The following is a 72,089-nucleotide window of genomic DNA, read 5'->3' on the forward strand; positions in this document are numbered from 1 at the left end:
AAAAGTCAGGATGACTTCCAGATGATGATAGAGTTGCCGTTTACTGAAACACGGGAAGCTGCGAAAACAGTTGGATGGAAATCACAAGTTCACTTTGGGGGGTACGCTTGGGTGACTCAGTTGGTTAAGTGTCTGACTCTTAATTTCAGCTCAGGTCATGATCTCACGGTTGGTTTGTGAGTTCCAGCCCGCTTGGGATTCTCTCTCCCTCTCTCTGTCCCTCCCCTGCTCATGTGCATGCTTGCTCTCTCTCACTCTCTCTCTCAAAATGAATGAATAAACTTAAAAAAAAGATCATTTTTGGACATGTTAAGTTTAAACTATCTATTAGACATCCAAGTACAGATAGTGAATGAAAAGTTGGATATCTAGATCTGCAAGTCAGGAACAAAGTCCAGGCAGGAGATATAAATTTGAGAGTGATCAGAAAACAGGTGGTGTATGTGGTTCCTGGGTGGCTCAGTCAGTTAAGCATCTGACTTCAGCTCAGGTCATGATCTCACAGTCCATGAGTTTGACCCCACGTGGCACTCTGCAATAACAGCCCAGAGCCTGGAGCCTGCTTCGGATTCTGTGTGTATCTCTCTCTCTGTTCCTCCCTCACTCATGCTTTGTCTCTCTCTCTCTCTCTCTTTCTCAAAAATAAATAAACATCAACAAAAAATTTTAAAGAAAACAAGTGGTGTTAAAACCATGAGACAAGATGTGTTCACTAGGACGTGAACTTAAATAGAGGAGAGGTCCAAAGTTTAAAGCAGGAAGAGAAGGAGGAACCAGGAAAGGAGACTGAACAGAAACCCAAATAAGCCATAAAAAAAATAAATGAATAAAACACAAGAAAAGGTATTGTCCTGGAAGACAAGTAAAAGAAATATTTCAAGAAGGAGATAGCAAGCAAAATACAAAACTAAATTTAAAAAGAAAATAAAAACCAATATCTAGAATTTGAAAACAAACTGAAACAAATGAGCCTACCTGGTATATCAGTTTGGTGAAAAAACCAGAGAAAAGAATTATTCCAACTGACCTTTGAACAAAATATTTTGACTATACAGTTTTGTTTTTTTGTTTTTTTTTTTGTTTTGAGAGACACAGCCAGCACGAGTTGGAGAGGGGCAGAGAATGGGATAGAGAGGATTCCAACCAGACTCCACACCGCCAGTGCAGAGCCGGATACGTGGCTCAAACCCTCAAACCCTGAGACCATGACCATAGCCAAAACCAAGAATCTGCCACTTAACCGACTGAGCCACCCAGGCACCCCTTGACTATACAGTTCTGACTGGGATATATTTTTAGGACAAAAAAATTTAAAAAGGCAAACAATCTTAAATTATCTAGTTTCATTTAGTAGTTTCATTGTTAATAGCAACAATTATTATTTTGAAACCAACAAATGTATATTTTAATATACTACTACTAAGAAACTATGTTAAAGCTGTCAGGGACTTAATGTTCAGCATAAAAAGCTCAGTTAAAAAAAAAAAAAAAAAACGTGGTGGGGCGCCTGGGTGGGTCAGTCGGTTAAGCGTCCGATTTTGGCTCAGGTCATGATCTCACGGTTTGTGGGTTGGAGGCCTGCGTCGGACTTTGTGCTGACAGCTCAGAGCCTGGAGCCTGAGAATCTGTGTCTCCCTCTCTCTCTGCTCCTTCCCTGCTCATGCTCTCTCTCTCAAAAAATAAGGGGCGCCTGGGTGGCGCAGTCGGTTAAGCGTCCGACTTCAGCCAGGTCACGATCTCGCGGTCCGTGAGTTCGAGCCCCGCGTCAGGCTCTGGGCTGATGGCTCAGAGCCTGGAGCCTGTTTCCGATTCTGTGTCTCCTTCTCTCTCTGCCCCTCCCCCGTTCATGCTCTGTCTCTCTCTGTCGCAAAAATAAATAAACGTTGAAAAAAAAAATTTAAAAAGAAATAAATAAACATCAAAATTACATATTTTCTAGCTCTGTCCACTGAAAAGGCCAAGAAGCAATAATAATTCAGTAACAACAAGAATCCCATACTGTGGTCTCAAAACATCATTTCACACTAAAAGGGCTTGGCATTTTCTGTACAGTCAATCCAAGAAATATACCAGTTGAGCTTGGGATATCTTATTGTGCCAGAAAACAAAGAGGCAATCGAAAGATAATACTATCATATCAAACAAATACAGAAGCCTCAAAAGCTTCCCACTTACACTCAGAATAATTTGAGTGTCAAACAACTGCAACCAATAGAAACACATTTAATGTGTAAAGCTATGAGTTCATAGTGCTCTTCAAAAAAGGAAAAAGAGGGGGCACCTGGGTGGCTCAGTCAGTTAAGCATCCAACTTTGGCTCAGGTCATGATCTCACACTTGGTGAGTTCGAGCCCCACGTCAGGGCTCTGTGCTGACAGCTCAGACCCTGGAGGCTGCCTTGGATTCTGTGTCTCCCTCTCTCTGCCCCTCCCCTGCTCTCTCTCTCTCTCTCTCTCTCTCTCTCAAAAGTAAATAAACATTAAAAAAAATTTTTTTAAGAAAAACAAAAAAGGAAAAAGAGAAAGACCCTGGACACCATGGAGGTTGCTAGGTAATGAACACATTACTGTAAAATTGGATAGTTGAAAGGAAATAATTAAAGATCTGTCCTGTTTTTCTGGTATGAACAGTATTTCAAGGTAACCAAATAATCCTTATGGATATAAGAAAGTTCTCTACAGAAGACTTCTAGCTAATAAATGAAAACAGAATGATTAAATCATAAAATCACCATCTTGCAACCCATAATTGTTTTCAAATGAATCAGACAGTGGTCAACAAAAGATACCAAAATCATTAAGTAAAAGATAGTTGGGAAACTTTACAATCAGACAGGAATCAGTGTCACCACATGAACACCTTAAGCATACTAAAAGTGAGGCCATCTGACACTATGTGGCTCTTGAGGTGATAAAATAATATGAAGTCTGTAACATCACCTATAGTATATTCTCGTCAAGAACCTAAAACTGGAGTGCCTGAGTGTCTCAGTCAGTTAAGCGTCCAACTTTGGCTCAGATCATGATCTCACTGCTCATGAGTTCGAGCCCCGCATGGGGCTCTCTGCTGTCAGCACAGAGCCCACTTTGGACCCTCTGTTCCCCTCTCTCTCTGCCCCTCCCCTGCTTGTGCTCTACCTATAAATAAATAAATAGGTAAATAACTAAATAAACACACAAACATACATTTTAAAAAAAGGAATCTAAAATAGAATTTAAATGGGGCCCCTGGGTGGCTCAGTCGGTTGAGCGTCCGACTTCGGCTCGGGTTGCGATCTCACGGTTCGTGAGTTCGAGCCCTGCGTCTGGCTCTGGGCTAATGGCTCAGAGCCTGGAGCCTGCTTCCAATTCTGTGTCTCCCTGTCTCTCTGCCCCTCCCCCGTTCATGCTCTGTCTCTCTCTGTCCCAAAAATAAATAAACGTTAAAAAAAAATTTTTTTTTAATAGAATTTAATCAAGTCTTTAGCGCTAACTTATAGACTGCAGGAAATACAGAGGATAGAAAAGCAAATTAAACACAAGATGCAACTGCAACATTCTACAAGACCACCGACCCAGTTTCTTCAAGAAGTAACTCAAATAAAGGAGGGGAAGTGGAGCACTTATGCGAATAAAAAGAGATCCTAGAGACTATAATCACCAAAGGTGGACCCTGTGCGGATTCTGGCTTGCAAAAGTAATAATTATAAAAAGACATTCTTTGAGATGATAGGGAAATTTGAATAGTTTGTATTACAACTTAAGAAATGTTTATTTCATGTTGTTAGATGTAAATATGGCCTTGGGTTATATAAGGAAAAAAGTTGTCTTTTAAAGTATGATGAAGTGGTTAGAATAAAATATCAGGCCTTTTAAGGTTTGCTTTTAAATACTCCAGTCAAAAAACCCCCACAAAAACAAATAAAATAGAAATCGCTCTGGTTTATCAAGATACCCCCTTATACCAGCAAAGGGCCACTTGTTCTTCAGTAGCCACAGGAGCATACTGTCCTTGCTTCAGATACTCAGGATGCACATCAGGACCCGAGAGCTGTTGAGTGGCAGCAGGGAGGTCAGAACCGAATCAGGCAAAAGCAGCAACCTCATGATTAAGAGCCAATTCCAGCTTCATGGTACCTGCCACTTGCTTCCTGACCCTGGTTGGGCAGCAGATCTGACACAGGATACAGACAAGACAACAGACACCTTTGTAAAACACTTCTGTTTCCAAGATCTGCCCATCAGTGATGGAGGTGACATTCATTGGAATATAAGCACACACATAACCAGCCGTGTTTCTCCGACTGGAAAAGCAGACAAGGAGCCACTACCAAAAGAATCATTCATTTTGTTCTCTCCAGCAGACAGGAGTGTAGTTAAAACATATCGCTAGAATAGGCCTCATGAGCAGCAGAAGTGTGGCAATAAGAAACAGAGCATTTGGATAACTCTTTTTTTTTTTTTCAACGTTTTTTATTTATTTTTTTGGGACAGAGAGAGACAGAGCATGAACGGGGGAGGGGCAGAGAGAGAGGGAGACACAGAATCGGAAACAGGCTCCAGGCTCTGAGCCATCAGCCCAGAGCCCGACGCGGGGCTCGAACTCACGGACCGCGAGATTGTGACCTGGCTGAAGTCGGCCGCTTAACCGACTGCGCCACCCAGGCGCCCCTATAGGAGAATATTTTAAGGATAATGGAAAACATGGTTCAATCATCTATCAAGAGTTATCCAGGGGCGCCTGGGTGGCCCAGGAGCCAGCCAGGCACCCCCAGACAGGATCTTTAGAGCTCTCCTTAGGTCATTCCTCTCCCGCTGCAGCCTCTGTACTGACACCCAAACAAATATTAACCAAAAGAAATTACACTAGTATTCTGAAATAGTACATTAGTATTATGAGATAATTACGTTAGTATCAGACAAAATATACTTTTAAGAAAATTTCTTTTTATGGATAAAGAAAGTTACAACATAAGAATAAAAAGAATACTTCACTAGAAAGATAAAGATAAAGATAGATAAAAGATAAAGATAGATATCAGACATTTTGTCATACCAGCTTTCCTGTTTTATCAATGTATCTATATTTTTTTATTATTGTGGTTGATCTGTTTCAAAGTGTCAAACACTATGACATTTCATGCCAAAATATTTTATACATCTAAAAAAAAAAAAGAAAAAAAAAGGACATTCTCCTATCTAGATACAATGGTATTGTCACCCCAACAACATAAAAATAACTCCCTAATTTCATCTCATACCCATTCTATATTTAAATTTACCTATGTCCTCAAAATGTTATGCATAGCTCATTTTTTTCATACCACGATTCAATCAAGAATCATTATATTTGATTGCTATGTCTTTTTTTAATGTTTATTTATTTTTTGAGAGAGAAAGCAAGCCGAGGAGAGGCAAAGAGAGGAGAGAAATCCCAAGCAGGCTCCATGCTGTCAGCACAGAGCCTGACATGTGGCTCGAACCCATAAACCATGAGATCATGATCTGAGCCAAAACCAAGAGTTGGATGTTTTACTGACTAAGCCACCCAGGCGCCCCTGATTTTTATATCTCTTAAATTTCTATTTAATGTGTAGCTATTACCTCTTCCCTATTTTTAGGAAATCCCATTTCTAAGAATCTACACCAAAGATAACACCAGCAAAAATGTTCAATTTATTTTTTTATTGATGTATAATTGACACACATTATACTAGTTTCAGGTATACAACATAATGATTCCATATTTGTATATATTGTGAAATGATCACCACAATAAGTCTAGTTAACATCCATCACCATACATAGTTACAGAATTTTTTTGTGTGATGTGAACTTTTATGATTTACTCTTTTAGCAACTTTCATATATGCAATATAGTATTACTAACTGTAGTCACCATGCTGCAAATTCCATTCTCATGACTTATAGCTGGAAGTTTGGTTTTCTTAAATATTTTTTTAAGTTTATTTATTTATTTTGAGGGGGATTGGAGGGGCAGAGAGAGAGGGAGAACTTCGAGAAGACTCCATGCTCAGCGGGGAGCTGGATCTCAGGATGGAGAGATCACAACCTGAGCCCATATCAAGAATATTGGATGCTTAACCAACTGAACCACCCAGGTGCCCCTTATAACTGGAAGTTTGTACCTTTTGATTCCCTTTATCCATTTTGCCCATCCCCTAAAACCTGCCTCTGACAACCACCAGTCTGTTCTCTATATTTATGAGCTTGGTTTTATTTTATTTTTCCTTTGTTTGTTTTGCTTTTTAGATTACACATGTACATGAGATCATTACCAACAAACAACAAAAAAATTAAGTACATATGTAGAAAGTTATTCCCTTCAGCACTATTTGTTCCAGCAAAAAGACTGGAAACAAACCAAACATCCATTAATAGGGAGCTAGTTGCATGAACAGCCATATAATGAAGTCCTACGTAGCAGTAAAAATAAATAAATAAATAAATAAATAAATAAATAAATAAATAAAGTAAGGAAAATCTCTTGAATAACTGCTATGAAATCATCTTCAGAATATATTATAAAATGCAAAAATCATGTCACAGACAATGTATATAGAACCCTACCTTTTAGCTAAGAAACAACCAAGAGCAAAGCAAAAATAAATAAAAAATAAAAAGCAACATCATTACAGAACATACTGTAGATATTAAAAAATACTGTTATTAACAACAACTTTATACCAATAAACCTGAAGATTTAAATGAACAAAAAAAATTTAGGGAAAGACCAACTTACTAAAACTAATACAAAAATAAAATCTAAATAAGGGTACCTGGCTGGCTCATTTGGTAGAGCCCCTAGTTGGGTGCAGAGATTACTTACAAATAAAATCTTCAAAAAAAAAAAAATTAAATTAAAAAAAAAATCTAAATAGCCGTATATCTATCAAAGAAAATGAGCCCATATTTAAAGACACTCCCCAGAGGCGCCTGGGTGGCTCAGTCAGTTGAGCAGCCGACTTCGGCTCAGGTCATGATCTCGCGGTCCGTGAGTTCGAGCCCCGCGTCGGGCTCTGTGCTGACAGCTCAGAGCCTGGAGCCTGTTTCAGATTCTGTGTCTCCCTCTCTCTGACCCTCCCCTGGTTCATGTTCTGTCATGTTCAGTTCATGTTCTGTCTCTCCCTGTCTCAAAAATAAATAAAACATTAAAAAAAAAAAAATTTTAAAGACACTCCCCAGAAGAAATCTCAAGGCCACATCCTTCACTAGCAACTTCTTCTAAATTAACAAAGAAATAACATCAGTCTTACACACAGTCTTTTAGAGAATATTTCTCAATTTATTTCACAACACCAGAATAAACTCAATACCAAAACTAAAGAAGGGTTTATAAGGAAAGAAAATTACAGACCAATTTTGCTCATAAATCTCATAAATCTATTGTTTTAAACATCCCTAATACAAAACAGTAGCAAATTGAATCTAATAACACATAAAAAAGAATATGTTATAACCTTGAAAGCAAGATTGCTTTCATATTTGAAAATGAGCCAATGCAATTCACCACATTAATGGAATAAAGAGGGGCATCTGGATGGCTCAGTCAGTTAAGCATCCAACTCTTGGTTTCAGTTCAGGTCATAATCTCATGGTTCATGGGTTCGAGCCCCACATCTGGCTCCAAACTGACAGTGCAAAGCCTGCTTGGGATTCATTCTCTCTCTCTCTCTCTCTCTCTCTCTCTCTCTCCCTTTCTCTCAAAATAAATAAATAAACTTCTTTTAGAAAAAAACTGAATAAAGAAACCCATACAAACTGACAGAAATATGAAATAGCAATTAAAAACCAATTCTAACCAGGTGCCTGAGGGTTGTATAATAAATCTATAATACAAGCAAAAAAAAATACACAATTATTTCTAGGGAACCAGTTAACAGCTTGGTTTAGGATAGTGCCAAGAAATGACTCTCTCCTCTGGGCTAGGCTTTACTTCCTTTAGAAGTAGCAATGAAACAAGTTTTGGGACATCAAAAGACAGAGATCGGTCAAGGGTTTCCTATTACTCCCTCTATTCTCTGTCTTAAAGACAATGTTTTTTTCATCCATCTGCTGATGGAATAAATTTTTTTCCCAGTATACACACGAGCAGTTCAGGACTCCCACTCACATGATTTCACAAGTTTGTTCACAATCTACCGTTAAGTTCTATAAGCATGATGGGGTGAAAGCTTCAAAGGAATGAGGTATTATGACCTTTTATTACTTATTACCTATCCTGAGCATGAGGGAATGTGGAGACATCCAGTCAAAACTCTATCACCAGTAAGAATGTGAAACGGCACAACCACTTCAGGAAAAAAAAAAGGGGGGGGGTGTATTTCTTAATATACTTAGCATATGACCAGTAATTTCACTTATTTATCCAAAAGAAATGAAAATTTATGTTCACAAAAACACTTCTATAATTATAGCGGCTTTATATTTTTAAATTTTTTACAGTTTATTTATTTTTTCTGAGAGAAAGAGAGAGATGCTCAAGTGGGGTAAGGGCAGACAGAGGGACAGAAAATCCCAAGTAGCTTCACACTCACTGCCAGCGCAGAGCCCAACGCAGGGCTTGAACTCACAAACCGTGAAATTATGACCTGAGCCGAGATCAAGAGTGTCGCTTAACCCACTGAGCCCCCCAGGTGCCCCTATAACAGCTTTATGTTTAACAGCCAAAACCTAAAAACAGTTCAGGTATGCATCAACAGGAAAAAGAATATACAAACTGGGCTACATTCATATGATGAACTACTACTACTCAACACTAAACAAATTACTGATGCGTGCGACAATATAAATGAAAATCAAAAACATTATGATGAGCGGAAACAGCCAAATACAAAAGTACATAGTGTATGATTCCATTTATATGACATTCTCAAATAGGTGACATTAATCTATGGTGGAAAAAATTGAGATGAGGGTTGGGGTAAGATGTGACTAGAAGATGGTATGAGAGAAGTTTGGTGTGACAATAATGCTCCATATAAGAGGAGTCTGGGTAGCAGGTTAATGTATTTGTCAAAACTTAGCTAACCTACACTTAAAATGTGTGCATTTTATTATATATAAATTTCACATGCAACAAAAAAAACCTTTAAATGTTGAACGCTAGTTAGTGACATGCATGCTAAAGTTCTTCAGGGGAAGTGTGCTGATAACTGTAATTTGCTTCAAAAAGCATCAACAAATAAAATGGATTCATAGATGTGATGAAGTACAATAAAAGATGGTAGAATCTAGATGCTAGACATATTATTTCAACCTTGCTGCAGGTTTGAAATGTTCCTAATAAAATGTTAAAGACAAATTTAAAATTCTGTTGCCTTGTTTGAAACAGGTTCAGTGAGGAAGTTTTCTCCAAGCAGATATATTAAGTAGCAAGTACGCAGAATTTGAAGAAATAAAGGGACTTGTCGCAAGAAATTGAAAAACATTATAAATTTTCATTCCTTTCAAGCAATGTATAGTCTTCAGGAGGGGCACCTGGGTGGCTCGGGTAGTTAAATGTCCGACTTTGGCTCAGGTCATGATTTCATGGTTCATGGGTTCACATCAGGCTCTGTGCTCACAGCTCAGATCCTGGAGCCTGCTTCAGGTTCTGTGTCTCCCTCTTTCTCTCTGCCCCTCCCCTGCTCACACACTCTCTCTCTCTCTCAAAAATAAAATAAAACATTAAAAAAAAATCAGTCTTCAGGATAGGATGTGCACAGTTCTTAATGTCACTTAGAAATATTAGTTGATAGTCATAATTTGATAATGCCATTTGTTTTCTATAAAAAAATGAGAAAATCATTAGTTTCATAGTAACTCTATAAAGAGAAATTTGACCAAGGATCTCCCAGAACATGACTTGAATTTATTAGTAAAGCAGTTATATTTTATATTTTAGTTTCTTCTAATTATCGCCCTAAACTGGAAAAAAAAGGGGAAAAAAAGTCCTATATATCTTTTCCAGTATACAATTTTTTCTCCTTGTAGGTAACGGCAAACAAGACGTCTGTTCCAATTATTTTTCTTCTTAAATCAAGCAAAATGAGAACAGCACCATTTAAATTATAATCTGTATAATCATACTATATTGGAGGCTTTAAAACATTTTTTAAACCTCAACTTACCTAAGAAACATTTTACATCTTGACTCAGAAAACACACACTCACATAGATCCGAATCAAAAGTTTCAGGGAACACTTACCCTTATTACTGATGATGGAATCGGATATTTCAATTTTATTCCATTACTTCAAAATGCTGGTCACAAACCACTAAACTGATTTCATATCTTCCTGATGGATCACAACCTGTCATTTGAAATATTGCACTATCTAGTCCCTAAGGTTTTTCAGAAAAGAAGTCCTGGGTATAGACTGCACCGTGAAACAGTCTAAGAACTGTAGGAATATCAAATATCTTTCTATTGCTTTGTGTGTGCTAATCCACAGTCTCCGTTTCTCATGTTACATTACATTAACAAATAATATCGAACACCTACTTTGTACAAGGCCTCCTCCTAGAAACTTAAGATGAACAATCTGATTATTCTTTTTTATATTTTCTTTTTAAGACCTCACAGGGCCTTAGACACACTCCATCTATTGTACCAAACCCCACAGGGTCACACAGGATAACATCACCAGTGTTTTGGAGATAGAGGCACTGAGTCAGAAATTACATATTTCCAAAAGTCATACTGATAAAACATGGAAGTTAAGAGTCAAACTTTCTCAACTTCAATTTAAAAAATCTGAAGTATTTTAAAACAATCAACTTCAAAATAATATTTATTTTCTATATTAGAATACATAATAAGGGGCATCTGGGTGGCTTGGTCAGTTGAGGGTCCAACTTTTGATCCCAGCTCAGATCTTGATCTCAGGGTTGAGTTCAAGCCTTGCACTGGGCTCTGTGCTGGGCACGAAGTCTACTTAAAAACAAAACGAAACAAAACAAACACAAACAGCACATAATGACTTTATACACACACACACACACACACACACACACACACACACACATACACACACACATAGAAATAACAAGCGAGGCACCTGGGTGACTCAGTCGGTTAAGTGAAGTGTCCCACTCACTTTTGGCTCAGGTCATGGGATCGAGCCTCATATCAGGCTCCCTGTGGAGCCTGCTTGGGATTCTCTCCCTCTCTCTCTCTCTCCCTCCCCCCCCCCCCCCCCCCGCTCTGCCTCTCTACCCTGCTCTCATGTACTCTCTCTCTCTCTCAAATTGAAAGAAAGAAAGAAAGAAAGAAAGAAAGAAAGAAAGAAAGAAAGAAAGAACCAACTAGGATAAAAGGTTTGATAACGTCCTTCTTAAATTATATCCACCTATCACAATATATTCAGTATCTACTATGTGCCAGATATTGTCCACTCAATACTTTTGGACTGACTCTCCGAGTTCAGATTTGAAGAAAAGAGTAAATGGGGAGGTTTTCCTCCTTTTCAAACTCATGAAGAAGAAAACTTGATCATTCTAGAAAGAGGGCAGAGCAGCCACTTCTGCAGGCACCAGGGACCTGACCGTCTCTGAACATACTAGAAAAGCCTCTGGCTTTGGAACAGGTAGCGAGGGAAGGCTGCTGTAGAAGTGGTGCTTCAGCAGAGACCTGAAGAATGAGAAGAAGCCACTCATGCAAAGTGCTGAGAGAAGAGCATTCCAGACAGAGGCAAGAGCGTGAAGGAATGACAGAATGCATGAAATAGAGACCACAAGTGATAGGAGATTCCAGAGAAAAGGGATCAGTCCTTTAAGGTTGGGAATCAGAAACTTGGGAGTCCTAAGTATGTAAAACTAGAGAGCATATCAGAAAAGGACCAGGCATTCCAGGCAAGGAAATGGAAAAGAGCAAATCTGAACTATATGATGTAAAACAGGGCAGGCAAAACCTGACAAACAGGAAACAATAATCGGATTGTTTCCTAGTTGTGACCAGTTCTGGGCTTGGCTTCATCTGTTTGGAATTCCAACAGAACATTCTCAGATGGCCAAAGGGCTCCAGCTGTGACTAGAGTTGGAACACTGTTTCCATGTGGCCAGCACTCACGCCTTACTTGCAAGCCCAAATTCACAAGCAAGAAATACTAGTTATTTTGGTTTTGCAGGAGCAAAGGAAAATACTTTCCATCTGGCCTGAGTTGTGAAGAAACCAATTCTTCCTACTCTGAAGCCAGTATATGTAAAGTGTAGACTCCCTGAAAAAGAAACGTATGGAAGATATAGCTTAAATCTTCCTGAGGGTAAAAGAAGGACCCGAGGTCATCATTTTCCTGGTAAAGCTAACTGAGCCCTAATCAACAATAAGAAAAATTTCCTCCTTTTAGAGTTGTGGCCTTGGCTTCCTTTTTAGCCTCAGGAAAACTTTATCATTCGAGAAACACAGGGCAGAGCAGCCACTTGTGTGGTCAGTCTCTCAGCCCCTGAGATGAGGCTCTGTGTCAGAAAAACCACTTGTTCTAATCAGAAAAAGAGTTACCTCTCTTCTGCTGTTGACCATGGTTATTTGGTACTATATTAAAACCCAATAATACATGATAGGGAAGAAGATAAAAGGAAGAATTGAGCCATGCAGAGAGATAGAAAGTGATTTTAACTTAAAATTCTCAATAGTCATACCACTTTCCCCGGGAGAGTTTAATTCCAAGTGCCACTTAGTTATTTTCCAAGGCAGAAAATGACAGCAGACTATCAGAGGAGAAAAAGAGAACAAACTACATTAATATATCAAAACCACCCCCCACCCCAGCTTCTGCCTGCCTTCCTCCTACAAGTGTGTCTTTGCCAGGAAGCTAAAAGGAGAAGGGTATTTGCAGCTAAAAGACACGTTTAGAGTTTGCAATAAGCAATCTTTACATTCTTTACATTTTTAAATACATCAAGTTCAGGGGGGAAGACCAAAGAGCTGCCCTTTTATTATATGGGGCAAGTAATAATCGACAATGCTTAAAATAAGGATTTCCATGTCACTTTTTACCTCACTTCTCTATAGAGATGTCAATTCCAGTCTCATGGCCAGTGTGTGGACCATGTGCAGTGGGCAAGCTTTGGAGAAATGGCTAGGTTTTTTTTTTTTTTTTTTTTAATGTTTATTTATTTATTTTGAGAGAGACAGAGAGAGAGAAAGAGAGCATGGATGCAGGGAAGGGGTAGAGAGAGAGTCCCAAGCAGGCTCCACGCTGTCAGTGCAGAACCCCACACAGGACAGGACTCAAACTCAAGAACCGTGAGATCATGACCTGAGGCAAAATCAAGAGTGGGAGGCTTAACCGATGGAGCCATGCAGGCACCCCAAGAGAAATGGCTGGAAGTTTTTAAGCCTCTGAATATATATACATATATACATATATATATATACATGTATATGTGTGTGTATATATATATATATATATATACATATACATACATACATTTTTTTTTTTTTTAAAGACAGAGGACACAAGTGAACAAAGAGCAGAGAGGGAGAGACAGAGGGAGAGAAAGAAGTGGTGCTCATCCCAAGCAGGGCTCGAACTTATCCAATGCAGGGCTCGTGCTCAGGAACCATGAGATCATGACCTAAGCCAAAGTCCAATGCTTTACTGAGTCACCCAGGCACCCCGAGGCTCTGTTAGTATTTCAGAAAACTCAAGAGATACTATGTGAAACTCTTAAATCAAGCCATTAAGAGACAATTTCAGTCTCCTTTAAAAGTCATCAAATGGTTCATCTGAAAAACCTAGAGAGATTAAAAGGAGAAAAATAGACCAAGAGAGTGGTGTTGAATCCCACTCTGTCTAGCCTCTAGGAAGTGGAAAATTATAAGAAACATTTTGGCCCCAGAAAAATCCCTAACCTAAACATTGCAAATAAAATGTTAGTACTAGATTTTACAGTGACAGAGAACGGCTGTAGGTGAATTGATAGTGCCCCGAATCCCACGGTGAGTACAAAAAATGGCCCTGACACCTGTTAGGATGAGCACTGGGTGTTGTATGGAAACCAATTTGACAATACATTTCATAATAAAAAAAAAAAATTAAAATAAAATTTAAAAATGGCCCTGAGGGCAGACTGAGAAGATACTGTTCAACCTGGAAGAAATCTGCACAAAGCCAACCCCTCCCTTCCCTTCATCCTAAGATTGGATGTAAGAGACAGTACGATAGCAGGCTCATTTTTAAACTCCCAAATACAATAGCTTGGTGCTCCCAACCAATTCTGCAGGAATGGGTCCATTTCCTATGATCCCCATACCCTGGCCATCCAGGGCATCAGGATCCTGGGTGGTGGGCTACCATCAATGCCTGGGCACCAAATGCATATTGTGTGATGCCCTGCAGACTCCGTGCTTGCTGCTGACCCAGGCCTTTAAGAGCAGAGTAAAGAGTGAAGAGAGAAGCAGATCTTTCTTTTGGATCAAAGGAGAGAAATTCCTATGTCCTAGGAACAACATGGACTATACTTAAGCCAAGATTAGTAGAATAGGCGGTAAGACATGGTGCTAAGAGTACAAACTCTGGAGATAGACCTTTCTGGGTTTGAGTCTCTACTGTATGGTCTGTAAGACCTGTGACCAGAGCTCCCCCATCCAGTTTTTCTGCACCAGAGTCCCTTATTTAGAGAATGGGGGTAATAGAACCTCATAAAGTTGTTTTGGAGATTAAACAAGATACTGTACATGAAGAGCACAGCACAGGGCACAGCCCTTTGTAGATGCTCAATAACTGTTATTACCACAGAGATCCCACTGAATGAGAGGCATGATTAAAAACAAATTCTCCAAATCCTTCCTGCTCTAAATCTTTCCCCCAGGAGCACATTCCAGTTTTGAATAGTTTTAATATAGGATGTGTAGAGATTCTGCCAGGAGTCAGGCCAGTGGCCCTTACCTAGCAGAGGTCCTTTTTTTGTGTCTTCCTGCTTCAATCATCCACTCGAGGCTTTTGAAATGAAACTCCCAATTCAGGCTCAAAGAAAAAGAATAAAAGGGAATTTTTTCTCTCCTTTTCAAACTCATGAAGACGAGAAACAAGTAAGCAAATAAAAAAAACCATATTTATCTCAAAACTGAAGATAACCTAATGCTATGCGGAAATTCCCAAACACCAGCGGCTCAAAATGTTTTGTTCCCTTGGGCCTTGATACCATATCTACCATGACACCCTCTCACCTAAAAAGACTCCTCCAAACCAGTTTGTTTCTTTGAGTGAAAAATTGGTAAACATTAAAGAAAGGGTGGGTGGGTGGATGAATTAATCACCTGAGAAAGTTAAATGAAAAATGATTTATTCAAATAAATGATGCTGCTAATCAACAATTAGAAGCAATGTGAAGTTATCCTTGACCTAAGGATTCAAAGGAGGACCTAAATTCATTCTGGAAATATGTTTGAAAAATACTGACATTGGTGAAATCGAAAAAGACATTAAAAAAAAATCGGAGGGGGAAAGTGGGTGATGGGCATTGAGGAGGGCACCTGTTGAGATGAGCACTGGGTGTTGTATGAAACCAATTTGACAATAAATTACATACATACATACATACATACATAAATAATAATAAAAAAAATCTTTAGAGCCTAACTCCCTTACTTAAACACAGACTAATATTATTGATCCATTTTAAGCCAAAAGGTGCAAAATGACAGATTTGATCTGATTAAGCACAACTCTGACCACTAACCCACTCTATAACTCAATTAATGGATTAGCCATTCTACATTTTATTCCCAGTCTTTCTCCTACCCTGCAAAATGCTTCTACCTCTTGTTTATAACATAAAACAAGGTCTGAGGATGGTCACCCATTTTAGGCTTTTGTCATTGTAATTCTATGCAAATGGAGATATTTCACCACTTTGTCTCCCCCAAATTGCTAATCACACTTTACTGGGTTACCCAATACCATCCAAAATAATGACAGCATGGAGTAATGCAAAGAGGACAAGCTTTAAACTTGTCCCATACCTACGTCTAAATCTTTTATCTGCAAACAAAATGTCTAATAATTGACTGAAAGATGTATCAATGGTGATATAGCCACAAAGTAGAATAGCCATGAAAGTTATATACTTACTGACTTGGAAAGAAGTTCATACATTATACAAAAAGAATACAATGTATGGTATAATCTTTAAAAATATAAATAAAGGTATCGATACACAAAGCAAAAGGCATAGAATGGCTTAGTAACTAGTTTTAACAAATATTTATCAAGCACCTATTATGTGTCAGACACAGTCGCATGTGCCCAGATTATATCAGTGAACAGAATGAAGTCCTTGCCTTCACAGAGCCTAGATTCTAAGAAGCAACAGAAAAAAACACAATACATTAATATACAATTTAATGTTAGGTATATCAGAATTATGACAAAAAGTAAAAAGGGAAAAAAGAGTGCTAGAGGCATGTTAATTAGGTAGGTGGTCAGAGACACATTTGAGCCAACACCTGAGAATATTGTGGAAGGGGATGGGAGGGGAAGCATGAAGATATCTGGGAATAGAGGAATATCACATTGAAGTCGCTGAGGCAAAAGCATGGAAGAGGAAGTCCCAGGAAGAGAAAGTCAATATGGTTGAAGAGGAATTAAGAAGGAAAAGGGTAGTTAAAGATGAAGTGAGGAGGCAGATAGGAACAAATTAGGGCTTGTGAGGCCACAGCAAGAACACTGGATTTTATTTTAAGTAGAAACAATACAGAGTGTGGGCAGGGGAGATCAGACTCACATTTATATGCTAAAATGTCAATAGCAGTTGTCTGTAGGTAGAAAAATTTCAGATTTGTCCTCCCATTTTGTTTTTCTATATTTATTCTTATTTTCATATTTTCTTTCTCTCCTCTCTAGCTCTTGAGCTCTCTCAAAAGATGACTCTACCATGCCCCCAACCAAAACTTAAGAATCATTCTGGGCTTTCAATTATTTAAAAATTAGTTTCAATTAACTCATTCATTCATTCATTCATTCTCTTTCATTCTCTTTCATTATATCATGTCCTCTTTTCAGGTAAACATTTCTCTAAAAAAAAAAAAAAGGATAACAATTTAACTACATCGATAGCTATTCAGCACAAAGTGGTTAAAAACAGAACAGTGTTTGCAATTAAACCAAATGTACAAGTCAGAGGTTCTTATGTACGCTGTTAACACTTTAGTCTTCTGAGACAGAATTAAATAAGATGAGGCAGATTCTATACATTTAAAATAAAGAACATGGTGTCACTAAAAAGGCAGACCTGAGCCTCTATAGTCTACCTAACTCCACAGTCAAGGTCCTAAGTATTTCTTGAAGACAAATGAGACCCAAGTTATCATCAACTATGTAAAATAATGTTTAAATTACTTTTTTGCCAGTATACTGCTTAAAGATATTCTGAAATAACCCCAAATTACTCTGAAATAAATATGAAAGTTTAAATATGTTTCGTGACACCCTTTGTGTTAACGTCCTGATTAATTAAGATTAATTGAAGATATAAATACTACAGTATGACCTTTAAAAACTCAATAGTAAACTTCAACTTGAGGGTACAAACCTAGGAACCACCTCTGATCATAATCCTCAGACTTACTCCCATCAAATCCTGAACTCAAACTCTCCTACCATGAACAAAGCAATTTTCCACTGTTTTCTTTTGATAAAACAAAACCCCCAGTTATGTAAGATTCCTTTCAATCACTTACCACTTTTTAAATGCACAACCACCATTAAAGAAAAAAACTTATCACACCTTGTAAGTACAAATAATATATTTTATTTCATCCCTGAAAACAAAAACAAAAATGTCTACATCTAATAAGACTGAACAATTATTCCAAACTTCAACTGGCAACGGTATGTAATTAATTTCTTCACATAGAGTATAGGGAAAAGAGTTTAGAAAGCTACCTTTCATGAAACAATATTTTCTCATACTTATTTTAATAAAGCATTATAATTATTGCTACTATGTGTGGTAACATATTATAATAATAAACAATACAATATCCAAAACTAAATTCAATATAGCCTAAATCTAAAAGCTAGCTGCACTTAGGCAGTTATTATAGAGAATAAATACTATGAAATACAGGGCACCATATGGCAATTAAATTTGCTACAAGGGAAATTTAAATAAAGTTGTACGTTCCTCTATACTAGAATTATCCAAGATTAGGATCTCTTGTGCTATATATATACAATAGCTGTTTTCCTGAAAAGAGAGTCAATCTTCATAGCTTAAATTAAATGCTCTTGTTTTTAAGTGGTCATTATATAAAATGAATACCTAATATATCTTTTACACAAATCCACAATTTCATGAAGCCAGATACTCTTACATAATGTTAACATTTTCCAAGCAATTTAATGCAGCACAAAATACCTTTAGTACACACACCTGGCTAAAGACCTTAAGCATCCCAGTCTCACAAATATCTCAGTCTCCCCTTCCACTGCCAACATAACAAAAGCAAAACTTACCCAAATACGGAAATAATGTGCTTTCAATAGCACAGACACTCAAAAGGTTAAACTTTTAAATTAATATTCATGTATGTGAAAAATCATGAATACTTTACTTAATTTTAATCTCATCATAAAAATATCTTTTATTCTTCAAGGTATATATAAGAAAATGTTATTTATGAGATTAGAGATTCCTATTTTTACATTATTTTTCTCAATGTTTAGAATAGGTTATGGACAGTGGCTACTAACCATCACAAGATTATAACCTTACAAATGTAATTTTTCAAAATATACAATAATTAACCTCCAGTTATTCTGAAGGCTAGTGCAAATGAAGACATTCTTTGGGTCATGATTTCAAAACATTATTTTCAACATTATACTTCCTTTCTCTGCTCATAATCTGAGTAACAAAATATAGTACTGGAAGTAAGCACATTTTCTAATAGTATTAGTCTAACAGTTAAACCTATTGAGAACAAATGACAAAATGATTCAATAACAATATTCTCTAAAAAACATGTTACATATTTAAATAAATATTTTATAGAAATGAACCCATGTCTTTCAGTGTTTTTGTTTCACCTCCATCCCAAACACAAAAGATTTATACAAAGATCACCTACCTGCTTACTACATCAACCATGTTACCAAATTCCCTTTAAGAATATAGTAGTACAGCATTGAAGAGACTTGCCTGAAAGCAAACTAATAACTTTTAAAATTTATATACAGAATTAGAGCTCTGTGAATCCAGCATATTCCTCAGAAATGCGCAGGGCTTTTATTGTACAGTATTATTCTATCCTAGCCAGCAACTTAAAAGCTTTCTGCCATAGGATATGATCCACGGTGGATGTAGCAGCACAAGGTGATCTTCAACTGCTATCTAATGCTGCCCGATGCATTGATCCTTTTATTTGTGGTTACCGGCACCAGGTTTCCACTTGTGCCATTGGTAGTGTTGGTTGCCGAGCCGTTCACAACAATATAGTCCACTTTGTTCTCCAGCTTTACCAAGCGTTGTAAAATGTCATCTAAGAGGACAGCAATTGTTCTCTTTAGATCCGCTACAGGGGAAAAAATCAGAATAAACTGTATTAAACATTGATAGAACACTTAATATTTGTATTTTCCTAGTTTGAGAGGGGGGATAATGAAACATTACTGAGTCATCAGAGAGAAAATATACTAGAGAGAAAGCTCTCATACCACAAATAGGAAAAACCTAATTGTGTAAATCAATAGCACCATATACAGACCTTCCTAAAGGAATTTCAGAGTTATAAATGTGAGGGCAACTCTCACCTTCTAGTGCAATAAAACACATTTGAAGTCTGGTTCAAAACTGTATTCCCTTTGTAAGCAGTTTGTAAAGATGACTGTGGACTAGGCAGGTCAGGTAAAACAAACTAGGTAAGTAAGTAAGAAATTCAATGAAATGCAGGGGCGCCTGGGTGGCGCAGTCGGTTAAGCGTCTGACTTCAGCCAGGTCACGATCTTGAGGTCTGTGAGTTCGAGCCCCGCGTCGGGCTCTGGGCTGATGGCTCGGAGCCTGGAGCCTGTTTCCGAATCTGTGTCTCCCTCTCTCTCTGACCCTCCCCCATTCATGCTCTGTCTCTCTCTGTCCCAAAAATAAACAAACGTTGAAAAATAAAAAATAAAAAAAAAAAAAGAAATTCAATGAAATGCAGAAACACAAAACCTGGATTCTCCAGAGGCTGAAATGTGTGTATGAGTGGGGGAGCCTAGGACCAGGGCAGATGCCAGGAAACTGATTAGTGCAGTAGAGATAATAACAATAGTTCCAAGTTAAATTTCTTCCAGAATGACAGGGAAGTTTATATGTCTTTGGGAGATTAAGGGGTTTCAATAGAATCTACCTAGAAAGAATGAAATTAGGACTTTTCCTTAGGATTATTTTTTCAAGTTTCCCAAAGGCGCCTGTACATATGAGGTACTCAGTAAGTGGCAACTAATATTGTTATTTTTTGCTGATTTCGAACTAAAAAGCAACTCAAGCCCTAATATGTGACCAGGGAAACAATCATCTAACCACAATTGATAAATTTGCTGATGGTTTTGTCACTAAGAGATCAGAAAAAGCAAAAGCAAAATAAAAAAGATACATTGGACTTCATCAAAATTTAAAACTTTTGGGTATCAAAGGCTATTATCCAGAAAGTGAAAATAACAGGCAGGATGGAAGACAATATTTGCAAATCATGTATCCGACAAGGGTTTAATTTCAAAAACATATAAAGAGCCCTTAAACAACAAAAGGATAACAACCCAATTTTTTAAATGAGCAAAGGACTTGAATAGACATCTCCCCAAATAAGATATGCAAATGGATAATAAACACAAGAAAAGATACCCAACATCACAATGAGATATCACTTCAGGATGGCTATAATCAAAGAAAGGGAAAAACAATATGATACTGGCACAAAAATAAACATATGGCTCAGTGGAACAGAATAGACACTCCAGAAATAAACCTGTGCTTATATGGTCAATTAATCCATGACAAAGGAGGCAAGAATACATAATAGGAAAAAAGTTTCTTCAACAAATGGTGCTGGGAAAACCGGACAGCTTCAAGCAAAAAAATGAAACTGGACCACTTTCTTAGATCAGACACAAAAATAAATTCAACATGGATTAAAGACCTAAATGTGAGACCTAAAATCATAAAATTCCTACAAGAAAACATAAGAAGTAATTTCTTTGACATTGGCTATAGAAACAGTTTTCTACGGGTGCCTGGTTGGCTCATTCGGTTGAGCATCTGACTTTGGCTGAAGTCATAATCTCACATCCGTGGGTTTGAGCCCCGCATCGGGCTGCTGACAGCTCAGAGCCTGGAGCCTGTTTTGGATTCTGTGTCTCCTTCTCTCTCTGCCTCTACCCTGCTCGCACTCTGTCTCTGTCTCTCAAAAAACAAAATGTTAAAAAAATTTTTTTTGCTAGATATGTCTTCTCTGGCAAGGGAAACAAAAGCAAGTATTTGGGGACTATATCAAGATAAAAAGCTCCTGCACAGTGAGGGAATCAACCAACAAAACAAAAAGGCAACCTACTGGATGGGAGAAGTGATCTGCAAATGATATAACTGATAAGGGGTGAATATACAAAATACATAAAGAACTTACACAACTCAACACCAAAAAAACAAATAATACAACTAAAAATGGGCAGAGGACCTTTGTAGACAGTTTTCCAAAGAAGACATAACAGATAGCCAACAGATATGTGAAAAGATGCTCACCATCACTCATCATCAGGGAAATCCAAATCAAAACTATGAGATATCACCTTACACCTGTCAGAATAACTAAAATCAAAATAAGAAATGACAAGTGTTGGCGAGGATGTGGGAAAAAAGGAACCCTCGTATACTGTTGGTGGGAACGCAAATTGGCACAGTCACTGTGGAAAACAGTATGGAGGTTCCTCAAAACATTAAAAATAGAATTACCATATAATCCAGTAATTCTATTACTGGGTATTTACCCAAAGAAAACAAAAAACACTAATTTGAAAAGATATATGCCCATCTATGTTTACTGAAGCATTATTTACAACAGCCAAGACATGAAAGCAACTCAAATGTCCAGTGGTAGATGAATGGATGAAGAAGAAGAGGTACATAAATACATAAGGGAAAATTACTCGGCCATAAAAAAGAATGAAATATTGCCATCTGCAATGACATGGATGGAGCCAGAGCATATAATGCTAATTGAAATAAGTCAGACAGAAAAAGACAAATACTGTATGACTTCACTCATATGTGTAATTTAAGAAACAAAACAATTTATATTGTACACCTGAAACTAACATAACACTGTATGTTAATAATAATTCAATAAAAAACATTTTTTTAAAGAAACAAAATAAGCATGGGTGAGCATATGGAGAAACTGGAATCCTCATACACTGCTGGTAGAAATATAAAATGGTCAGCCACTATAGAAAGTAGTTTAGCAATTCCTCAAAAAGCTAAATATAAAATTACCACATGACCCAGGAATTCCACTCCTAGGTATGTATATACCCCCCAAATTGAAAAGAGACTCAGAGATACTTGTACACCAATATTCACAACAGCCAAAAGGTGGAAACAATCCAAGTGTCCATCAATAGATGAAGAGATTGACAAAATGTGGTATATACATGCAATGGAATATTATTTAGCCATAAAGGATGATGTTCTGATACATGCTAAAACATGGATGAATTTAAAGACATTATGCAAGGTGAAATAAGCCAGACAAAGAAAGGGACAAATATTGTATGGATCCACTAATGTGAACTACCTAGAATAGACAAAATCATAAAGACAGAAAGTAGATTAGAGACTACCAAGGGCCAGTGAAATGGGGAAACAGCAAGCTCTTGCTTAATGGTTACAGTTTCTTGCTTAGAGTGATGCAAGTTTTAGAAAGTTAATAGTGATGGTTGTACGACACTATGCATTAATGCCGCTGAACAGTATACTTTAAAATTATTAAAACGGCAAGTTTTATGCTATATACATTTTACCATAATGTTTAAAAGTGAAAAAAATGAAAAAAATCAGAATGGAGTAGTGAGAATAGTGGTTGTGGGTGGTAGCAGAAGGTGATTAGAAAATGCTATTAAAAAAAACAAAACAAAAAAGTCAATGTAATATAAAGTTAGGGGAAAACTTTATTTGGAAGAATGAGACTCTACAAAAAGTATATCTTCTGGCATCGTTCATCATGAGAACTTACATATTCTAGTACAGCAGAAATGTACAAGAAAAAAAAAGTGTAAAAAAAAATCCTGTGACAAGTATTTAGGGATGAAATGTCATGATACATAAAACTTTCAAATGGTGCCCCAAAAAACAAATACATTTGTATACAGAAGGAAAGATAAAAACAAATGCAGAAAAGTTTTTAGCAAATGGTGAGTATAGACAAAAGATATAGGATGTTTATTATACAATTTTCCCTAATTTTCGATAGACTCAAATTTTCAAAATAAAAGACTGCAGACAGGAGACCTTTCTTTATTAAGATCTTCCAATCAAGAGTTATAATAGTATTGGTAAATAGGACAGAATTAAATAATTTTTTTAAAAAATCCTTCAGCAACAAGACTAAAGGGTTTTTCTCTGGAGGTTATCTCCAGTACAGTATTTGAAGAGGTAGCAACATAGGCCAGAGAGGTCTAGAAAGTATAGAACGGGGTGGAGGTAGGGGGTGAAAGGGTCTACCAGCATGTTAAAGTAAAATGAAGCTAAAGCTGGGGCGCCTGGGTGGCTCAGTCGGTTAAGCATCCGACTTCAGCTCAGGTCACGATCTCGCGGTCCATGAGTTCGAGCCCCGCGTCGGGCTCTGGGCTGATGGCTCAGAGCCTGGAGCCTGCTTCCGATTCTGTGTCTCCCTCTCTCTCTGCCCCTTCCCCGTTCATGCTCTGTCTCTCTCTGTCTCAAAAACAAATAAACGTTAAAAAAAAAATTAAAAAAAAAAAAAAGAAGCTAAAGCCCTAGGATGTTTGACACCAAGCTGAGGTGTGACATGAATTATAAAGGTAAGCCTAATTATTGATTAGAATTAAGTTACATAGCAATTAAAGGAAAAGGCGGGACTAATGAGAAACAACTATATGATAATTTTATTTTAACAATGTCCTAAGCTGTTAAATGTATCCTCTCAAATATTCTAAAATCAAGTGTTTTAATAAAACATTACATGGGGCACCTGGGTGGCTTAGTCAGTAAAGTGTCCGGCTCTTGGTTTCAGCTCAGGTCATGATCTCACAGTATGACAGAGAGAGCCCCACCTGTGCTGGACTCTGCGCTGACAGCTCTCAGGACCTGCTTGGGATTCTTTCTCCCTCTCTCTCTCTGCCTCTCTCCTGCTCATGCTCACTCGTTCCCTCTCTCTCTCTCTCCCCGCCCCCACCTCAAAATAAATAAACTTTAAAAAAAATTACAAAAAACTCAGATTTGGGGGGCACCTGGGTGGCTCAGTCCATTAAGCATCCAACTTCGGCTCAGGTCATGATCTCACAGTTTGTGGGTTTGAGCCCCACGTTGGGTTCTGTGATGACAACTCAGAGCCTAGGGCCTGCTTCAGATTCCATGTCTCCCTCTCTCTGCTCCTCCCCGCTCACATTCTCTCTCTCAAAAATAAACATTAAAAAAAAAAAAAAAAAAACCTGTTTAAAAAAAAAAAACTCAGATTTTTAACTACTTTGCTCCATGATATAAAATTAGTTAGTTGACAAAGAAGAATAAAATTAATGTTTCCTGAACTTGGGATTCTTTCGAATATACCAAAACTCCCTTTCTCTAAATTCACAATATAATTTTATGTTTACATCTCAAGGGATTGCATATTTAAAGAAATTTATATTATATGGGAGTTCACAGTACTCCATAAACCCTATTAACTAAAGGTGCTGGTAATAAGAACTCTTTCCGTAACTATGAGCCCTGTTCAGAAACCCTAAAAGCAACTTGAAAGCAACCATATCATATCCAACCTTTTACCCTCAGCTCACCATTTTGACATTTTATCACACAGTAGACACTGAACAAATGTTTGAAATAAACATTTGCTGAATGTCCGATTCATGTGTTTGGTAGGTGGTATTGTTGAGATTGACATGAAGGATCAGATTTAGGAAAAGAGCCTTTTAAGGTTGTTCTATTTCTGCTTTAAGCTTCCCTATTCTGGAAGAAAAAATCAAATAGTTTATGGGGGGCGGGGGGAAGGAAAAAAGAAAAAAATGAGCTGTAACAAAGGCACATAAAGACATAGATACTATCAAAATAGTACCTAGCTCAATTATTTCACTGTACACAAAAACCAAACGGAGGATATAATGCTACTAAATATACTAACGATATTGGATATTGGATATAAACAGATTTTAACTATACTAAACATAATCAGGGACAGTGAGACATAGCAGAAAGCCACTCTCATACCAAGGAACAGAGGGAGAAAGAAAGTAGTGATGTAACCAGAGCCCAAGTCCAAGGAAAACCACCAGTGGAAAACAAAGCCAAGGCAGGCAGTCTGGGAGAAGCTGGTGCTACAAAAGAGACACCACCTCCGGCAGACAGGGAGGAAGAAAAGTACCCTAGCCTTTCCCTTGTCTTACTTTCCAAACTCCTGCCAACGCCCCCCACTGACTCAACCCAGGCAGAAGCTAGCTGATCTGGGAACTTGGAAAACACTACCTACTCAAATCACCCTCCTTTGAGATACAAAACAGGAGAAAGGTAAGTGAAGGACACCAGGAACAGGACCAGCACAAACAGCAAGTATACATGCCTTTGTGAACCCCATACTTAGGTCTGTCTTGATTTATCTCTTATTTACATCTCAATAGGTTTTACTGTTTTTATTATTATGAGCTGCCTCAAATCTGATAACTAGGTGTGTCTAGTCAAGGATTTTCATATCTATATTTATGAGAGATATTGGTCCATAGTTTTTATTTCTTATATAACCTTTGTCTGATTTTGGTATTAAGCTAATGCTATTTTCACAAAATGAACCTGAGAAATGTTCTCACCTATTTTCTGAAAGACTGTGTGGAATTCATATTCCTATTTAAACTTCTGATAGAATTCTCCAGTGAAATCATCAGGGCCTAGAGATTTCTTTTTGGGGAGTTCTTAAACTATAAATTAAACTTCCCTAATAGGTATAGGGTCCCCATGATTTTTATATTGTACTTTCATTTTCATTTAGTTCAAACTATTTTTTAAATTTCCCTTCAGAATTCCTCTTTGATCCATAGATTATTTAGAAGTGTGTTTAGTTTCCAGTTACTTGGAGATTTTGTTACTGATTTCTAGTTTGAGTTCATTGTGGTTAGAGAACACACTCTGTATGATTTTAATTCTTTTATATGGATTGAGGTTTGTTTTACAGCCTTGGATATGATCTATTTTGGTAACTATTCCATGGACTGAAAAAACATGTATATTCTGCTGTTGTTGATAGAGTTTCTATATATGTAAATAAGATCCTATTGGTTAGATTGTGTTCTAATGATCTTCTGTATCTTTGCAGATTTTCTAAATGGTTCTATCAGTTCCTGAGAGGGGGATGTTTCAGGTCTCAATTATAATTGTGGATTTACCTATTTCTCCTTTTAATTCCACCACTTTGTACATACAAATTTAGGATTGTTTTTTCTTCTGAGTGGTTTGACCCTTCTATGATTACATAATGTCCTTCTCTGACTTTGCTAGTTTTCTTTGCTCTGAATTCTACTTTATCTGATATTAATGGAGCCACTCCTGCTTTCCTTAATGTTTGCATGACAAATCTTTTTCTATCCTTTTACTTTTAGGCAGCTGATATTATTAAATTTGAAATAAGTTTCTTGCAGGGAGCACATATTTGGGTCATGTTTCCTAATGCAGTCTGTCAATCTCTTTTAACTGGTATACTTAAAACAGATTTATATTTAATGTAATTGTTATATATTAGTACTTAAATCTGCCATTTAATTCTTTGTTTTGTTTGTTCTGTTTTTCACTTCCCTGTTTAATTTTTCCTGCTCTCTTATAGGTCATTTGGAATATTTTTTAGAATTCTTTTTTTGGTTCATCTGAATGTATCTTTTTGTACAGTTTTAGTGGCTACTCTAGATACTATATCATGTATATAACTTACCAGTCATTTTACCAATCTGAATGAAATACATAAGCTTTACCTCTCTTTACCATCTATGATGGTTCATTATATGTGTCAACTTGGCTAGGCTATAGTGCCTAGACAAACAAATACACCATTCTGGATGTGGTTTTGAAGGTAGTTTTTAGATGTGATTAGCATTTCAACAGTAGCCTTTCAGTAAAGCAGATTACTCAATATAATGTAAGTGGACCTCAATCAGCTGAAGACCTTAAGAAAAAAGACTGAGGTTCCAGGAAAAGGAAGGAACTCTGCCTCCAGACTGACTGCCTTTGGACTCAGAACTATCATGTTAACTCTTGCCAGAATTTCCAGCCTGCCAGCCTCCCCTGAAGATTTTGACTTTCCAGTCCTCACAATTGTATAAACCAATTTCTTAAAGTCCATCAATCTCTCTGTTCTATTTCTCTGGAAAACCCTAATACACCATCCTTTTATCCTACTTCCATTTATATTGTCGTAAATATTTCCTCTACACACATTTAAAATCACCTTAGCACTATAATTTTTGCTTCAACCATCATAGTTTAGAAAACTCCAGAAAAGGAAACCTACTGAATTACCCTTATTTTTATTTACTATATTCTGTCTTCCCTCCTTCCTGATAGTACCAAGGTCCCTCCTTTTACCATGTTTTTATTTACACTTCCTTCAGCCATCTCTTAGATTAGGTCTGCTATTCTTTTCCTTCATCTGAGAAGGTCTTTGACTTCCCCTTTCATTCCTGAAGGATATTTTCACTGGATATAGAATTCTGTATTGATAGTTCTTTCTTTTTGGCACCTGAAAACATATTTTATCACTTCCTTCAGGCCTCAGTGGTTTCTGATGAGAAATGCACTGTTATTTGAGTTGTTTTTCCACTATAAGATGTCATTTTTTTCTCCAGGTGCATTTAAGATTTGATGCACTGTTATTTGAATTATTTTTCCACCATAAGATGTCATTTTTCTCCCCAGTTGCATTTAAGATTTTTTTTTCCAGTTGCTCTTTAAGTTTCAGAAGTTTAATTATGATTTATCTTGACATGGATTTTAGGGGGCTTAGCCTGCTTGGGGTTCACTCAGCTTTTTTTTAAATAAGTTTACTTTTTTTAATGTTTATCTATTTTTGAGAGAGAGAGAGAGAGAGAGCAAGCAGGGGAGGGACAGAGAGAGAGAGAGAGAGAGAGAGAGAGAGAGGATCCAAAACAGGCTCTGTGCTGACAGCAGAAAGAGTGACATGGGGCCTGAACCCATGATCACAACCTAGGATCATGACCTGAGTCAAAGTCACAGGCTTAATTGACTGAGCCAAATAGGTCCCCTTAAGCTTCTTGAATCTGAGGTCAATGTCTTGTCAAATTTAGGAAGTCTGCAGCCATTATTTATTTATTTTTTTAAGTACTTTTCCAGCTCTGCCCTCATTCTCCTCTCCTTCCAAAACTCCAATGACACAAATGTTACATCTTTTGTTATAGTCTCACAGGTTTCTAAATCTCTGGGTTTTTTTTTTCTCCCAGTCTATTTTTTTCTCTTGTTCAGATTGTGTAATTATATTGTTCTATATTCCAGTTCACTGATTCTTTCATCTTCATTCTGTTAAGTCAATCTGCTGAGCTTTTTATTTTAATTACTGTACTTTTCAGTTCAAAAATTTCCATTTGGTTATTCTTTATATGTTCTATTTATGTGCTGAGACTTTCTATTTCTTTGTTGAGGCTATTTTTTCACTTGCTTTGTGTAAATTCCTCATCGAAGCACTTTTAATAATAACTGCTTTAAAATCTTTTTCAGATAATTCTGATATCTATCATTGGTTGTCTTTTTTCATTCAGTCAGATATTCCCAATTCTTGGTATGAGAAGTGATTTATATTTGAAACCTAGACACTTACATATTAGTTTATGAGATCTTGGATCTTATTTAAACCTCCTATTTTAGGGTCACCTGAATGGCTTAGTCAGTTGGGCATGTGACTCTTGGTTGCAGTTCAGGTCATGATCTCAGTTTGTGAGTTCAAGCTCCACATCAGGCCCTGCACTAGCAGTGGGGAGCCTGCATGGGATTCTCTCCCTCCCTCTCTGCCCCTTCCATGCTTGCTCTCTCTCAAAATAAATAAATAAACTTAAAAAATATATGTATATGTATGTATACATACATACATACACACATATATCTATATATATGTATATATAGATATGTTTTAGATGACTTTCTCCGATGCCACTGTGGCAGGACAGAGGGGTACCCCTTACTATTGCCAGGTGGAAGAAGTCTAGGTTCCCCATTTAGCCTCCACTGTCACCTGAGGGTGGTAAGCTCCCCATCACTGCTGAATGGAGGTGGAAAAGTTCCAGGTCCCCATGTACTCTGCATTGATAATGTGGTGGGGATGGCCTCCTTACCCCTGGGCAATAGTGCAAGTCCTGACTGTTCACTAAGACTCCTCTGACAACACCTCAGAGGGAAGGGGATGGGCACCTCATTACTGCATGTAATGAGGTATGGAAGTCCTGGCTCCCCATGTAGTCTCCACAGGTACCATGGGGGAGGGAGGTATTGGATACCTTATTACAGTCTCACAAGGGTAAAGTGTAGGCTCCCCGTTTGGCCTTTGATCATACAGGTGGTGGTGCAGCCACAATATTTTTATGTGATCTTTGGCTGAAGGAGAATAGTTATTGTCCAAAAGTTTTCTGTCTTGCCAGACTGCCCCTTTCTTGGCTACAAGAGCAGGTGTCTGTTGGGGAGATTACTGACTTCTTCAGCTCCAAGTCTGGAATATATGAGGTTGAACACAACAAAACAAAACAGGGATCATACCACTGTGTCCTGAGGTCCCTAGCCAGTATTTTTCTCTTTCAGATTCTTATGTTTGTTTTATATAAAATGTCCAGGACTTTCAGTTGTACTTAAATGGGAATAGGGAAAGATGGATAGCATAGGAACAGGAAAAGGAGGGATCTCCATCTTCCCAAATTCCCCAGTTTAGGGAATTTTATTTAAATTGTTTTTCTTCAACTATAAAAGATATTCTCTAGCAGCTTATCATAGCACTGTTTTCATTCATTACTTACATGATAATTTACATATTTGAAAAACTGATTAAAGTTAAGAAATTTTAGGAGCGCCTGGGTGGCTCAGTCGGTGAAGCGTCCAACTTTGGCTCCAGTCATGATCTCACAGTTCATGAGTTTGAGCCCCGTGTCAGGCTCTGTGCTGACAAGCTTGGAGCCTGGAGCCTGCTTTGGAGTCTGTGTCTCCCTCTCTCTCTCTGTCCCTCCCCTGCTCATACTCTATCTCTCTTTCTCTCTCAAAAATAAATAAACATTAAAAATTTTTTTTAAATAGTTAAGAAATTTTAACTTGTGTTTCTAAAGGTTATTTTTTATAGACTTATATGGAAAAACAACTATTTGTTAACTTATTTTCAGAAAAGTATCTATTATTTATTTATTTGAGAGAGAGAGAAATAGAGAGAGAGAGAGAGAGCATGCAGGGGAGAGGGGGAGAGAGAAAGAAAGAGAGAGAGAGAGAGAGAGAGAGAGAAAATCCCAAGCAGGCTCCGCACTTAGTGTAGAGCCCAACACAGGACTTGATCCCTTGACCCTGGGACCACTACCCAGCCAAAAAAAAGAGTCAGATGCTCAACCAACTGGGTCACCCAGGCACCCCTGCAGAAGAGCATTTAAATATCAACATTAAATTGTTTTCCAGTTCTTCCAAAATATTTTTGAAATCTAGTTTTTGTTTTGTTTTGTTTTGTTTTTTAATTTTTTTTTCAACGTTTATTTATTTTTGGGACAGAGAGAGACAGAGCATGAACGGGGGAGGGGCAGAGAGAGAGGGAGACACAGGATCGGAAACAGGCTCCAGGCTCTGAGCCGTCAGCCCAGAGCCTGACGCGGGGCTCGAACTCCCGGACCGCGAGATCGTGACCTGGCTGAAGTCGGACGCTTAACCAACTGCGCCACCCAGGCGCCCCGAAATCTAGTTTTTAAAAGTGTTCAACCACATTAGTAGACAGTAAAACCAAAACTCTTAAAAGAAAGCAGGGTTCATCTTTGGAAGGAAAAGTCTGTAGTGATAAAACAATAGTATTGCTATAGATTCAGAAACAGTTTAGGAAACAAAACAATGCCTCAAGTGCAAAGTGTTCTATGAACAGTCACTGGGAAACTCAGACCAAGTATCCCCAATTCACTGTTCTAGGCAAACCTCAGAATCCAAAACATGTTACATGGGAAGAAAAAAAATTATATCAGAGAAGACTAAGAATATTGAGAAAAAGATCTAGAGCAGGGGAAATGGTTTTTTACAGGGAAAGCACAAATTACTGTTCAAAATTTACAGACAATGACGTATAAAGGTGAACTGATCTGCCTATGACCTTTGTGATAGTAACAATTCATTGGTGACTGGGATTAAAAAAAAGCTTATGCTTATTTTCCCAACTGGGAAAAACAGGTTAAACAGTTCAAGGGGAGACTATTCAATAAATAAATAAAAAGCCTTCTAGCTTTTTTGTATAGCAATGAGAAGCTAAATGGTTTCTATAGATGGTTAAATGTTCAAGTTCTCCAGAACTTGTAAAATTCTGATTTTATTGTAACTTAAATAAATATTTATATATTACTGCCATGTCAAATGAGTGGAGCAAAAGATGGAATTCAAATAATAAATCTGGGATAACTGGCTACCTAATGTGGAAAAAAGAATCTGCATCTCTTACTGCTTACACCAGAAATCTCAACTATATTATAGACGTAAATGTAAAAACAAAAACAAAACCCACCATAGTATATTAGAGTGTAAGCTTTGGGGCAAATATTTTAAGCATAAACCTAAACCATAAAAAATGATAGACACAGGGCGCCTGGGTGGCGCAGTCAGTTGAGAATCTGACTCTTGTTTTCACCTCAGGTCATGATCCCAGGATTGTGGGACTGAGCCCAGCATCCTCTGTGCTGAACATGGAGCCTCCTTAAGATTCTCTCTCTCTCTCCCTCTGCCCCTCTCCCCTGTTCACTGTATCTCTTTAAAATTTAAAAAAAAAAAATTGTTTAATAAAAAATGACACACACATTCTGCTACCCAAATTTTTTAAACAATAATACCAAGTTATTAGGCAACTGAAAAACCAGAAGAAAAACATTTGCAACACATAATAACGGCATTAATGCCTTTACAAAGAATCAGTCACTTAAGAAATTTCCCAGCAGAAAAACTGGCAAAGGATATAAATGACTCACTCATACATACAAGAATTACAAATAGCCAACAATCCTTTAACCTCTACTGTAAACAAAGAAATGCAAAAGCAAACAACTAGAGATCATATAAAATTAAATAGAATGGTGGAGAAACTGGCACTTTCACACTGCTGTGAAGGTCGCAGTAGGAATGTATACTGGTAGAGCCATTCTGAAGGACAATCTGACAAATGCCTATTAAACTTAACTTGCATATCCTTGACCAAAAAATTCCACATGTAAGGAATCTATTCTTCAGAAACATTTACACAAACATGAAATACACATTTATACTCACACATATATGTCATACACATACAAACACACATACATTGTAGCATTGAATCAAACACAAAATAGGTTAGCAACAAATTATCCATCATTACAGAATAAGTGGGCAAGGAGTGAGGGCGGGCAGGTTAAGGAATATTTATAAAATGAAACAATATTAAGTCATTGTAAAGGATGAGACAGACCTATATGTAATAATATGGAAAGATAGCCACAGTAATTAAGTGAAAACAGGTAAGCTGCAAACCAGTATCCACAGTACAATCCCATTTTTGCTCAAAATAAAATAATGTGCTAGATCATGTGTAAGCAAACTACAGCTGGTTGGCTGCCTGTCTTGGTAAATAGTTTCACCAGAACATAGCCATGCTCTGGAAATATTTACTATTTAGCCCTTTAAAGAAAAGTACACTTACCCCAATACGGAACAAATTAAATGACATTCTTTCTGCCTTTTTAACTTATCTATCTTGTATATTTCTGCACTATTTGAATGTTTATAATAAACATATATTTAGAAAATAAGTAAAAAAATATATCAGGAATTGGTTAAATATCACGTGGCCATTAATGACGTAGGTATATATTCATTGACATAAGTATTTCCACCATACATTAAATTTTAAAAGTTTATCAAATATCATGTGTAGCTAGGTCTGAACGTTGCTTTTAAAACTGAGTCGTGGGGCACGTGAGTGGCTCAGTCAGTTCAGTATCCAACTCTTGATTTCTGCTCAGATCATGATCCCATGGGATTGAGCCCTGTGTTTAGTTCTGTGCTGAGCATACAGCCTATTTAAGATTCTCTCTCTCTCTCTCTCTCCCCCTCTCCCCAGCATGTATTCACTTTTTCTCTCTAAAAAAAAATAATAATAAAATGGAAAAATAAATAAAATGAAAAAAAATATTTTTTGAAAACTCAAGTCATTACACACAGCTGGGCAGCATAGCACAGATGGCTGCTACCTTTTAAAATATCACAGTTAGGGGCACCTGGGTGGCTCAGTTGGTGGGGCACCCAAAATTTTTTAATATTTATTTATTTTTGAGAAAGAGAGAGAGAATGCAGGGGAGGAGCAGAGAGAAGGGGTACAGAGGACCTGAAGTGGGCTCTGAGCTGACAGCAGTGAGCTGGATGTGGGGTTCGAACTAATGAAGCAAGAGACCATGAACTGAGCCAAAGTTGAATGCTCAACTGACTGAGCCACCCAGGCGCCCCAGGCATCCAACTCTTAATTTTGGCTCAGGCCACAATCTCATGGTTAATGGGTTCGAGCCCGTGTCGGGCTCCATACTGGCAGTGCAGAGCCTGCTTAGGATTCTCTCTCCCCACCCCTCTCTGCCTCTTCACAGCTCAGGCTCACATGTGCTCTTACTCTCTCTCAAAAATAATTTATATAGAGAGAGATCTATATATATACAGAGAGAGAGAGAGAGATCAGTTATTTTGCTCAAGTACAAAAACTTTATTTTCAAGTATTTTTCTTCTTATTATAAGATTTACTTTCTATCAGTGTCCTTGGACTAAGCAGAATGCAAAACAATGTAATTTCTGCATCTCTATCTGCCACAAGAACCTCCATCTCAGTATATACCAGCTCCTTCATCTCTAAGTCATCTAAATTTGATCCTCAAGAGCAAATGCAGGCTAACCTTCATCAACTCATAAGAACCATCATAAAGGTGTTTCTATAAAAATAGAAAGTGCCTAGGGCATTTCCAGATAAAGAAGGTAAACTGAAAAAAGGCAATTAACCTCTGCTGACTTTGGATGAAAGAGGACTTCAACCACCTCCGTTTTGACCTCAGTCTGGACTTGCTAATTGATTAAGTTCTTATTTCCAGCTTCTCTTAACTCAGGCTAACAATCTTGTGGGAAAAGCACCCTGTGATGGGAACCAAAACTACCCCCTCAAGTATAAGGACTGCCCTGAGCCAGCAAGATTCTGTGTGACTGACCCAAGACACTGATCAAGGAGACCTTTACTGCCCGACTGTGCTACCCACCAACCCCTGTCCCACATTTTCCTTATAAAAACATGAGGCATTTTCAGCACTACGGATTCATTTGGGACACTAGTGCACTGGCTTCTCGGTGTTGGCCTTACTAAAACAAATTCCTTTCTTGTCTCACCACCACCCTTTTCTCTGCCTTTGGATTCTGTTAGCGGGGAGCCAAACTTGGTCTGTTGGGGACCCCTGGAACCAGGTGCTCTTGCACCCATGGGTCCCGGCTACATGGACACTCCACCAAAACAGTAACGGTGCTTTTTGCTCTCTTTTTCTTTCTTTCCTTCTTTAAGCATAAATCCACAAGGCCAAGGATAACAGAAGAGACCATAGCAACACAACTCCAGAAGGTAGAAAGCAAAGGGACGAGTGTTAACTGACTTAGAAGCTCTGAAAAATTTGATCTTAGAAGAAAAACTAAGAAACAATTCAATGTTCTCCACAGAACCCTACCCTTAAAATGCCCAGGAACTGTTGTTATAGTGGGTACCAGTGAAAATAGGGGTTAAAAAAGGGACTAAAACAGAAGAATTGGGTGAAAATTTATCTATGGAGACATTTGATTCCTAAATTATCTAGAACACTCCCCAACTGGGCAATAGCCCCTCACTCCCTGCAGAAAAGCTGAGGTTCATTTTCTGAAGCCAGTGAAACAGCTAAGGGCCTGAGTGCCACAGTGAAAACAGGGGGAGTAAATGAAAATTTACACAGTGAGTGCTGAGACTACCTGTCCTCCCCCAGCCTCTTCCTCTCATTTGGATCCCACAACAGTTGAAGGCCTATACTCTCCAGCAAGATTGGAAGTCCTTCTCTAGGGAATCTGATCAGCTCAAGAAGAAAGACCTAAATACACCCATATTTGGGATTCCGCAAAGAAACAGACAGTGATAATGTGCAATAGAGTTTGGCCGGACTTTGTCCCTAGTTCCTGGGAGGTAGCCTCTAAATGTTTGGAATTTCCTGAGCGATAAGACTGTCTTTGTTATTCATGATGGGCCCCTGGAACCCCACTGATAGTTTATATTAACAAAGTGACTCAGACTGGGCCCCTAGATAGTTTGTGCTAATGACATGACTCAGGATGGGGACTGGGCATGCCAGAAAGACCAAACTATGTAATTAGAGAGTCGTGGCTTTTCAGTAATGTCAGATCAGTGAGAGGGGCTGGAAAGTGAATTCAACCATCTGGCTAAATCCAATCAATCGTGTTTGCACAATAAAATCCCAATAAAAATCCTGGACACAAAGTTCAGGTGAATTTCCCTAGGTAACAATACTCTTAATATGATCATACACGAATGTGCCAAGAGAGTAATGCGGCCTGATTCCATGGGAAGAAGACAACAGAAACTTCGCCTCTGGAACCCTCTCAGACTTGCCCTATGTGTGTATCCCTTTTGCTGGTTCTGAGTTTCTTTTTGCTATAATAAAACTGTAAGTGCAGTCCTTTCAGGGAGTTCCCTGGGCCAATCTAGTGAATTACCAAACCTGAGGGGGTAGTAGAACTGGTCAAAAATGAGTGTGGCCTGGGACACCCAAACTTGTGGCTAATATCTGAAGTGAAGGCAGTATTTTGGAGGATATGCCCCTAACCTGTGAAATTTGGCTTAATTCCAGGTAGTTCGTATCAGAAGTCATTACAAATATTAAGGATGCTCCCAAGGAAATGTCCCAGCCAGATCATGCTATAGTGAATACCAACCAACAACTCAACACTTCCCATCAAACTTTAAGTGTCTCATTCTTTAAAAAAGCCTCAGGGGCACCTGATTGGCTCAGTTGGTAGAGCATGTAACTGGATCTCAGAGTTGTGAGTTCAAGTCCCGCATTAAGTATAGAGATTACTTAAAAAGCACAAAATCTTGGGGCGCCTGGGTGGCGCAGTCGGTTAAGCGTCCGACTTCAGCCAGGTCACGATCTCGCGGTCCGTGAGTTCGAGCCCCGCGTCGGGCTCTGGGCTGATGGCTCAGAGCCTGGAGCCTGTTTCCGATTCTGTGTCTCCCTCTCTCTCTGCCCCTCCCCCGTTCATGCTCTGTCTCTCTCTGTCCCAAAAATAAATAAACGTTGAAAAAAAAAAATTAAAAAAAAAAAAAAAGCACAAAATCTTTAAAATAAATGAATGAATGAATAAATAAATATTAAAAAGCCTTCATAGGCTAAGGATCACCAGACATGTTTGGATGAAACGTAAAAATATTTCAGAAAATGTATCATTGACAACATTTGAGAAATAAAAAAAGAGCTCTTAGAAATTAAAAATATGATGGGGCACCTGGGTAGCTCAGTTGGTTAAGTGTCCCACTCTTGGTTTCAGCTCAGGTCATGATCTCACAGTTCATGAGTTCGACCCCCACATCAGGCTCTTTGATGATGGCATGGAGCCTGCTTGGGATTCAGTCTCTCCCTTTTTCTGCCCCACCCCAGCTCACCCTCTCTCTCTAAATAAATAAACATTTAAAAAAAATTTTTTTAAGAAATTAAAAATATGAAAGAAAATAAAAAAGTCCATAAAGAGTTGAAAATAAAGATGAGTAAATATCTCAAAAAATAAAACAAAAAGACAAAGAGATGGAAAGTAGGACAGTAAATAAAGGAAAATTTGAGAACCAGTTCATAGGGCCCAAATGCTGAACAACAGGATTTCAGGAAGAATGAAAACAATGGGGAGGATGAAATCAAATAAATAATTTAGGAAAAAATATCCCTAAACCGAAGGATGTAAGTTTCAGGATTTAAAGTGCCCACTGAAGCTTCCTTTTCCCTGTCTCCAAAATCATGGCAGGCAGAAATGAGGATGTTCTGAAGATTTTCATCTTCACTACTACCCAGAATTACTTCAGTGTCAGAACCCTGGGACCAGCCACTCATGTACAGCTGTCCTGAAATCAACAATTTTTTGGATGACAGGAACCAAACGTTCTTAGGGTGCCGCAATCCAACATCTAATGTCCTTTTCCAACACAACTGAGTTTGCTGACACAAAAGATAAAATGCTGGTTGTTTTCAAGCTGCAACCTAAAATAATTACCAATCAGAATTTACAAAACAACATTCTTGTTTTATCTGTTAGACTCACCTATAAATTCCCTTTACCAAGCAAGCAGCAAGGCCAGTATTTGCACCAATGTTGTTAAAGGATCAGGAATGGAGAATTTTGATCCCAAATTTCAGAATCTTTTGTGTGATCTAGAAGCTAGGTTGGATATAGTTCTACGAAAATTAGACACTAATTTACCAAATTGAAGTTTAAAAAGATGACACATTAAGTATTCTTACACAAACTGATGAGTTCCAGTTTGGGATAGAACAAGCACGTCATGGAAATAAGCAGATTATTGCAGAAAGAGCCAGTTACTTTAAAGAATTATTTGAAACAACTGCAAGAGTTGTGATTCATAAATAGATATATATCAAGCTTTTGATTAAAGCACTTTAGAATTTAAGTTTCACTAGATTTAGCTCCATCTTAAAATCATTACTTGATGGTTGTAAACAAAATATATCCTTCTTAAGTAGCAGGGTTTACTTAAGGTATATATTTAACATAGATACATCTTAGAAAACCAAACTTTAAAGAAAGTTAAATTCTGATCTCTAGTAAATGTTTTTCTCAAAACATAGTTACTCTTCTGCAAGTAGAGAAAAACAAAAGCCTAATACACTAACAGAAGTTTATCCATGTAAAGGCAGTAAGTTCTTTTGAAAGAATGTTCACTTTATTCAAATTAGCATGTTGAAGTAATCTGAGATATAAAGTCTTAGTTTTATACTTGATTGATTATTCTTTGCTATATCTACAGAGAAGTTAAGTGACCATTTTTAGCAGTTACAAAAAAGTCTATTCTTTTCAAAATAAATATACAGAAATTTTCTATTTGCTCCCAATATTATTTCAACAATACCATTTTTAATGAAGTGTTTGAAATGGTTTTAAACTTTTTTTGCAGCAATGATAAAATGTAAAATAAACCTTGTACTCTGACGGCATCAGTGGTAACTTGAATCAACACAGTAAATGAATGGATATGTAAACTATAACGGGTGATATCTATGTGGCATTAAGGTAACCTCTGTTGGGTAAAGAAATGAATCCACATTTAAAGGAAATTAGGCCGGGGCGCCTGGGTGGCTCAGTCGGTTGAGCGTCCAACTTCAGCTCAGGTAATGATCTCACACTCCATGAATTCGAGCCCCACGTTGGGCTCTGTGCTGACAGCTCAGAGCCTGGAGCCTGCTTCAGATTCTGTGTCTCCCTCTCTCTGCCCCTCCCCTGCTCATGCTCTGTCTCTGTCTCAAAAAAAAAAAATTAATTAAAAAATAATAATAAAGGAAATTAGGCCAAGGGTAAAAATAAATGAAAGACTTTCTGTAATTTTTATTTTTAATTCTGACATTTATGAAATTTATATTTGTGAAGGAACTTGCAGGGTATTTGCATAAAGAAGTAATATATCATTTGGTAGAAAAAGGAAAAAATGGTACGGTAGGTATTAGAGTTATAGCAGTTGAAAAGTCTGAAAACATTTTGACTATATTGCTTAGGTACAATTATGATTACTTTAAGAACAAATGTATTTGTGGGGTCGCCTAGGTGGTTGAGTGTCCAACTTCAGCTCAGGTCATGATCTCACGGTTCGTGAGTTCAAGCCCTGCACTGGGCTCTGTGCTCACAGGTAAGAGCGTGGAGCCTGCTTTGAATTCTATGTCTCCCTCTCTCTCTGCACCCCACCCCCCACTCATGCTCTGGCTGTCTCTCTCTCTCTCACAAAAATTAAAAAATTAAAAAAAAAATTTTTAGAACCATGTATTTTGGTTTTAGGACTTTCATACCTTGGACAGTATATCCTTATTGGAAGTGGCTGACTTGGTGGAGACCTCTTGAGATGTTGTAGATGATGTGTAGCGACAAACAGAGCATGATCATTATCCTGAGTCACAAATGTTCCATCTCTTAGATATAGGTACTAGTAAAAAATAAACATGAAATTTGGGGGGGAAATAAATCAAGTCCAGCACATATGTGAAAGAAATCCAGACCCAGGGACGTCATTCTGAAAAATCTCAGAACAGCATTATGGGACTGTGATAAAGATCTCACAAACTTCCAAAAATAAGTCACATATAAAGGGTGAAGAATCAGGGGCACCTGGGTGGCTCAGTCGGTTAAGCGTCTGACTCTTGGTTTCAGCTCAGGTCATGACCTCACCGTTCATGAGATCATGTCTCATGTCGGGCTCCACACTGGCAATGCGGGGACTGCTTGGTATTCTCTCTCTCCCTGTTTCTGTCCCTCCCCTGCTCATGTGCACTCTCCCTCTCTAAAAATAAATAAATTTTAAAAGGTAAAAAAATCGGAGGGGCACCTGGGTGGATCAGTGGTTAAGCATCAGACTTTAGCTCAGGTCATGATCTCACGGTTTGTGGGTTTGAGCCCCAAGTTGGGCTCTCTGCTGTCAGCTCAGAGCCTGGAGCCTGCTTTGGATTCTGTGTCTCCCTCTCTCTCTGTCCCTCCTCTCTCACACTGTCATATCTCTCTCTGTCTCAAAAATAAATACTAAAAATAAAATAAATTAAAAAAAATTTTTTTTTAATTTTAAAGGATAAAGAATCAGAATAGCATTAAATTCTCAAAAAGAACACTGGAAGCTAAGGGGGCAGTGGGGGGAAGCCTTTAAAATCCAATAGAAAACTATTTCCAAACTAGGACTCTATACTTAGTCAAATTTTCAATTAAACATGAGAGTAGGGGGATAAAAAGACCTTTTCAGATATGCAAGGAATCAAAACTTTGACCTTCCTCGTATCTTTCTGAGGAAACTACAAGAATCAGTTCCCCTAAAATGAGGGAGAAACAATAAAGAGGAAGCCACAGGATTCTAGGCAACAGGAGATCCAACACAAGAGAGAGGTAAAGGGATAATTATGTAGGAAGATCCTAGAATAATTTACCACCACAAGCCTAGAGAAGAAATAGTCCAAACCAGAGATCAGAAGGCTCTAGGAAAGATTTCTTCAAGATAAATAATGTGATAAAATACCTTATGTGTCTGAATATACTGGGGGGAGACTTAGCAACTGTGGGAGAGTTAGGGTAGAAAACTAGGCAAAGAAACAAAAATCAGTACTTACTAATTAATTCTAGAAGGGGGAAATACAGTTATATGTGAAAGGAAAAGTAATAATGTACTACATGGCTCAGTAATGAATACCACTAACACAGTCATAATAATGCAAACATTGAATATTGTTCTAACCAAAATTATGATGGGAAAATGGCAGGATTATAAGAACACGTGTGTGTGAAAACAGCCTGGGGTGGGTGGGATGCAATTTGGGTTGACAAAGAAAGCTGAACCCTCACCCTGCACAGTGGGAAGTTAACAGATAATTTCTATAATTGAAAAGTCAAGAAGCAGCTCATAGAGCATGTTATTTAGAGGTATGGAGGTAATCACCAAATAAATCAGAAAAAATAATTTAAGATGGCTGGCTGTAAGGAATGGGAAGTTTGAGTACTGTTGGGGGTGGGAAAAACTGCCCTTTTTTATTACCAGACTCATAACACATTTTGATTCTTTAAATACATACATGTATAACTAAAAAAAACCCCACTGAAATAGAGAAAATGCCCACACACTCATATACAAAGTGTTCTATCTCTTCTCTCTCTCTTAAGTCTTAAAGGCAAGTGAGACTACGGCAGGCATACAAAACTTAAAACACAGCAGGAAAAAAACAAAACAAAACAAAACAAAACACACCACAGCAGGAAACCAGGATGTGAACAGGTGAATGGCAATAAACCATATTGAAGATACGAGCAAATGCTGCTTCTTAGGAGTTAATAGATGTTATACAATTGACGGTCTATACTGGCACAATCAAGAAAATGTAAATATGAACTAAGTGTTATAATAGTATTACAATTATGTACAACAAGATTTTTTTAGAGATACATATGGAAATATCTAGCAGTGAAATGTCACAATTTCTATAATTTAACTGGTCGTCAAAAATTAGACAAAACAAATTGGTAAAATGTCAATAATTGTTAAATCTAGGCAATAGACATATAGTATTTATCATAGTTTCTATTTGTCAGTATATCTGAAATTTTTCATAGTAAAAAGTCAAGAAAAATTTACTCTGTAAAGACCTACGCATGAAGTGATGAGTTAGATTTCCTTCCATAACTATCTTTAAATGGGAAGAAGTTGAAGAGGAGAAAACGAGGAATAGTCCATGGTTATCTTACCATATCCTGCCATAGAAGCGCCATTCTCAACATCCACTGCGTTCTTATTTTCCTCTGCTAGAGCTTTAACATATCTTTTGCTTAAATCTAGTATTTGTTCACGTAACTTGACACTGCTTTGATGTCTTGGTTGTTGAAAAGTATAGTGCAGTAACATCAATCCCCAAATGAGTCCGAATACAAGCAACAGTAAACTCAATTTCTGGGACATAGTTTTTCTTGAAATTGTAAAAATCATTTCTGATGAAGAAAACAGACTCAAATGAAGAGTGGTAACTGGACGTAAGCCACCAAACAATCAAGACTTTTGAAAGAAAAAAAAAATCTCCTCCTCTAATACTGTGTATTCTTCATCTTCAGCAAGGTTGCCTCCAACTCTCAATTAACTCTGTAAAATTGAAAAGAGAAAAGTTGATTAGTCTTAACCTATACCAGCAACAGAATAGACGATGATAGATTTAAGAGATTCTAAAAGGGGCGCCTAGGTAGCTCAGTCGGTTTAAGTGTCCAACTTCAGCTCAGATCATGATCTCCCAGTTTGTGGGTTGGAGCCCTGCATCAGGCTGACAGCTCAGACAGCCTGCTTCAGATTCTGCGTCTCCCTCTCTCTCTCTGCCCCTCCCCCAACTTGTACGCATGCTCTCTCACTCCCTCTCTCTCAAAAATAAACATGAAGAAAGAAAAAAGAAAATACTCCCTTAAAAAAAAAGGGAGATTCTATAAATCATCGTGATTTGAAACTACATCATTTCTCTGACAACTTTCTCCACCATTATGCAAGCTTTCAAGGCTTTTATCAGTTTCATTTACATTGCTCTTCAAAAATAGAAATAAATGTCCATTAATTGAAATGTCACCATGGTCACAAAATTCTCTGAATGACTTGTCATTTGTAACTAAAACTATGGACATATAATAAGATTTACAGTAGCCTATTCAAATATAGATTACCCAACTGTATAAAAGCTATTCCTCCTCCTCCTCCTCTTCCTTAAAAAAAAAAAAAAAAAAAAAAGGCAGATACCAAAGTGAAAGTTAGAAAATGTGGAAAGGTGAGGGGCGCCTGGGTGGCTCAGTGGGTTGAGTGTCTGACTTCAGCTCAGGTCATAATCTCGCAGTTTGTGAGTTCCAGCCCCGCATCAGGCTCTGTGCTGACAGCTAAGAGCCTGGAGCCTGCTTCGGATTCTGTGTCCCACTTTCTCTGCCCCTTCCCCACTCATGCTCTGTCTCTCAAAGATGAATAGACGTTTAAAAAAAAAAAAAAAGAATTAAAAAAAAAAGAAAAAGAAAATGAGGAAAGGTGAAACCCACAAGAATATGACAATATTTGGAAATGTCACTAGAAAATATTACTAATGGCAAGGAGATCATCCTGAGCATCCGACCTAAGATGAAAAATAAGTTACCATTTCTAAGTTTCTACTTCTAAATTAATGCCAGGCATAATGACAAGTGCTAAAACAGGTTCAAAAATTGACCTATGTTTCCAAATCTGCAATTTTAAATTTTAAATGCTGCAGGAATATAGTTTTATAATTTAAAGAAAAATTGAAAGGTTATATATACTTCAATTTTTTTTTTCAAGAGAGAAAATCCCAAGCAGACTCCACACCATCAGCGTGGAGCTCTACGTGGGGCTCAAACTCACAAACTAGGAGAACGTGCCCTGACCCAAAATCAAGAGTTGGACACTTAAGGGACTGAGCCACCCAAGTGCCCTTGTACTTCAATGAAAAAAAAAAAAAAAAAAAAAAGGTCACAATCATGGAATGTAGAAAGACCTGGAGAGTAATAATGTGTATGAATCACCAAAGTGTCCAGCAAAGAAAACTCTTCAATTATAGCTAATGGAATAAAATTCTTTACATAGAAATACATCTGGAGTCACAGCTTAATGAAAATAATCCTTAAGAACTTTTTTAACTTTCAGCAGTATGGGCAAATAAAACATACCTACTTTAATCCACTTAAATAGGGTCTACTCACATAGGTGAACTAATAAAATCTAGTTTGAGGGTAAGACTAGAATTCAGTAAAGGTAAACTCTGCAGAGCATTTAATTACTTTTGACAGATGTTTACTGAGCCAACACACATCTTAGGCACTATGGCTCTGCCCTAAAATCTTGCTTTCCAGCACAGGTGCTTTCAAAACTTCTTTTAAATAATAAAGAATATCTTTTAATCTTACGTAAAAAATCCAAATACAAAACTCTGTCTCTAGATGTGAGTGTGTTCAGATATGTGTAAAGAGGGGTCTTCTACCCTGGCAATCAACCTGTCCAGTTCAGAAAACTTCCACTGTTTCTTCCTCCTACCCTGACACCCAGTCCCTGATATACGTCTAATAAATTCTGGGCCTCCAAAGTTTGCCGAACACCCATCTACTCTTGTTGAAATGTGCCCATCCTGCCAAGCCTCACTACAAGCATCACTACACCACTCACTGGGCATACTAATTACTATAAGAAAGTAAAAACCGCATTAAAAATTAGAAATTGACTCCTTTTCAAATTTTCTTCTATTTCTGCCTATTTCTTTAGTTATCATACAAAGAATAAATAAATCTCTTCAGATCTTACTGAAACATCACTATTAATATCAATACTGGATTACTAAACATTGCTTAGCAAAGTCAATTAAATGTAACCCTATGTTTTTTCTACAGAAATTTTACATTTGAGATTAGGAAGTGGAAGTTCTGGATTCCCCAGCAAAATTTTAAAAGAATATTCTTCACACATCTATTAAATATATTATTCCTTAGAGATTTTTCTTCACTGGTTCAGATGTCTTTTTAAGTCTGATCTGTGTGCCACGTTATCTGACCTACCACCAGCAGAGGACCAAGCAGGTCCTTCTGAAGCAGTCACAATAGGGTTCTAAAGATGGCATGGTAACAAAATCAGAAAAGTGACATCACTGGAGAATTAAGAGCATAGACTCCTAGGTATTTTGGCAAATGAAGGTTAAAATGACAGCCTGGAAAGTTTCAGGTCACTATACATCTCTAAGGCCAAAACGGAAGATACCCAAATCCAGAGGCAAAGAGGGTATTTCAGTTAAATAACAGCAACAGCCTTGCTACAATCACTTACTTTGTACCAGATTCTGCTTTAACTAAATCTTCACAACTCCTACACTAAGAATGTTTTCACTTAGCAGGTGAAAAAAACTGAGGCAAAGAGAAGTTAAATAATTTGTCCAAGGTCATACAACTGGATAGAGATAAGATGGTAGAGATAAGATTCAAAGCTCAGGCTCTGAACCTCTGCCCCTCTTTTGCAGGAATGGCAATAAAATAGTAACAGCAGAAACTGCAGCCATGAACAACTACTGAGTTCTTATAAAGTAAATACTTCACAAGGGCTATTTCATTCATTATCTGCAATAACCTCAAAAGAAAGTTGTTATTCTCCCATTAAATATGATCACATTAAAGCTTAGAGAGGTGGTTAACCTAAGATTTTTACACAGGCAACTCACCTTGCCTGAACTTTGGCAAGAGCTCCAAGTTCAGAATGTATACCTCCATTCGGGGTCTGTCCTTTCCTTTATTTTATTTTATTTTTTTTAATTTTTTTTTTCAACGTTTATTTATTTTTGGGACAGAGAGAGACAGAGCATGAACAGGGGAGGGGCAGAGAGAGAGGGAGACACAGAATCGGAAACAGGCTCCAGGCTCCAAGCCATCAGCCCAGAGCCCGACGCGGGGCTCGAACTCGCGGGGCTCGAACTCACGGACCACGAGATCATGACCTGGCTGAAGTAGGACGCTCAACCGACTGCGCCACCCAGGCGCCCCATGTCCTTTCCTTTAAAAGAGGTCCTTAAACTCAGCCCTATTAGAACTCCTAAGTTTTACGGAACTCCAGTAAAATGACAAATCACAGGACTGTAAAAACATTAGGCAGAGAACAGGAGATTGGCAGAAGAAGGAGGGGTTGAAAGTCAAACACAGGGAGTCTAATCTCTAAGAGATAAAGTCCTTCCGATTAGGTACAGGCTGAACAATGAAAGCTGCACACCACCACGAACTTTGACTAAAGGATGAGTGGCAGTACCAACACCAGACACAGAGAGAAAACACACTGATGGTGGACAAGACAGAACATTAGCTAAGGAGAATATGCCCCCAAAGTAATAAATCCTAAAGAAAAAGAAAACCTAGTCTAAACCTAGTGTTTCTCAGTATGGCAGGCCCAAAGACAAATAAAGAGCCCCTTATTCCTCCATATTAACTGTATACCATCTGACTATTAAATTCAGAGAAGCCTACTAGGAAGGTCTTCATAGCCTTGACTCTCCTTAGAAGGTGTCTGGCTCATTACTGCCCTCAACAAAATTAAAGCACACCATCTCAGAGGGAAGTCAAGAAGCTTTATAGGGACTACTACACTAAATTCTTCATATGCTTTATAACTTGCTTGTGTTTGTTACGTGTTTTTCTTTCTTTAAGTTTATTTATTTATTTGAGAGAATGAGAGTGAAGGAGAGGCAGAGGGAGAGGGAGAGAGAGAATCCCTAGCAGGCTCTGCACTGTCAGCACAGAGCCCGATATGGGGCTCAAACCCAAGAACCGTGAGATCATGACCTGAGCCAAAGTCAGATGCATAACATGCATAACTGACTCGGCCACTGAAGCGCCCCTGTTACACATTTCTCTATCTTGATAAGAAGTTAAACATTTAACATAAAAAGGGTTTGTTTTTGAGAACCGCAAAGAGGTGAGAAGTTAGGAACTGTTAATCCCACTCGACACTAGGGAACTAAAGAAGGACACCAAGGAGTGTGGGAGCTACTAGGGAAAAAAGATACCCTGGAGCCTTCTCCAAGTAAAAAAGATGGCTGGGAGCCAGCTTATACCTGACAAACTGACAAATGGCTGAGTAGTTCAAAGGCACAAGAGGATTCTCTGAAACTAGCCAAGAAGGCCTGAAAGCTATTCTAAGGGTTCATTTCCATAAGTAATTCCAAGCAAGCCCAGCAGAGGTGACTAAGATTCCCAAAAGGATACAATTATGCCTTTGCTCTCTCCTCAGTATGCTATACATTAAAAGCACCTGGAGAGTTTTAAAAATATCCCCATGCCAGGTCACACCCCATACCAATTAAATTAGAATGTCTAGGAGGTGGGAACCACACATCCATTTTTGTTTTTTAAAGAGCCCTAAATTATTCCAATGTGCATCAAAGTCTGGGAACCACTCTCCAAATCTCAAGTTTCTTCATGAAGCAGCAATGAGAGCTACACTCATTGTAGCTCTAGGACCACTCATTGTAGGACCACTAAATTCAATGTTACAAGTCAGTTCATCAGGTGTAACAGAGGCTGCTTACTTGGACCTACCTATAATGATCCTAAAGAGGAAGCGGTAAGGGGGAGAAAAAACAGGTATCTTTGTTGTAACCCAAGTCACTCCTGCCAGGGCAAGCTAAGTCCTATATTTACTAGACGAGGCAGAGGTGGACTGAAGAGAAAATAACTTCTATCAGTACCACTTTAGTCCCTATGATCAACAGGAATATACTGTTCTGTTCCCTGAAAGATATTTTTTGTGATGCCATATAGAAAGAAAAAAGCAGACAAGAAGACTTTAGTTGTTTCGCAACTAAAGGTAATTTACTTTAGTAGTTCTAAAGAGAAATTATTCTTAGACTCAATCTTCAGGAAAGAAAAAGGAAAAAAAGGGAAGGGTTTAAGATCTCCTGTCTGGGCAATGTTCAAAGCTGCAAGTGACTAAGGAACTTGCATTCTGAACATCCCCTATGTTTCTCTAGGTTTCACATAAGGATCCAGCTCCTGGAAGGCTACCTAAGTCACGATGGAGATAATTACTAGACCTAAAAGGCCTACATTGTCACTAAGAACCTATGGCTACCATCTAGCACAGTATTTATTAGAGTCCTTTCTCAACCAAAATAGTATATACTCTAAAAACTTTGAATCCCAAATTCTAGGCCACCATGTTAACTGTCTACCAATGACTAAAAGTCAAATGTCATATTTGGCCCAAATAGTTTTTAAAGGAAAAAAAAAAATCATCACCTTCATCATTATTTTGACCTAAGACAGACTCAATAGTTTTAGTATTCCCAGGGGAAAGTTCTTGCCCCACTGCAGAAATTACAAAAGGCCCAAAAGCAGAAGAATGAAGGAGAGGAGACATATTTAAAATGAAATATCTGTAGAGCACTGTATATGAAGAGGGAGCAGAGTGTGGTCCAGATATCACCTCTCCAACTAGATTCCTGCAGCTCTTTCTCGAGTGGGTTCCCAGATTCCTCTCCAACCCCACTTCAGGCCACTGTCCTCAGAGCAGCCAAAATGTTCTTTTAAAAACAAGTCATGGGGGCGCCTGGGTGGCGCAGTCGGTTAAGTGTCCGACTTCAGCCAGGTCACGATCTCGCGGTCCATGAGTTCGAGCCCCGCGTCGGGCTCTGGGCTGATGGCTCAGAGCCTGGAGCCTGTTTCCGATTCTGTGTCTCCCTCTCTCTCTGCCCCTCCCCCGTTCATGCTCTGTCTCTCTCTGTCCCAAAAAATAAATAAATGTTGAAAAAAAAATTTTAAAAAAAAATAAATAAATTAAAAAAATAAAAAATAAAAACAAGTCATGACTTGAATAGTCACAATTTGAATGGTTCTCAAAGGAGATATGCAAATGAACAATAAGCACATGGAAAGATGCCCAAATCTCTAATCACTAAGGAAATGCAAATTAAAACCACAATCAGATACCACTTCATACCCATTATTAAGATTATATGAAAGGCATCAGAGTATACCACCCCAAAATATGCCACATTGGTTTAAGGATTATTTTGAAGTGAAGATGACTAAGAAACAGCAGATGCAGGAAGGGTTCCATGCCCTTCACTCCCCCTTTCTTCCTAAAAGCAAGACATGGATTTCCCACCAGAAATGTGAGAACATTCTTACCAAGGGAGACAGGGAGTTGAGGCCGAGATGAATCTGTACAAACACATCTTAAACAACCCTTGTCTTCAGTTAGTTTCCCCCATATATTTACCTTCTCACAATTTACTACTTCTAGAAGCTAAAACTCCTTTTCCTTTGTCTTGTCAGATCTCCACAATTTATGGTTCTTTGGCTAAATGATACATAAGCTCTCTCAGGCCTAACCGCTTCTTTAGAGTTTTCATTTCATTTCTGTGATGCTCTCATTTGCATATGAAATAAACCTTTTCTTCCTGTTAATCTGTCTTTTGTCAGTTTAATTTGCAGAGCCCTGGATACTGAACCTAAGAAGGTAGGGTAAAAAGAGTTTTCTTTCCCTATAACAATTACTAAAACACACACACACACACACACACACACACACACACACACACACACACATTAGTAGCTGTGGAGAAATTGGAACCCTTGTGCACTGCTAGTGGGAATGAAAAATGGTGCAGCCACTGTGGGAAACAGTGTGTCAGTTCCTCAAAAAAATTAAACACAAAATTACCATATAAGCCAGCAATACCACTTCTGGGGATAATCACAAAAGATTTGAAAGCAGGGACTCATAGATACCCGTGCACCTATGTTCACTGTAGCATTATTCAACAATAGCCAAAAGGTGGAAATAACGCAAGTATTCAACAAATGAACAAATAAACAAAATGTGGTATATACATACAATGGAATAGTACTCAGATTTAAATGGGAATAAAATTCTGATACAAGCTTCAACATGGATGAACCTTCAAGACATCATAGGAAGGGGCACCTGGCTGGCTCAGTGGGTGGAGCATACAACTCTTGGTCATGAGTTCAAGCCCTGCATTGGGCATGGAGCCTACTTTAAAAAAATAATAATAATAATAAAAATTAAAAAATAAGTTAATAAACCAGACACAAAAGGACAAATATTGCATGATTTCACTTATGATAGGTACTTAGAACAGTTAGATACATAGAAACAGAAAGTAGAATGGTAGTTAACAGAGGCTGAGGGAAAGGAGGAGGGTGGATAGGAGAATGGAGAGTTATGGTTTAAAGTTTAAGGTATAGGGGCGCCTGGGTGGTTCAGTCGGTTAGCGTCAGACTTCAGCTGGGATCATGATCTTGCGGTTTGTGAGTTCGAGCCCCGCATCGGGCTCTGTGCTGTCAGTTCGGAGCCTGGAGCCTGCTTCGGATTCTGTGTCTCTCCCTCTCTCTGCCCCTCCCATGCTCTTGCTCTGTTTCTTGGTCTTTCAATAATAAATAAACATTAAAAAAATCTTTTTTAAATAAATAAAGTTTAAGGTATAGAGTTTTACTTTGGGATGATGAAAAAGTTCTGGAGATGTATAATGGTGATGGTTGCACAACACTGTGAATGCATTCGATGCCCCCGAACTGTACACCTAAAAACGGTACATTTCATGTTACATATTTTTTACCACACACACACGCGCACACACACACACACAAAATCGTATCACATCACTCCCGTTTAAAACCCCTTCAACAATTTCCCACTGCACTTAGAATAAAATTAAAACTCTTTACATCAGGCCACAAGGCCCTGCAAAATCTGACTTCTGCCCTTATCTCTTGTGTACTAATCACACACCACTTTCACCTTGCCTGCTGTGCTACAGTCACACTAGGCAAGACTAACCAAATTCTTTCTAACCTCAGGGTCTATATACAACTACTCTTCACCTGCTTGGAATGCTCTCCCAGCCAGCTTGTTCCTTTTCATCTTTCAGTATTTAGCTCAAATGTCGCCTCTTCAAAAAGTAACACTCCCACTCCTGCCCCACCTCCAGCCTCAAGGTACGCCATATGAAACTACATATTCTATCTTTAAAACCTTGAGCAAGTTATTTTATCTCCCTAGACCCTGATGTCCTCATTTATGTAATGGGGACAACAGTAATTACCTAATATTAATAAAGATAAATGGCACCCCATACGACTCAATATACACTAACATTTATTAGAGTCAGGCACTACTGCAGCAATGCCACTAATTCTTGATAATCTGAGTAATGTGAGTTAATACAGGAGATGTTTTACTAAACCCAAATAAAACTCCTCTGATTAGCTCTCATGGCCCTCCATAATCCAGTCCCCAAAGGCAAATTTATTTCCCATTAGTCAAAAAAATATTTCCCCCAATCAAGCCACTATTCTCACTGTCTCATACAATAATAATAATACCTTACATTTATATGTATTTTTATTTATGAAACATGCTTCCTTATATCCTCTCATTCCGTAAGTTAGCAGCTATCAGAGAGGCTGCAGGCTTGAACAAGTTTCCACTCAGAATTTGTGGACAACATGAAATACTTCATTGATACTAGTCCCTGAAGAACTATCCAGTCCTAAAAGATGGCATAATCGCATACTGTTGGTGGCAAGAGTTCATCTTCTAAATAGCCTAAAATGAGACTAGAGTATCTGTTTAAATGCTTAGCCAGAAGGATTTCAAATCCTCCACCTTATTGTAGTCCATGCTGATCTTTTTTCTTTTTTTAAGTAGGCTCCACAGCCAATATGGAGCCCAATGCAAGGCTTGAACTCAGAACCCTAAGACCTGAACTGAGATCAAAAGTCAGTCACTTAACTGAGCAACCCAGGTGGCCCTAAGCTGATCTTCTTCTAACTCTCACAGCATATTACTTTATATCAGCTGATTCTATACATCACATCTTCTCATCCAGTCATGACCCTTGTCCCATCAATCCCAGGTTCCTAAGGACAAGAGTAACAGGTCCCCCACTGCTGCCACAACTCCCAGAGCCCAAGGAACAATCAGTAGAACTACTCTATAATTTACTTAAAGCCCATCCCTGAGCCCAACCCCACCTTCTCCCAAGCAGCAATGTGACCTCTCTGCAGTGTTTTTGGTGGGTAAAGGGGCAGAAAAGATGGAAGTTTTGAGATAAAATTGAAGTATCTTCAATTATCCATTTGGGCACTGGAAGGACTTGAGAAGAAATCTAACCTAATCCCCTGATATTTCACATGAAATAAAACCCAGGGATGTGAAGTATCTTACCTAAAATGAGACAATTAGTGGCAGAAACTGTATTGGTCTATAACACAGGTCCTGACTTACTATTTAGGTTTTCTCTATACCACACTACTTTCTTTACCTCCACTAGGAAGGCTAGGTTTGTAAATACTGAATGAATTATAACATTAAATGAAAGCCTGTTCTCTGTTCTCATGGCATTTAGGACAATGATCCTAAAATTCTGAAATTTTACTTAAATCTGAAATAACTACTCATTAAATTATCAAGTAGGCACATTAAAGTTTCAAATACACCTCATTTCCATAACTCAAAGTATTACAAAGTTGCTACAACACAAATTTAGGAGGGGCACCTGGGTGGCTCAGTTGGTTAAACCTAACTCTTGATTCTGGCTCAGGTCATGATCTCATGGTTTGTGAGATGGAGCCCCGCAACAGTTAGTCTCTTTCATCTCTGTCCCTCCCCCAACTAATGCCATGTGTGCTCTCTCTCAAAATAAATACATAAACATTAAAAAAAAAAAAAAAAAGGATTTAAGAAGTCTTAAAGCTTAGGTTTTTTTACATAAGCAAACAACAATGGAAAAATATATGAAGTAAAGCACAGATAAATATAAGGTCTTCTGGATGGAGACACCTTCACAATGACCAGCCAAGCACTGATAGGAAAAAACATTTTTCCAGAAAAAAGAATTTGGGGGAGAGGAAGGCTGCATAAAGGTGTAGGCTCAAACACAACTTTTGCTATATGAAGTTTCATTTAAAGCATGAAAGAACTGGGGTACCTGGGTAGCTCATCAGCTAGGCATCTGACTTCGGCTCAGGTCATGATCTCACAGCTCGGCTTGTGAATTTGAGCCCCTGTCGGGCTGGGCTCTGCACTGACATCTCAGAGCCTAGAGTCTGCTTAGGATTCTGTGTCTCCCTCTCTCTCTCTGCCCCTTCCCCGCTCACACTCTGTCTCTCCTTCAAAAATAAATAAACATTAAAAAAAATGTTTTTAATAAAATAAAGCATGAAAGAACTTGCTTGGTTTATTCATTCATTTGCTCACTTATTTATTCACATTTATTGAAGTACCTACTATGTGCCAGAAACTGGAGATGTGAAAGGTGAAACAAGACGGGATTCTTTTTCTTCTGGAGATTACGTTTTAGTTGGAGTGAGACAATAAACAAACACAGAAACAAGTTAAATTCAGCTTGTCACAAACTGCTATGGAGAAAATAAACAGGGTGATGTGAGGATATATGAGGAGTCTATGTGAAGTATCAGGTCAAGAAAGCCCCATTAAGGAGGTCTCATCTGAGAAAGAAGAGGAAGTAGACTCTGGTTCCAATTTCCTTCCAACGAAAACCTTTAGAATTCTTTTCTGACCAGAATCTTGGGAGCAGGCAGTAAATTCCTTAATCTTAGCCTCCTCAGTACAAACAAATGAGAATGGGAGGGATCCTAGTCCCCAGCACGGAATGGTTTGGTTTGGAGAAATCATCCAACGTGAACAGAAGGAAACCCACAAGCAAAGAAAGTTCAGTGTTCTCCTTTCTTATAAGAATGGCAGTTCCACTGTTTGGTAATATACAGTAATAGTAATAATCTGATATGGCGATCTTTGCACAAAAAAATATATCCCCATTGGCATTTTCTAATATATGAAGGGGGCAATGTGGTAAGATGGGGTACGGAATACAGTCTAGGTAGCAATCTACTAGTGTATTAAGTTACAATTGTTATTAAGCATTTTAAATACAAATTTTCAAACTCTAAAATATTCCTTGTTAAAGGGCATAAAGGTAGAAAAAGAAAAACATAGGGAAACTTTTTTCTTAGTTTTCACATTTATTACAGGCCTTGATGTCTCTACTCCAATGCACAAGATCTTTGGAGATTTGGAGATCTGTAAGTCTCCAAAGATCTGTTCAAAGTTCTATTATTCCATTTACCAAATAACAAACATGTAAACAAGTAGATATTAAGCAATTTTTTAGTGGTTTCTCCCTAGCCAGGGACCTAAAGACAAATATATTAGTCCAAATTATTACTATGGTAAAGACAGAGGATCAATGAGTATTGAAACTATAACACTGTCATTTTAAGGAAAAGGAAAGTGAAGCATAAAGAGGACTGATGATTACCCAATGGCAAACAAATGGGGGGAAATTAGACAAACTCTCAACCCAGGACCCCCGTGTTTTTCAAAAGCAAGGAACAAAACTCAACAGTTTGCAAATGGCGCTTCAAAAAAAAAAAAAAAAAAAAGAAAAAAAAAGATAAAATAGAAGCCATCAAAGTAGACTGTATCCACTGCAGATTTTTGTTTTACATCAGTTTTCTTTCCGTTATATACCTATTTTTTTTCATACACAGACACACGCATGCACACACACACAGTTTATTTATGGAGTCTTGACATAAAAAAGATCTCTTGCTATGGGTTGCAGTCAAAAATTTTCAAAACACTTTATTTCACACTACCTGTCTTAAATACTTGCTTCTATTTCTTATATAAACACTGCAATAGCAACATTAAAAACCATTAATGGATGGTAATCCTACCTAAAAAAAATCTGCCCTTCAAATACGGTTTTTGCATTTACTCAGTGCTCTTGCTTTTTGCACTCTTTATGACTAGAGCTCAAGTAACCATCAACAGCAATAGTAGCAACCAGCAAGCAGAGAAGCTCTCACTCAGCTAAAGGTGCTATGAGAGGAAAAGAGAGGATAAAATAGGCAGAGAGAGAAAAAATAGGACCTGAAGTCCCTGGGTGGGGAAAAACACATATTTTGGAACAATGCTGGGAGTGTCTGACCAGAGCAAGCCACCCCCCCCCCCACCCGCTTAACATCTCTCTTAAGAATGTAACAGACACCACCTACTCCCCTCAGGTTTCCCTCAAGAATTTGACAAAAGACCATAAAACCTACGACCCACAAGGAAAGATTTGGCCACAGACCACCCCTCATACAATGGAAACAAGGCAATCAGGAATGGACAACCCAGCACCTAGAATTGTTCAGCCAATAAGGGTGGAGCTTGAGAGGATCAAGGGGGAAGAGGGTGGGGGGCGGCGACCAGAACCTTAGAAAACAAGGACCCTTGCCTACTGTCGGTGGGCATTCACTTCAAATGCCCCCTCTCTGTAAGAGAGCTTTCCTACTACTCTTACTTTCTAATTTTATACTCTAATAAACTTTTGCCCGCTGCTCATTTTGTGTCCACCTCTTCTTTCTTCAAAGTGGTGAGACAATGAACCCCAGGTAGTTAGGTAAAAAATCCTGCGACGGTGCCACAAGAATCAGTGCCTATTAGTCTCCTAAGGAATTTACAGTTAGAGAAGCACATATTCTTTACAAAAAGACATGGTGTGTTTACCAGAACTCAGAGGTTCAGACAATTCCCTCCAAAAAAAACTCAGAAATAAGTCCTCCATAGACTTGACCTCAGAATATAACTTTAGGGGGAAAGGCCCATTCTTAAAATATTTTTTCTACATAATATTGCCAGAGGCTAATATCTAGGGAAAAACATTAACATAGGACACAGCCATCCACTACTAATTAGGTCTAAAATTTTAAATGAGAACTGCCTTGGGGCACCTGGCTGGCTCAGAGGAGCATGCAACTTTTGATCTTGGGATCTTGAGTTTGAGCCCCACATTGGGTGTAGAGATTAGTTTAAAAAAATAAATTATTTTTAAAAATAATAAAATAAAATAAAATGTGGACTGCCTTGAGAGAAGCTACACTAAAATTCCAGGTGAGATATAGAAACATATCTCAAGATATCAGATTGTTTTTGGATGGCATATTTGGGATTAAAGAGAGAAGACAATAGCTCTGAAGAGTACAAAGATAAAAGAAAATGGGTAAAGTAATTCAAGGTTAAGAAGAGCAAACGTTAGGGCAAAAGGGAAACTACTCAATCACTATGCCATAGCAAAAGTTTAATCTAAAATATATTAGGCAGTGCCATATATTTCAGTCACCTGCCCACAGCCTCAGCCAATCATGCTTTGTGCCACATGAGCCCACATCCCCTTCCACAGCTAACTAGACTACCACTGGGCACCTTTGCTTGAGGCTTTGGGGGAAAAAAACCCCTAGGAAAACAAGGATGTTAGGAATGGAAGCAAAAAGGAAAAGAATTCACAAAAAGAAACAATGATGTTGGATCAGAATTGACAAACTAGAGTTAAAAAGAAATAGGCATAATAAGTAAACAGGCAATGAGTAAAATAAAAGACACACAGTAGAGTGGAAGAGAACTAAGCATGTCAAAAGTGTAAACAACACATGGGCAGTTCATGAAAGAATGAACTCGTCAATAGAGATTATTATTTGTGGCAGCTTTCTAGTTCCTACATGTGTATTCCTCAAGCTGGGGCGGGGAGGCAGGGGGAAGGCAGGGAGTGGACCCTAAGACACAAATATATGACTAAAAGAGCTTATACTAATTTGTTCCATGCTAAAAAGAACATCTAAAAATCTTTTTCATTTAAAGTCTGGAATCAGAACAATTCACTATGTTAGGCATGAGGAAAATGAGGAAGACAAAGGAATATAAGGTTATACAGATCGTGCCAGAGCTAGGACAAAAAATAAGGTCTCCTATTTCCTTAGTCCATTACTCTCTGTCCTACACTGCACTAACGCCAACATAAACACTTTTTTTTTTCAAAATGAGTATTTTTGCCACATATTTTTAAATGACTCAGAAATCTTTATATACATATGTCCTGTCCCACAGTTTAAGTTTTCCCTTTACTTACTCTCTAGCTCTCTGTTATCCTTATGAAGTACATTCATTAGATTTCTCCTTCTTGAATTTTTTAAAATGCATCAGTCGCTAAAGACATGACACAGAAAATTTATCAGGCCCTACTAGCTTTTCTCTCGCTATAACCGTACATTCAAAAACAGCATTCCTCGAGGCATATTACTTCACATATCACACAAAAGTGTTTGAACCCAAACTAGTACAGAACATTTTCTTTTCTTTTTTTAATGTTTATTCATTTATTTTTGAATCAGAGTGAGCAAACAGGGAAGGGGCAGAAAGCGAGAGGGAAAGACAGAATCACACGCAGGCTCTGCACTCGAACTCACAAACTACAGGATCATGACCTGAGCTGAAATCCAGAGTTGGCCTCTTAACCCACTGTGTCACCCAGATGCCCCAAAATAGACATTTTCAATGAAAAAAAAAAAAATCAACTAAGGACCATAAACATTTCCTTAAAGAAAAACTCATCGCCAATGTTAGTAAGTAGCAGGAGAGAACAGTGCAAGAACCAAACCTATAGAGGGACTAATGTGAAACGTTCCAAATCCCTCTTTATGAATTTTACTGCACTCATTCAAGATGTTCTGCGAAGGAAACTGCCACTTGCAAACAAAATTCCCTAAGGGGGAAAATTACTAACCAGTGGGAAAGTGTAGAGAGAGAGGTGGAAAAAAGTTGACGTAGGGTAAAGGTGGTGAAGCCCCACGTCAGGACTGCAGAACACCCAGATGCTTACCCTGCTGAAACAAACACTTAAGCTCCTCTAAAGAGTCTCCCAAAGGACACAGCTGGGGGGGGGGGGGGGTGCGCGGGGAGGGGATGGTGAATAAGTCCTTGTATCTCCAGAGCTGATCCACAGAAAAGCAGAGTCATCAATTTCCTAAGAACATTCTCAGCCATCTTAAAACAGTGGCAATGAAGAAGCCAGCGTATTTTAAAGAATACCTTGCTTAGGTTTAAGGTGAACAAAGTATAAAGTGAAGAACACACAATCTAGGGTACAAATGATTAAACAAAGAAAAGCACAAAACTCATAAATCCAGAGGCCACTTCAGTGTAACTAATGCAAGTATCATATTCAAAGGACTTTTTCGTCATATGAATTAATGGCGTTGTAAGCATTATTATTTTTTTATTCCAACAACTTAAAGGTGTGTTTTGTTATCTCCATTTGACTGCCGAGAAACCTTTAATTAACCAAGGTCACAAAGCCAGGCAGTGACTCGATCAGGATGGAAATCCGGGTTGTCTGAGCCACTCTTAGAACCGCTTTCGAGTACAAGTCACAGTCAACACGGCAGTTTAAGTTCATCCTTACCAGTCACCCAGCTGCTGAGTTTGAAGAGGGGGTAAAAAAGGGGCATTTGACTTTCTCCCTCAAAGTAGAACACAGCTGAGCTGTCAAAAGCAGAAAAAGAAGTGAGTGCGGCTGCCCCGCGGACGCTCCATCCCTGCACCAGGTCCATCGCTCCCCCGCGCCAGTGGCCACGGGACCGAGCCCGCCCCGCTCAGATCAAGCAGCCTGAGCCCCGCTCGGTTCTGCGCCCGGGGCCGACGGGGCCACAGCTGTCAGACCCGGAGGGACAGGGACAAAGAGCCTCCACAGCCGCGGGCTACCGGCCGATCCCGAGCCTGGTCTCTGCGGACACCTGGGGCAGCGGCCCGGGTGGGGCGGGGGGTGGGGGGCTGGGGGGGTAAGGACGGGACAAGGCGAAGGAGGAGCGGCCGCCGGGCCTGAGGGGAATACCGTAAAGGCGCGCGCCGGGCGAACGGAGACGTCTCCACACACCCTCCACCTTCTCTCTCGCCCCTTCCCCATTACCTTGCCAGTGGGCTTCTTGTCAGTGTCGCCGGCCGCCAACAGGCTCCCGAGCCCGGGCGGCGCAGCGAAAGTCGATTAGCAGGCGTCAGCTGCGTCCCGTGCTCACGAAGCAGCCTCGAGGTCGGGATGGAGAAAGGCCGAGATTGAGAATCAGGGACAAGGTGGTTCCCAGCTTGTGGAGATTCTACTCTTCTCGTCCCTCGCAGTCCGCTTCCGCTCCGCCTCCCGGCCCGTCCTGGCCCTTCCCCCACTTCGGAGACCAGCCGATTGCGGCGCGCTGTATTATGGGGGATGTAGTCCCGGAACGCGGAAGAGGCGGCACGTGCTTGTAGCCCAACTGCACCTACTCCTGGGGCAGCACGACGCCGTTGCGTGGCAACCAGAGGAAGCGGCCGGCTTCTTCTCCAGGATTGGAAGATGAGCTTACGAGAGGCAGACGCTCTGCCTTAACTCACTGCAGGAGATGAACCGAGAGTGTGGGCGTCTTAACGCCCGACCCTCCCCAGGAAACTAATGATTCCAAGGCTGTGAGCTGGAGGCAAAGGGGCTTACTAGTGATTAAAACGGTGCTGCAGGCAAGAATGCCTGTTTTTGCCCCTGAATGTCCTTAGTGGTGTAAGGCAAGAAAAACGAAAAGACTAACCATTAAATAAAAAGAAACAAATTGTTATTATTCACAGATGATGTAATTATTATGTATGTGGCAAATCCAAAAGAATCCACAGATAAATTGTTACAATTAATGAGTTAAACAGATTAATTTAAAAATCATATTTTAAAAAAATCAATATTTCTATAGTCCAAGGAAAAAGAGAATTAATTTTTTTTTTTTTTTTTTTTTTAAGATACTGCTTAAAATAGAGCATCTGGGTGGCTCAGTAGTAGATTAAGCATGGGGCTCTTGATTTTGGCTCTGGTCATGATCTCATGGTGGTGAGCTCCAGCCCCACATAGAGCTTCCGTGCTGGGCGTGGAGCCTGCTTAAGAGTCTCTCTTTCCCTCTCCCCCACCTCCCACTCACTCACTCTTTCTCTTTTTTTCTCAAAAAAAAAAAAAAGATACTACTTGTAATAGTTTCAAATTAAATATCAAGCACCTAGGAATAAATCAAAGAAGTGCAAGATATATATGAAGAAAACATTTTAAAAAAACATAGAAGAAGGGGTACTCGGCTCAGTTGGTAGAGTATGCAACTCTTGAGCTCAGCGTTGTGAGTTCCAGCCCCATGTTGGGCATGGAGTCTACTTAAAAAAATAATAAAATAACATTGAAGAAGACCTAAACACGAGATAATATGTTCATAGAAATTGCAATGCTGAAAAATGTCAAGGGATGCAATGCAACTCCCAATAGGTATTTGTGTGTGTGTGAAACTTTAGCCAACTAAAAATTTTATGAAAGATCAAAGGCAAGCACTCATGAGGAAGAGAAGAAAGTAAAATAGGAAGAAGAGGAAGACTTGTATTATCAGATATCAAGTTTTATTATAAAGCCATAGTAATTAAGGCAGTGTGATATTGGATCAAGAAGAGACAAATACACCAATGGAACAGAATAAAGAGCCCAGAGTCTCACCCGTACATGGGAATTTATATTGTCATGGTGGTGATGCACAGCAATGCCTAAAAAATGGTTTCAATAATTGGTGCTAGGACAAATAGATCCCCATTTGGAAGAAAAACAGTGAAATGATACCCTTCACATCACATACAAAAATCAATTCCAGTTGGGGCACCTGGGTGGCTCAGTCAGTTAAGGGTCTGACTCTTGGTTTCAGCTCAAGTCATGATCTCACAATTTGTGAGTCTGAGCTCCACATCGGGCTCCACACTGACAGTGGAGAGCCTGCTTAGGATTCTCTCTCTTTCTGCCCCTCCCCTGCTTGCGTGCTCTCTCTCTCTCTCAAAATAAATAAACTTAAAAAAATCGGGCACCTGGGTGGCTCAGTTGGTTGAGTGTCCAACTCTTGATTCCAGCTCAGGTCATGATCCCAGGGTCATGGGATCGAGCCCCGCATCAGGCTTCCCTCTGAGCATGTAGCCAGCTTAGGATTCTTCCTCCCTCCCTCTCTCTCTCTCTCTCTCCCCCTCTGTGCCTTTCTCCCCCACTTGTGCTCTCTTCTCTCTCTCTCTAAAATTAAAAAAAAAAAAAGTATATGTTGAAAAAAATCAATTCAAAAAAAAAATCAATTCCAGGTGGGTAATAGACATACATTTGAATGGCAAAACAACAAAGCTTTTAGAATATAAAATAGGAGCATATATCCATGACCTCAAGAGTAGGGGACACACCTGGTGTGCCTGGCTGGCCCAGTCAGTAGAGCATGCAACTCTTGATCTTGGGGTTGTGAGGTTAAGCCCCACATTGGGGCAGAGTTTAGTTTAAAAAAAAGGGGGGGGGGGGAGCCTGGGTGGCTCAGTTGGTTAAGCATCCAACTTCGGCTCAGGTCATGATCTCACAGTGAGTTCGAGCCCCACATTGCTTCTCGGCCTTTTGGCTAAGATCAAGTGTGGAGTTCAAGCCCCACGTCAGGCTCTGTGCTGACAGCTCAGATCCTGGAACCTGCTACAGATTCTGTGTGTGTCTCTCTCTCTGCCTCTCCCCTGCTCGTGCTCTGTCTCTCTCTCAAAAGTAATAAACATTAAAAAAATTTTTAAAAAATAGGAGACAGCTATTTTAAACTAATCAAAAAATACTAACTATAATAGAAAACCTGATCACTTTGACTACATTAAGACTCAGTTTCATCAAATGACATCATTAAAGAGTTAAAAAGCAATCCTCAGAGTCTAATAAGAGATTTACAACATTATACTGTACATCTTAAACTTATACAGAGATGAATGTCAATTATATCTCAATAAAACCAAAAAAAAAAACTTATAACACGTATGACCAAGAAAAGTCTTATATCCGGAATATATAAAGAACTACAATCATAAGAAAAAGATTTGAACAGGCAAATCACTAAGAAATCTAAATAATCAGTAAACGTGAAAAAATATCAACTTCATATGAAAACAGGGCAGTTGAAACCACAGTAAGAGAATACTACACCACCCACAAGAATGGCTAAAATTGAAAAAGACTGAAGGGACACATGGGTGGGTGGCTCAGTCAGTTGCGCATCTGACTCTTGATTTCGGTTCAAGTCATGATCTGGGGGTCATGGGATCAAGCCCCAAGTCAGACTCTACACCGAACATGGTGCTGCTTGAGATTCTCTCTCTCTCTCTCTCTCTCTCTCTCTCTCTTTCCCTTTGCCTCTCTCCCCCGCTCACACTCTCTCCCTACCTCTCTAAAATAAAAAAATAAAAAATAAAAAAGACTGAAAATGACAACTGCTGACTAGGAGTGGAGGAATGGGAATTTTCACTTCACTCTAGGGAGAGTAAATTAATAGACCAGTGTGGAAAAAGCATTTGGCCTTATCTACTAATGTTGAACACAGGCCCATACATGAGCCAGCATGTCACTTCCAGGTATAAACTCTTAGAAAGGCACTCTCATGGGCATCAGGATGCATGCCAAAGAATGTTAACAGCAGTACTATTGGTATAGCTAAAAATGATAAACAGTCCAATGTCCTCTATCAGTAACATTATAGATAAATTGTGGTATCATTGTATAATGGAATGTAATATGACACAAAAATGAACCAACTACATGCGATGATATATATGAATCTTAAAAAATATAATGTTAAAAAGAAACCACTCACAAAAGAATATATACTGTATCACTCCATTTTTATAAAGTTAAAAAATATGAATAAATAATGCATACTTAGGTGTTAAAACTGTAGAGAAGAGTAAGGAAATAGTTAAGTTAATGACTGTCTCTAAGACAAAAGGAACTTTATGGAGAAGAGTTGAGACTGGGAAGAAACAATAGGTTCGAATTCCACAAATCTTCTGTTTCTTGATGTAGATAGTGGTTACACTGTTGTGGGCTTTATGATAATTAGACTACATATTTCTTTTTATTATTTATGCATTTTTCCACATATGTGGTACATTTACCTATTTAAAAATAAAAGAGCGTAAATCTGGAGTCAGATTACATTCTTTCGATTCTAGGCCCTACAGCCTAATGACCCTAGGCAAAGCTTCATAATTTCTCTAAGTTTCAGTTTCTCCATCTGCAAAATGGCAGTAGTAAGGGTACATCATGAGGCATTGTGAGATTAAAATGAGAAAATGGGTTAATGTGTGTAAAGCAGATTGCATAGTGCTTGGCATATGGCAAGACCTCTGGAATATTGTTATCGTGATCACGTTAAAGTATTGAAGACACTGAGACCAGTAAAATCATGAGATGGTCCCTTGTGGCAGGGGTTAGGGAGGAGAAGATAAATATACGAGCAGCCACAGTGGAATATATCTGCTATACGGACAGTTTTCTCTATATATCACTGCTGTCTAAATGGGAAAAGTGTGCATGGTAGCCTGGCATAAAGGAAGAGAGAATACAGATCATGTGTACAAAACATGGAATAATCTAGGTAGAGATTACCTCAGCTGTCCCATACAGTAGCCACTAGATATATGTGGCTTTTTAGAACTTGCCATGTGGCTAGTCTGAATTGAGATGAACTGTTAAAGTATAATCTACACACCAAATTTTGAAGAAATACAAAAGAATGTAAAATATCTCTAATAGTTATAAAATACTGATTATATGTTAGCATGATAATATTTTGGATATATTCAGTTAAATAAAATATATTATTCAAACTAATTCACTCGCTACATTTTACTTTTCAAATAAGACTACAGGGTGCCTGGGTGGCTCAGTCGTTAAGCATCTGACTTTGACTAAGGTCATGATCTCACATTTGGTGAGTTGAAGTCTCACATTCAGTGAGGAGGAGCCCCGCTTTCGGTGAGCTCAAGCCCTGTTTTGGGTGAGCATGAACCCTGCTTCAGGTAAAAACACGATGATCCCCGGATGAGCCCTGCTTTTCTCTCTCTCTCCCTCCCTCCCTCTCTCTCTGCCCCTCGCTCACTTGTGCCCTCTCTCTCTCTCTCTAAAAAATAAAATAAAATTGCATTTGTGGTTTGCAGTATACTTCTATTGGACAATATTGCTAAGGAGATATATGGGGAAGAGAAAAAAAAAAAAGGTAGTACAGAGCAAGAACTTAGAGGGCCTCAAATGCCAAACTAAGGAACTTTTACTTACTTTGAAAAGTTCTAAGATGAAGAGATGGTTATGAATTTGTCTATGAGACTCTATCTTGTCATGTACTATTTATGTATGTCAAATCAATCTCCTATATTAGACTGATAATAATAAATGAGAACAGATAGATTATTATCCACTGTTAGCAGACACTGGTAGAAGGCACTCAGTAAATACATGGTGAATGAATGAATCCTCCTGCTGACCTCATATGCAAAATCTCTGGACATTATTTATATTTAATAAATGCTGTTTGACAGAGATTTCCTTGGCCAAGATTCATTCAATGCTGTTTTCAAGATTTCTTACCACCTCTATTCTATCCCACATCTCGGTGGACAAAGAGAAAATTAATTTGGAAGATTTGAGAGATTATAACAATGATCATTATCTTTTCTAGCACCTTACAACTTAGAAACAATTTTCTTAGATGGAATGAGATGTATTGCCAAACTCCTCACATTCACTTATCAAAGCAAGAAGTGGAATCCAAAGAATGTAATCAGCTTCTCAAATAAATTTAATCAGAGTTGAAGTCTCAGATAGGAAAGTGCCTTGTTAGCAATATAAGAGTGAAAAGGTAGTCTATTCCTAAAAGACAAGACTAGGAATATTATGCTAATAAGAAAAATCGCCTTTCCAGGGGCTAATCATGTTGTATCTCAAGGAAAGAGAAACTGAACTGGGAGAAAGAATTGGAATTGGAGGACCTTTTTCTACTCTTATTTATGAGACAGCAGGACACAGCTCAGACCTGACGTATTGCTCAGATTTGCCAAGGCCATACAAAGAACTCTGGACTAAACCTGTAGGGAGATGTGGCTCTTTCCTGAGAGTTTGAAAAGGGGAGAACAGGAGGAAGGAGAGACAGATGAGAAATGAAGGGAGCCTCTCTGAAAGACATAACCATTGTTGGTAAGGACTAAAGAGCACGTTCAAGTTAATGGAATCTTTGTTCTTCCTCCATCATGATGTTTCTGTGATTTGCCTGACCCTTCATGGACAGTTCTATTTTCAAGTATAGTATATCAAAGTGTTTCTTTCATCTGAGGGAGCTTCACATGCTAGGGGAGGGATCACCCTGGAATGCCTTTCTTCTTTGGGGTTTGAGGATGTGAGAGGAGCCTGGCAACCACAGGAAAAGCTTCTAATCAAAAGTATAAGAAGATGGCCAACAGACACATGAAAAGATGCTCAACACCACTTATCATCAGGGAAATGCAAATCAAAATCACAATGAGATATCACTTTATACCTGTCAGATGGCTAAAATCAAAAACACAAGAAACAACAAGAGTTGACAAAGACATGGAGAAAAAGGAACACTCCTGCACAGTTGGTGGGAATGCAAACGGGTACAGCCACTGTGGAAAACATTATGGAGTCTCCTCAAAAACTTAAAAATAGAACTATCCTATGATCTAGTAATCCTACTACTAGGTATTTACTAAAGAGGGTTTTTTTTAATGAAACGCTAATTTGAAAGGATATATGCACCCACCCACCCCTATGTTTATTGCAACATTATTTACAACAGCCAAATTAGGGAAGCAGCCTAAGCATTCACTGATGGATGAATGAAGAAAATGTGATACACACACACACACACACACACACACACACACACACACACGCACACAGAGGAATATTATTCAACCATAAAAAAGAATGAAATCTTGCCATTTGCAATAGCATGAATGGAGCTAGAGAGTATAACGCTTAAGCAAAATAAGTCACTCAGAGAAAGACAAATACCATATGTTTTCACTCATATGTGGAATTTAAGAAACAAAACAAATCAACAAAGGAAAAAGAGAGAGAGAGAGACAAACCAAGAAACAGACTCTTCACTATAGAGAATAAACTGATGGTTACCAGATGGGAGGTGGGGGGGAGGGGAATGGGTGAAATAGGTGATGGAGATTAAAGAGTGCACTTGTTTTTTTGTTTGTTTGTTTTTGTTTTTGTTTTTGTTTTATTTATTAAATGCCTGCAGGCTGCAGGCTCCAAGCTGTCAGCACAGAGACCTGCGCGGGCCCAAACTCACAAACCATGAGATCATGACCTAAGCCGAAATCAGATGCCCAAATGATCAGGCCACCAAGGCGCCCCAAGAGTGCACTTGTCATGATGAGAACTGAGTAATGTATAGAATTGTTGAATCACTATACTGTACACCTGAAATTAATATAAAACTTTATGTTAGCTATACTGCAGTTAAAACTTATTAAAATTAACAAAAAAAAAAGTGTAAGCAAGAGTTTGGGCTGAGATACATATGCCCCTTATACTAGGAACTCATCATATCTCACACAATTGAAATGTAGCCTACTTTACAGGAAACAGATCTTATTCATTTAAACTCCCAGATATAAATAGCAAAAAAGTCAGAGATGCTGCATCCCAAAGCAGCAGAATATACTTTCTTCTCCAGTGCCCATGGAACATTCTCCAAGATAGATCACATACTGGGTCAAACAATAAGTATAAAAGAATTAAGACCATACCATGCACACAGACCACAATGCTATGAAACTTGAATTCAACCACAGGAAAAAGTCTGGAAAACCTCAATGTAAAGAACACCCTACTAAAGAATGAATGGGTCAACCAGGCAGTTAGAGAAGAAATTAAAATATATATGGAAACAAATGAAAATGAAAATACAACAATCCAAATGCTTTGGGATACAGCAAAGGCAGTCCTGAGAGGAAAATGCATTGCAATCCAGGCCTATCTCCAGAAACAAGAAAAATCCCAAATACAAAATCTAACAGCACACCTAAAGGAAATAGAAGCAGAACAGTAAAGACACCCCAAACCCAGCAGAAGAAGAGAAATAATGAATATCAGAGCAGAAATAAACAATATAGAATCTAAAAATACTGTAGAGCAGATCAATGAAACCAAGAGTTGGTTTTTTGAAAAAATAAACAAGATTGATAAATCTCTAGCCAGGCTTCTCAAAAAGAAAAGGGAGAGGACATGAATAGATAAAATCATGACTGAAAATGGAATTATTACAACCAATCCCTCAGAAATACAAGCAATTATCAGAGAATACTATGAAAAATTATATGCCAACAAGCTGGACAACCTGGAAGAAATGGACCAATTCATAAGCACCCACCCACTTCCAAAGCTCAAACAGGAAGAAATAGAAAATTTGAACAGACCCATAACCAGCAAAAAAAATGGAATCAGTTATCAAAAATCTCCCAACAAATAAGAGTCCAGGACCAAATGGCTTCCCTGGGGGAATTCTACCAGACATTTAAAGCAAAGATAATACCTATCCTTCTCAAGCTGTTCCAAAAAATAGAAAGGGAAGAAAAACTTCCAGACTTATTCTATGAAGCCAGCATTACTTTTATTCCCAAACCAGACAGAGACCCAGCAAAAAAAGAAAACTACAGGCCAATATCCCTGATGAATATGGATGCAAAAATTCTCAACAAGATACTAGCAAATCGAATTCAACAGCATACGAAAGGAATTACTCACCATGATCAAGTGGAATTCATTCCTGGGCTTCAGGGCTGGTTCAATATTCGCAAATGAATCAATGTGATACATCACATTAATAAAAGAAAAGATAAGAACCATATGATCCTGTCAATCAATGCAGAAAAAGCATTTGACAAAATTCAGCATCCTTTCTTAATAAAAACCCTCAAGAAAGTTGGGATAGAAGGAACATACGTAAACATCATAAAAGCCATTTATGAAAAGCCCACAGCTAATATCATCCTCAATGGGGAAAAACTGAGAGCTTTCCCCCTGAGATCAGGAATACGACAGGGATGTCCACTCTCACCGCTGTTGTTTAACATAGTGTTGGAGTGGTAGCATCAGCAATCAGACAACAAAAGGAAATCAAAGGCATCAAAATTGGCAAAGATGAAGTCAAGCTCTCATTTTTTGCAGATGACATGATACTATACATGGAAAACCCAACAGACTCCACCAAAAGTCTGCTAGAACTGATACATGAATTCAGCAAAGTTGCAGGATACAAAATTAATGTACAGAAATCAGTTGCATTCTTATACACTAATAATGAAGCAACAGAAAGACAAATAAAGAAACTGATCCCATTCACAATTGCACCAAGAAGCATAAAATACTTAGGAATAAACCTAACCAAAGATGTACAAGATCTGTATGCTGAAAACTATAGAAAGCTTATGAAGGAAATTGAAGAAGACACGAAGAATTGGAAAAATATTCCATGCTCATGGATTGGAAGAATAAATATTGTCAAAATGTCAATACTACCCAAAGCAATCTACACATTCAATACAATCCCAATCAAAATTGCACCAGCATTCTTCTCGAAGCTAGAACAAGCAATCCTAAAATTCATATGGAACCACAAAAGGACCTGAACAGCCAAAGTAATATTGAAGAAGACCAAAGCGGGAGGCATCACAATCCCAGACTTTAGCCTCTACTACAAAGCTGTCATCATCAAGATAGCATGGTATTGGCACAAAAACAGACACATAGACCAATGGAATAGAATAGAGACTCCAGAATTGGACCCACAAAAGTATGGCCAACTGATCTTTGACAAAGCAGGAAAGAATATCCAATGGAAAAAAAGACAGTCTCTTTAACAAATGGTGCTGGGAGAACTAGACAGCAACATGCAGAAGAATGAAACTAGACCACTTTCTTACACCATTCACAAAAATAAACTCAAAATGGATAAAGGACCTGAATGTGAGACAGGAAACCATCAAAACCCTAGAGGAGAAAGCAGGAAAAAAACCTCTCTGACCTCAGCTGTAGCAATTTCTTCCTTGACACATCCCCAAAGGCAAGGGAATTAAAAGCAAAAATGAACTATTGGGACCTCATCAAGATAAAAAGCTACTGCACTGCCAAGGAAACAATCAACAAAACTAAAAGGCAACTGATGGAATGGGAAAAGATATTTGCAAATGACATATCAGACAAAGGGCTAGTATCCAAAATCTATAAAGAACTCACCAAACTCCACACTCGAAAAACAAATAATCCAGTGAAGAAATGGGAAGAAGACATGAATAGACACTTCTCTAAAGAAGACGTCCAGGTGACCAACAGGCACATGAAAAGATGCTCAATGTTACTCTTCATCAGGGAAATACAAATCAAAACCACAATGAGATTATCACCTCACGCCAGTCAGAGTGGCTAAAATGAACAAATCAGGAGACTATAGATGCTGGAGAGGATGTGGAGAAACGGGAACCCTCTTGCACTGTTGGTGGGAATGCAAACTGGTGCAGCCACTCTGGAAAACAGTGTGAGGTTCCTCAAAAAATTAAAAATAGATCTACCCTATGACCCAGCAATAGCACTGCTAGGAATTTACCCAAGGGATACAGGAGTGCTGATGCATAGGGGCACTTGTACCCCAATGTTTATAGCAGCACTGTCAACAATAGCCAAATATGGAAAGAGCCTAAATGTCCATCAACTGATGAATGGATAAAGAAGTTGTGGTTTAAATATACAATGGAATACTACTTGGCAATGAGAAAGAATGAAATATGGCCTCTTGTAGCAACATGGATGGAACTGGAGAGTGTTACGCTAAGTAAAATAAGTCATACAGAGAAAGACAGATACCATGTGTTTTCACTCTTATGTGGATCCTGAGGAACTTAACAGAAAACCATGGGGAAGGGGAAAGGGGGAAAAAAAAGACACAGAGAGGGAAGAAGGCAAACCACAAGAGACTCTTAAAAACTGAGAATAAACTGAGGGTTGATGGGGGGTGAAAGGGAGGGGAAAGTGGGTGATGGGCATTGAGGAGGGCACCTGTTGGGATGAGCACTGGGTGTTGTATGGAAACCACCTAGACAATAAATTTCATATTTTAAAAAAAGGCAGAGATGAACATCCAAATTATCAAGATCATAATGACCACTGTATTTCCTAGCAGACTCAAGGTCATACTCACACACACTCAGTAGGTTAGATTTTAACCAAAGAGAAGGTGCAAATATTTATCTTTTTTTGCTAATGTACCTAACCACAAAATTACCTACATTTTGCTCATTATTTTATTTATTTTTTTTTAAATTTTTTTTCAACGTTTATTTATTTTTGGGACAGAGAGAGACAGAGCATGAACGGGGGAGGGGCAGAGAGAGAGGGAGACACAGAATTGGAAACAGGCTCCAGGCTCCGAGCCATCAGCCCAGAGCCTGACGCGGGGCTCGAACTCCCTGACCGCGAGATCGTGACCTGGCTGAAGTCGGACGCTTAACCGACTGCGCCACCCAGGCGCCCCTTGCTCATTATTTTAAAATTCAGAATGAGTACCCACTGTAAAGTAAATGGAATGATGAATTCTATAGCATTCAAAACTCATTACTATACATTTTTTTTCCACACAAGGAACTAGATTTAGAAGTTAAATCCTCCAGGGACTCCTAGGTGGTTCAGTCGGTTAAGTATATGACTCCTGTTTTCGGCTCAGGTCATTTGGAATTCTCCCTTTCAAGATAAATAAATAAATAAATAATTTTTAAAAAAAGAAATTACATCCTCCAAATAGTCTAATTTAGATAAAAAGGATTCAATTTTTAATAATTGTGTTTGATTAATCCCAAGGATTAAGCTACTTTTCGTGGCTATGTCTTAGTTTACCCATTCATTAAAAAAGGTTAGTTATGGGGGCGCCTGGGTGGCGCAGTCGGTTAAGCGTCCGACTTCAGCCAGGTCACGATCTCGCGGTCCGTGAGTTCGAGCCCCGCGTCGGGCTCTGGGCTGATGGCTCAGGGCCTGGAGCCTGTTTCCCATTCCGTGTCTCCCTCTCTCTCTGCCCCTCCCCCGTTCATGCTCTGTCTCTCTCTGTCCCAAAAATAAATAAATAAACGTTGAAAAAAAATTAAAAAAAAAAAAAAAAAAGGTTAGTTATGGGGGTGATGGGTGAAATAGGTGATGGGGATTAAGGAGTTCATTTGTCATGATGAGCACAGGGTGTTGTGTGGAGGTGTTGAATCACTATATTATACACCTAAAACAAATATTATATGTTAACTAACTGGAATTAAAATTAAAACTTAAAATTAAAAATAAAATAAAATAAAATAAATGTTTAATATATAGGTATCTCTGATTTTTGTCAGGTTGATTATAAGATCTAGTCAATCAAGATGTATGACACTGTGAATTTCAGAAAAGATGTTACATAGTGCAGAGTTTATCAATATTTTGGTCTAAGCATTACCTAACCTCATTGTGTTTAATTCGTATAATCCCGAGAGCTTTGTCTGTCATACATTCCGTTTTAACGTGTTCTATAAAATTCACACATTCCAATACATTCCCCATTGCACACTACTCAGATCAATCCTTTGGCAGAACAGATAGATGCAACCTTGAAACTCAGTCCCTGTCGGATCCATCTATTCCCACCCACATCCTGTCAGCCATCTCTCTCAGATTCCACCAAAAAATGAGAGGGAGGGAATAAAGAGAAAAACTAGCAGGCATTAACGACACTCTCTCCTCACTTCTTGCCTCCCTGCTCTTATGGCTGATGATAACAAGCAGGGCACATACTCTCAGTTATCATACAAATAACTGTCAATTCAGTCACTCCACACACAAGTATTTATGGAGCACCAACTGCCCAGCTTTATGGCTAGTGCCTTGGAGAACAAGCCAAGCACAAAACAGGCCCATGCTTAATGATTTTACAAGGTGTTTGGGGAAACAAGCCCAACAAGGAGAGTAATTAAAGAGCAATATAGATATTACTAAATGATATGATACCAGTGATATTACAGAAATACAAGATAATATAATGTTTATAATGTGCTTAACTCAGACCATCTGGTGGATGAGAAAGTTCAATCATGAAAGGACATTGTTAACTTCGGATCCCTATTCTTCTGTTACCAACACTATTGGGAACTCATAACCAAAATGTTCTATACAAGTACAGAGGCAATAACATGTGTGGGTAAAACATAGCAGCTAACATTTGTAGAACTTTCAAAGCATTTTTGCATTATCTCATCTAATTTTTATAACACTCTGAGAGGTACACAAAGAAGATATTATCTCAGTTTCTTTGTTGAGGAAACAAAGGCTCAGAGTAGGGACATGACTTGCCCAAGGAGACACAGACTGTTGGTGCCAGAGTCAAGATTAGAAATTAGATCTTTTGAGGAACACCTGGGTAGCTCAGTCAGTTAAGCATCCGACTTGATTTCAGCTCAGGTCATGATCTCATGTTTCATGAGATCAAGCCCCATTTGGGGCTCTATGCTTAAAGTGTGGAGCCTGCTTGGGATTCTCTCTCTCTTTCCCTTTCTCTCTGCCCCTCTCCTGCTCACATATCCACCATGTTCATGCACGCACATGCTTGCTGACATCTCGAGGACTCTACTCTTTCAAT

The 72,089-nt window shown here is 38.5% G+C and overlaps 1 protein-coding gene across 3 annotated transcripts; it reads right to left on the reverse strand.

Moving 5' to 3' along the window:
* Nucleotides 1-17,712: 17,712 nt before the first annotated feature.
* Nucleotides 17,713-58,750, reverse strand: CCDC126 (coiled-coil domain containing 126). Of its 3 annotated transcripts, XM_086694321.1 has the most exons (4): nt 58,502-58,750; nt 57,998-58,077; nt 41,916-42,303; nt 17,713-19,500 (listed from the first exon to the last, which is right to left on the reverse strand). In XM_086694321.1, exons 3-4 carry the CDS (start codon nt 42,151-42,153, stop codon nt 19,316-19,318), a joined length of 423 nt encoding a protein of 140 aa, XP_086550447.1. In that variant the 5' UTR covers nt 42,154-42,303; nt 57,998-58,077; nt 58,502-58,750; the 3' UTR covers nt 17,713-19,315. The 3 variants fall into 3 exon arrangements, with proteins under 3 accessions (XP_086550447.1, XP_025785766.1, XP_086550448.1); XM_025929981.2 differs by lacking the exon at nt 57,998-58,077; XM_086694322.1 differs by lacking the exons at nt 57,998-58,077; nt 58,502-58,750 and adding an exon at nt 44,748-44,765.
* Nucleotides 58,751-72,089: the final 13,339 nt, after the last annotated feature.

This window comes from Puma concolor, chromosome A2, assembly GCF_028749965.1.
Source record: "Puma concolor isolate L17-30 chromosome A2, mPumCon1.1.hap2, whole genome shotgun sequence".
In the NCBI taxonomy this organism is placed as follows: Eukaryota; Metazoa; Chordata; class Mammalia; order Carnivora; family Felidae; genus Puma; species Puma concolor.

Excerpts from the sequence above, each read along its gene's own strand:
- CCDC126 (XM_025929981.2), bottom strand. The coding sequence starts at position 42,153 with ATGATTTTTACAATTTCAAGAAAAACTATGTCCCAGAAATTGAGTTTA. Across the intron at positions 19,501-41,915 it reads CGCTTCTATGGCAGGATATG|CGGATCTAAAGAGAACAATT; the intron begins GTAAGATAACCA and ends TTTCCCCTGTAG.